At 44.8% G+C, this 72089-nt stretch overlaps 2 protein-coding genes across 3 annotated transcripts in view; one reads left to right on the plus strand and one right to left on the minus strand.

Annotated features, from left to right (window-relative positions):
* TRAF6 (TNF receptor associated factor 6) overlaps positions 1 to 4648 on the plus strand; it is a 14016-nt gene extending 9368 nt beyond the window's left edge. Inside the window, exons 4-6 of the mRNA XM_073565249.1 lie at positions 401 to 472; positions 631 to 708; positions 3600 to 4648. Coding sequence (XP_073421350.1) covers positions 401 to 472; positions 631 to 708; positions 3600 to 4511 — 1062 coding nt within the window. The 3' untranslated portion in view covers positions 4512 to 4648. The remainder of the gene's footprint in view (positions 1 to 400; positions 473 to 630; positions 709 to 3599) is intronic.
* Positions 4649 to 11080: 6432 nt separating this feature from the next.
* PRR5L (proline rich 5 like) lies at positions 11081 to 52637 on the minus strand. 2 transcript variants are annotated; one of them, XM_073565247.1, is made up of 9 exons: positions 52458 to 52637; positions 40943 to 41202; positions 39165 to 39245; positions 35851 to 35899; positions 32352 to 32409; positions 32157 to 32248; positions 30749 to 30889; positions 21431 to 21563; positions 11081 to 11898 (listed from the first exon to the last, which is right to left on the minus strand). In XM_073565247.1, exons 2-9 carry the CDS (start codon positions 41110 to 41112, stop codon positions 11525 to 11527), a joined length of 1098 nt encoding a protein of 365 aa, XP_073421348.1. In that variant the 5' UTR covers positions 41113 to 41202; positions 52458 to 52637; the 3' UTR covers positions 11081 to 11524. The 2 variants fall into 2 exon arrangements, with proteins under 2 accessions (XP_073421348.1, XP_073421349.1); XM_073565248.1 differs by lacking the exon at positions 52458 to 52637 and adding an exon at positions 41970 to 42348.
* Between the last annotated feature and the right edge of the window lie 19452 nt (positions 52638 to 72089).

Below are 72089 nucleotides of genomic sequence, written 5' to 3' on the forward strand. Positions count from 1 at the left end.
CTAGTTCTCTTTCCTCTGATGTGCGATCACATCAGAGGAAAGAGAAATTTAATGCAAAATCGCGTTTTTTTTTTTCTTGTGGTCGCCGTTATAGGGTTAATAACGGCGATCGCAAAAGCGGGGTCAGTAAAAACCGACAGATTCATGTTCTTTGGGGTCTTGGCTACCCCCGGCTGCCGAGACCCTGGAGAAAATCCAACACTAGGGGGCGCTATTCACTTTCTCCACAGCGCTGTGAATTAGCGGCGCTGTGGTTTTAGTACACTTAATTACCGCCGTTAAAAGGCGTATCGGCGGTCGTTAAGGGGTCCCCCCCCCCCCTCTTTATTCAATGAATTTTCAATGTTAATAGGTGGGGCGTCCACTTCTTTGGGGTAATCTGCCATCATTTATCCTATAGGGACACGACCAGACCTGCCCCTTGGCCTACGTGACCTGTGAATACTGCCAAACCGATTTGGCCCGGAAACAGGTAGGAAAAGCCCCGAAGAGACTGGTACATTTTGGTGAGCATCTACTAATGTAATCTGGAGCAGTCAGGAGGAATTGCTGTGCGTGTAATTGTCATCACAGTGATTGGATTGATGAGGCTGCGATTAATCCATGTGACTGGATCCGCTTTACTTTCAGATGGCCGATCATTATGACATGGACTGTTACAAGGCTCCAATCCCATGTGCTTACAGCCACTTTGGATGCAAAGAAAAGGTGATGTACTTATGTAACCACTAATGACTTACTCAGACCTATGTTCTTGTACATAGGGAGCAGTATTATAGTAATCATAGAATCATAGAGTTGGAAGGGACCTCCTGGGCCATCTGGTCCAACCCCCTGCTCAAAGCAGGATTCGCTAAATCATCCCAGTCAGATGTCTGTCCAGCCTCTGTTTGAAGACTTCCATTGAAGGAGAACTCACCACTTCTCGTGGCAGCCTGTTCCACTCATTGATCACTCTGTCAAAAAGTTTTTTCTAATATCTAATGTGTCTCCTCCCATTCAGTTTCATCCCATTGCTTCTAGTCTTTCCTTATGCAAATGAGAATAAAGTTGATCCTTCTACAATGTGACAGCCCTTTAGATATTTGTAGACAGCTATTAAGTCTCCTCTCAGTCTTCTCTTTTGCAAACTAAACATTCCCAAATCCTGCAACCTTTCCTCATAAGACAGGGTTTGCAGACCGGTCACCATTCTGGTCGCTCTTTTCTGAACTTGCTCCAGTTTGTTGATGTCTTTTTTAAAATGTGGTGCCCAAAACTGGACACAATATTCCAGATGAGGTCTGACCAAACAGGAGTAGAGGGAAATATGACTTCACGTGATCTAGACTGTATGCTTCTGTTAATACCTCCTAGAATTGCATTTGCCTTTTTTGCTGCTGCATCACACTGTTGACTCATATTCAGTCTGTGATCTATTAGTATACCCAAGTCTTTTTCACATGTGTTGTTGCTTAGCCCTATTCCTCCCATTCTGTATATGCTTTTTTCATTTTTATTGCCCAGATGTAGTACTTTGCAGTTCTCCCTGTTAAAAACCATTCTGTTAGTTGCTGCCCACTTCTCCAGTTTATTTATATCTTTTTGAATCCTCTCTCTCTTCTCTAGTATTAGCTATCCCTCCTAGCTTTGTGTCATCAGCAAATTTAATCAGTTTACCCTCAATTCCTTCATCTAAATCGTTGATAAAGATGTTGAACAATACAGGGCCCAGGACAGAGCCCTGTGGTACCCCAGTTGAGACATTCTTCCAACTGGATGTGCAGCCATTTACGACCACTCTTTGGGTCCGTTCACTAAGCCAGTTATGAATCCACCTAACAGTTGCCTTGTCCATTCCATACTTAGTCATTTTTTCAATAAGGATTGTATGAGAGATTTTGTCAAATGCTTTGCTGAAGTCAAGATATACTATATCTACAGCATTTCCTTGATCCACCCAATCAGTGATTCCGTCATAGAAGGAAATTAAGTTAGTCTGACATGACTTATTAGTTACAAACCCATGCTGACTCTGTTTAATCACTTCATTCTTATCCAGGTATTGACATACATGTTGTTTAATAATTTGTTCAAAGATTTTTCCTGGTATAGAAGTAAGACTCACCGGCCTATAGTTGCCTGGGTCCACCTTCTTCCCCTTTTTGAAGATAGCAACAACATTTGCTCTTCTCCAGTCTTCTGGCACTTCTCCTGTTCTCCAAGAATTTTCAAAGATTATGGAGAGGGGTTCAAAAATTTCTTCTGCTATCTCCTTCAGTACTCTGGGGTGTAATTCATCTGGACCTGGAGACTTGAATTCATTTAGGTTAGCTAAGTGTTTCCTCACTATCTTTCTGTTTATAGATATCCTGGATTCTTCTATTCCCTTAATAGGACAGTGAAGAACAGTTGATGTTACATTTCCTTTCTGAGAGAAAACAGATGCAAAATAGGAATTTAAAAGTTCAGCCTTCTCAACATCCTGTCTTACCATTTCATCATTTTCATCCTGTAAAAATCCTATAGCATCTTTGACTTTTCTTTTACTTTTGACATATCCCCAAAATCCTTTATTATTGTTTTTGACATCTCTTGCAAGCCTCAATTCACTTTCAGCTTTAGATAATCTGATTTGTGCCCTGCAGGTTCTGCAGACAGCATTATATTCTTCTTTAGATATGCCTCCCTCTTTCCATTTTATAAAATTTTTTTCCTTCCTTTTTAGCATGTGCTTATGTTCTGTGTTCATCCATCCTGGTTTCCTTAAATGCTTCCTATTCTTCCCTCTTTTCGGAATTGTTAACAACTGTGCTTTGAGAATTTCATTTTTCAAGATTTCCCATCTTTCCTGGACATTTTTGTCTTTAAGGATATCCAGCCATTGGATCCCTCCAATTCTCTTTCTGAATCCCTTAAAATCTGCCTTTCTGAAATCTAACCTTATAGTAGTTATATTCTTGTACATAGGGGGCAGTATTATAGTAGTTATATTCTTGTACATAGGGGGCAGTATTATAGTAGTTATATTCTTGTACATAGGGGGCAGTATTATAGTAGTTATATTCTTGTACATAGGGGGCAGTATTATAGTAGTTATATTCTTGTACATAGGGGGCAGTATTATAGTTATATTCATGTACATATGGGGCAGTATTATAGTAGTTATATTGTACATAGGGGCAGTATTATAGTAGTTATATTCTTGTACATAGGGGGCAGTATTATAGTAGTTATATTCTTGTACATAGGGGGCAGTATTATAGTTATATTCTTGTACATAAGGGGCAGTATTATAGTAGTTATATTCTTGTACATAGGGGGCAGTATTATAGTAGTTATATTCTTGTACATAGGGGGCAGTTATATAGTAGTTATATTCTTGTACATAGGAGCAGTATTATAGTTATATTCTTGTACATAGGGGGCAGTATTATAGTAGTTATATTCTTGTACATAGGGGCAGTATTTTAGTTATTGTTTTATCTATCTTTTTTGTCTGTCATTAGGACGACTACTTTTTGTGCCAATAATGGCCTCAGTACGGATATCTCTCCCCCACGACCCTCTTAATCTTTGATGTTACGGTATTATGATACTTCTCGTCTTCCTTCTGACAGATGCAGAGGAATGATCTTGCTCGACACTTGCAAGAGTTCACCCAGGCTCACATGCGAATGATGGCACAAACCCTGAGAAGCGTCAGCAGTTCCTTCACACCGATATCCAACATGGCCAGTGTGTCGCTTGATCCCAACCAGTTTGAACCCGGTCCTTCATCATTCCCAGTGTCTTCTTCCTTAATGTCCACCCCCCATGACTCCAGCCAGCAGATCCAGAGCATGAAGGAGACCATTGAGCAGCTGGAAGCTCGCCTGGTAATTCAGGATCATCAGATCCGTGAGCTCATAGCCAAAATGGAAACCCAGACTGTCGTTGTGATGGACTTGAAGCACACGGTCCGTGTGTTGGAAGATAAGCTGGTGGAGGTGGAAGCGCAGCAGTACAATGGCATCTTCATATGGAAGATCCACAACTTCAGCGCTCACCTAAGGAACCAGGAGGAGGAGCGGCCGGTGGTCATCCATAGTCCTGGGTTTTACACAGGCAAGCCCGGCTACAAGCTCTGCCTTCGGATGCACCTACAGTCGCCTAGCGCGCCTCGCTGTGCCAATTACATCTCCCTCTTTGTGCACACCATGCAAGGCGAATACGACAACCTCCTCCACTGGCCTTTTCAGGGAACCATCCGTCTCTCCATCTTGGACCAGTCAGAAGGTTCTAACTTTCAGGACCAAGAAGAAATTATGGACACTAAACCAGACTTGTTGGCCTTCCAGAGGCCCACCGTGTCCCGAAACCCAAAGGGCTTTGGCTACGTCACCTTTATGCCCATTCTGGCCTTAAGACAGCGCATGTTCATAAAAAATGACACGTTGCTGGTGCGCTGCGTCGTCACCACCCAAGGGGAGCTGAACAGTCCGCGCCGTGAGGGATTCCACCCACGCAACAGCGACGGGGCCACCTTATAGTCCACGAATCCTCCGCTAATGAAATGTTCTCATAATGGCCATGGTTCATCGCCGCATTACTTCCTTTTAAGACTGTGCAAAGTATCTGAACTTGACGGTCTGTGACACGACTGTATATTAAACAGATTTTTACCTGGGCTCATCCTCTTGATGCTGAATACAGTGTCAAAAAAACTTTTTTTTTTTTTCCCGGTAAATAATAGCAACGATATTAGTCTTCCATCTATGACTTCGCCAAACTTCATAAGTGTTCACCACCCACCCAGCTTTTCCAAACTACCAATTCCAACGAGGTCTGCAACCATTGGGAACCAGCATTCTGCATGGATGTTCTCGCAGTCCTAAACCCATAGGAAGAGACAGTGCTGCATAAATCCCTTTACATACACGCTTAACCCTCTGGCAACGGCTGCTGTGCATGTACGATGTCTATGTGCCATAAGCATATGGTACGGGCTTGGGAGTCGATCCTGCTCCATACAGCTTCTTTACAGAAGGTAACTGAGTGGGCTCCGATCTCAACAGTTTAGCTTCTTAAATGCCTTAGTGTCGCCTTTTGGAGACCCCCGGGTCTGCCTTGTAAGACCCCTTATGTAGCCTGTGACTGGGTTTCATAAGAGATCATCCGTTTCTCAATACACTGCAATACCACAGTACTGCAGGGTATCGAATAGGCAATCAAGCAATCTCAGGACCAAGTTTCAATTAATATTTCTAATATTAAAAAGTATAACATGTAAAATTTCCCTCTTTTCTTCCTTTTTTTAAATAGCAAAATGGAAAAAAAAATTTATTTATTTGGTATCGCTCCCTGTATAGCCCAAACTAAAAAATAGCAAGAATATTTATCCCATAAGGTAAATGCCAAAAAAAAAAAATATTGAAAAGCCAAAATTGCTGTTTTTTCTACTTTCTGCACTTCCTCCAACAAATGCAATTAAAGCCATCAAATGGTGTGAATTAAGAAAATGACTCCCTTGACTGGAAAAATAAAGTTTTTTGAGTCTCAAAAAATGGTGAAGCAAAGTAAGGTACCTTTTTTTTTTTTTTTTGTGAATTTTTTTTTTTTGTGAATTTTTTTTTTTTTAACTTTGGTTTCTCCTTGTTCATACTGAGCTGGAGAATGATGCTGAAGGGTCTTTTTTTTTTTTTTTTGCTGCATAATGAACTTTGTAAAAGAACCCCCCCAAAACAAAAAAAAATGATGGAATTACTGCTATCATGATGAAAAATTAAAAAAAAACCAAACAAACATTAGTTCTTGAAACGAGTGGAGGATAAAATAAATGTGCAAAATTGAAAAATATATAGATATGCCAGCTATGGATTGAATTAAAGGAGTTGTCACATTTTATTCTATACCCACAGGATAGGTTATTGGCTGCTGATCACTCAAGGTCCCACCGATCTCAAAAATGAGGGGGTTATAGGACCCTGCTGTCATGAGTGGTGGGACCTTCAGAGATCGGCAACTCCTCCCCAGTTCTTGTGGGTAAGTTGTAATATGACTTCTTAAAGGGGTGTCCCTGGGTAGATATTGGTCACATATCACTAGGATTCTCTACTCATGTCAAAAAGGTGGGGGAATCTAAAATCCGTACACCCTGACGCTCATGACCCACAAGTCACTAGCGTGATGCTGTTGTGTGTTTTTTTTTTTTTTTTTTCCTTTTTATAGAAGAAAAGCGCCATGTTTTTCTAGTCCTGGATATCCTCTTTAAATTTGAATTGCCTTCTGTATTAAACACTACTAATGTATAAACTGGTTAATATCAAGCACAGTGTGTTGTAATGTAGAGGGTTCTTTGCTAGTGTTCCGCCCCTCCGTCCTTTCGCCCCTCCGTCCTTTCGCCCCTCCGCCCTTTCGCCCCTCCGCCCTTTCGCCCATGATTATCGTTGACCAGAAAGATTTGTTGGATCCTGGTCAGTGGCCATGTCGATATGCTGTGGTTGACAGCCCAGAGCTCCTACCTGCTGTGTCCTTGGTGTCTCTTCTGATTAGTAAGCCTCATGCCTCTGTGGTGGTCTACTACTTGGGAGAGGTGTTGTGGATGCTGCAGATAAGATGAGGTTTGCAGGCCTGGGGGCCAGTGATCACTGATCATCGATCTGGCCACTGGACCTGGGTCCTTGCTCCACTTTTCGGATGTTACCATGAATACAAAGCATTTCCTACATGGGAAGATCGGTGTTGGTGGGTGAGCCATGTCTCCTCTGTCATTCGTATGTTACCACGGATGTTTAGTCCTTTCCTAGGGGTTGGGATCCAGTCGCGAAGCCTCTGCAGCCGGCCGCTCATAGGTTACTTCTGCCAGGTACATCCGGGTCAGATGATGGGAATCCACTATAGAAACCTGTACATGCCAGGCTGCCCTTACTCTTTGTGGGCAGCCTTTTTGATCCATGGATGCAGAAAGTAACTGGTTGCAAAAAGGTAAATTATAAACCTGATTGTAAAATTTCCCATCCAGTCTTCAAACACAATCCAGATCCTTATTGCATTTTATTACTCCGGAGTCGCCGTCGTCCTCCTAATCTGGATTTTCCTGTTCTACAGGCGGAAGCGACGTATGAAGCGCCAGAGGTCCGAGCGCCGGGATAGTCTCCATGTGTCGTATCATTATACACCCTGTAATTAATATTTTAATCTAAACATGTAATTCCAACAAATGTCCTGCAGGTGGCATCAGATTCTAATAGATGGAGAGGGTGAAGTCCATTGGCTGAGCAGATCTGGGTATTGTGCTGCATGTATAACAATCCTGTAAGAATACTGTTATAATGGAGGTGCATTTCTTTCAGACTCCTGACAGCAGGAACGAGCCGCAGATCTGGGAGGCAGAGAGGAGGTGTCCATCATGGCATTCGTGGGGGGCGGAGACTGGCATTGCCACACACGCCTCAGCTGCTGCAGCCTTCTTTTGCAGATGTGCTACCAGATTTTATTCAATCAGGGATTCTTTTTCAGTAAGAGGTTCTGCAGCAGCTGAGATGCGCCTTGAAAAGGATTTGCAGTAGCGCGCAGCTCTTGCAAGGTCGTGTTATAATTGCAGAGATCCCGCTGCTGTTGGTAAAAGTTTTGGAAAGGGACGGCGGCAGTTTTTGGAATCCTGGAGAACTTCATAGAATTGACCCACGACAACTCCTGGTCGCCCTCTGCAGGTTAGAGGCAGTATTGCGACTTAAAACTCTGCTAGCACAATCACTTTTTTTTTTTTTTTTTTTAGAAATTTGCTACAGACTATAGATGTTGCAGAACTGGATTTGTCACCTGCCCGAACTCATGTGCAATTTTTTTTTTCAGTAGGAACGCTATATGTTAGACAGTAAATGGGAAGCAGCCCCAAAGGGTTAAATGGCAAGCTCAGCTCTGCTGCATCCATGAAATCTCACATATGCGGCGATTTCCGTACCTAAAGACTGCAGCACTTTTCTCGGTTTTAGACGAGAGCGAGTGTCCAGTTACAGTTGTGCTGAGTGAGTGCTGTGTGTTTCTATCGGGTCACCGAACACCGGGTTTTACATGACGCTCCATGAATAATGCGCAGGCTTTTTTGTTCTTTTGGAGATTTGTGTAATACTCCATGTCACCTGAAGGGGCACTGTGGGATTGTTAGACACTTGCTGCCAGGAGGTCTCAGATGATTACTGGAGGATGCACATGATATCACTTTCATTAAGGGAACATCTGATGATTTTAGATCTTGAAGAAGGGGGCTCTCACAATGTGTGGGGGCTTCTCATCCACAGAAGGGACTCTCAATGTGCGGGGGATTCTGATCCATAGAAGGGACACACAATGTGCGGGGTCTTCTCATCCACAGAAGGGACTCACAATGTACGGGGTCTTCTCATCCACAGAAGGGACTCACAATGTGTGGGGGCTTCTCATCCACAGAAGGGACTCACAATGTGTGGGGGCTTCTCATCCGCGGAGGGGGTCACTCACAATGTGCGGGGGCTTCTCATCCACGGAGGGGGTCACTCACAATGTGTGGGGGCTTCTCATCCACGGAGGGGGTCACTCACAATGTGCGGGGGCTTCTCATCCGCGGAGGGGGTCACTCACAATGTGCGGGGGCTTCTCATCCACAGAAGGGACTCACAATGTGTGGGGGCTTCTCATCCGCGGAGGGGGTCACTCACAATGTGCGGGGGCTTCTCATCCACAGAAGGGACTCACAATGTGTGGGGGCTTCTCATCCGTGGAGGGGGTCACTCACAATGTGCGGGGGCTTCTCATCCACAGAAGGGACTCACAATGTGTGGGGGCTTCTCATCCGCGGAGGGGGTCACTCACAATGTGCGGGGTCTTCTCATCCACAGAAGGGACTCACAATGTGTGGGGGCTTCTCATCCGCGGAGGGGGTCACTCACAATGTGTGGGGGCTTCTCATCCGCGGAGGGGGTCAATCACAATGTGTGGGGGCTTCTCATCCGCGGAGGGGGTCACTCACAATGTGCGGGGGCTTCTCATCCGCGGAGGGGGTCACTCACAATGTGCGGGGGCTTCTCATCCACAGAGGGGGTCACTCACAATGTGTGGGGGCTTCTCATCCACGGAGGGGGTCACTCACAATGTGCGGGGGCTTCTCATCCGCGGAGGGGGTCACTCACAATGTGTGGGGGCTTCTCATCCGCGGAGGGGGTCACTCACAATGTGCGGGGTCTTCTCATCCGCGGAGGGGGTCACTCACAATGTGCGGGGGCTTCTCATCCGCGGAGGGGGTCACTCACAATGTGCGGGGGCTTCTCATCCGCGGAGGGGGTCACTCACAATGTGCGGGGGCTTCTCATCCGCGGAGGGGGTCACTCACAATGTGTGGGGGCTTCTCATCCGCGGAGGGGGTCACTCACAATGTGCGGGGGCTTCTCATCCGCGGAGGGGGTCACTCACAATGTGCGGGGGCTTCTCATCCGCGGAGGGGGTCACTCACAATGTGCGGGGGCTTCTCATCCGCGGAGGGGGTCACTCACAATGTGTGGGGGCTTCTCATCCACGGAGGGGGTCACTCACAATGTGCGGGGGCTTCTCATCCGCGGAGGGGGTCACTCACAATGTGCGGGGGCTTCTCATTCATGGAGGGGGGATCCCTCTATGAAAAACAGAGCAGCGGCAGTGCAAGCCAGGTAAATTGGCCAGTAAAATGGCGGAGTGTGCAGACAGCAGGTGTCTCCTACGCTGCCTCATTTGTGCCTTTTGAAGTGTCCTAGAAGCGCCTGTGGTTGTTGTGGGATCAAACAAGTTTTATAACAAGTGGAGAAACGAGAGTGAAACTTCACAACTGCGTGCACAAAAGTCGCCTCTTATGGCTCACCCGCTCTCACACACCTCAAACGCAGCGCTCGCCCTGCTTGATATATCCCGGCCCTCATAGCTTTTGTATTTTTTTATTTTATTTTCAAGATGAAAAGAAAAAAAATTGCCAGGCTTCCATAAACAGGAGACAGTGCTGCTCAGTCGCATTGGCCTTTAGATCTATACAAATGGCGAGACATGAATGGAAACCGCGCCCGCAGTTTGCACGGGCGCTTTAGTCACCCAAACCTCTCAATCAATCACCTAAATCCGTGAAATCCATTTACAAGTCACCGTACGTGTCTCATATGTACACACACGTCCTACCATATGCTTGTCTTGTACTCTAAACCCACCGGAGCAAGGTACGCCAAATTTTAGCTGGCACAACTTTGTGTCATTCTCTGGAAAACTGCCTAAAAAGTTGTAGTTAAAATGTCACACCGAAATTCTAAGAACTGTACAAAATTTGCCATATGATACGAGAACACGTTCCCTTTCGCTATCAATAATCCACTTTTTTAAAAGGTGCAAAAGGGAAAAAAAATTTAAAAAATAATGTAACATTTGGAGCAAATACACATACAAAGGGGAAAAAAAGATAAAGTTCCTTCCAGGCTTGGTTGCTACTTTGCCGTTCTCTGCAGCAAATTTAACAAAGCATGATGTTTGAAAAATTTGGCATAACTTTAGATATAAAACTTGCTCTACTTTTTTCCTATCCCGCAGTGAAATGAATTTACAACTTTTTAAAAACTCGCAATTCAGAAACTTTTGTTTAATCTTTTCATAGTGAAGCGCGACCCTTCTTCCCAACCATATTTCGGAAGTGGTGAGTGAGGTGCAAAATAAGTAAATTTTTCAACAAAAAAGTGGAGCAAAACTAATAAATCCCCCCCCCCTTCATTTGGTGATATTAAAATACATGCAATTTTTCCATATCTGTTCGAAGAACTGTCTTTCTGAAAACTCTGTATAATATTATAGGACCCCCATAGCTTTTACAAAAATTGGCAATTCTGTCGTAATCCTGGTAGTAATTCAGCCGGCATCGGGGAAAAAAACTGGCCAACTTAAAACCCTTTGGTTTTTAGGGACCCGAAATGATTGGGGTTAAAGAAGTTTCCTGATTATTAATGTAGGGTAGACAGAGGGCCTCTTACTGTAACTCAGGTCGACACGCAACTGGTGCCAGCGCTGAACTTTGCTCTAAACCCCCCCCCCCCCAAGTTTTTCATGCAAAAAGGTACAAAAACAAGGTGAAGCCAAGTTGAAAAAAATAAAACTTTATTTTGCTTTCCAGTTTGTTCCATCCTCTTTGACTTCCCAATCGTAAATGCACTTTAATTAGAACAACAACAACAAAAGTTAAAAACTATTTCAAGTTTTGTGAAATCAGGAAGCATCGTCTGGGCAGGATCCGAGGTGTTCGTCCAACTCAGAAGCATTCCGGTCTTGTGCCGCTCGCTGGTTTTCAGTTTTCACGCGTCCGCTGAGAATAAAACGTTAGGGTTTCACATACGGAGGATGTACCTTCTTATAAAAATATACCGTATACAGTTAAAGTACCATAAAAAGTGATTTCTACGTTGTTTTTATTGCGTTAGGATCTTGGTAAGACATTGTGTGGTCAGTCTGTGGTCATACGGTGGAGTAGAAGATGGGATCTGTGTGAGGGTTCAAAAATTTTGTTCTTTAGTTTTTGGGGTACCTGTCAGCTGGGGGAAGGGCAGCTGATCTCGGAGCCATCACGGAGGTCGGTACTCAGCAGCTCCGATGGACTGTCCACAATATTTGGTTCGCTGCTAAACTGTCGCTGGGTGAAATTGGGCTGCAGTAGAAGACACTGGTCAGAAAGCTCCGTCTCCTCGGATCGGGGATGCATGATGGAAGCCATCGCTAAAAGTTGGATGTCCGTGTGAGCGTTGGCTACTGTGTGTCTCCTGATGCTTCCACATCTTTCCAAATATGCCTCACCCTCCTGCTCTGTGAGTGGGGAAAGACAACGCTCAACTGGAAGGGAAATACCGCCATGTGGGGTGTAGGGTACGGTATCCGATCTTAGATGACATTTAGGGAATCTATGCTCTAGAAAGAGAGAGAGAAAACATAAGAGTCATCATGGAACATTTGGCCACCATCATAGTAGGAAGTCCAAAAATAATCACTCAAAAGCTATGAGCTGACCTGAACATTTTAATGCAAGAACTGTAGTACCCCTCATTGCCAGCAGGTGCTAGATAATTATTTATTCATTGTTTAACAACTGATAAATAATTAAAAATACAAAAATCTTGAGATTGCTTCTCATTCTTGTGTCTAGGACATCGCCCAGTTATAGTTATACTGATGGTCACCAACCAGTGGGTTTTCAGCTGTGGCAAAACTGCAACTCCCAGCATGGGACATGGTTATATCATCCCCTACAATTTCCTCCTGGAGTCCTTACTCAAAAGATTGGAAAGTATGATTTACCAACTGAATGAGTTCAAAATCATCCGTATTTTGGCAAGGCTCTTAAAGGGGTGTTTCACCACTATGACACTGATGACCTGTTCTTAGGATAGGTCAATATCAGACTGGTGGAGTAGAACACCCGGCACAGCATTGAACAACTGTTCTCATGTCGATCAGCAGCCGAATGTAGACCGGTGCAGAGTGGAACAGCCTAGGGGCCAATGCCTGGTACTGCAGATCAGCTCAACATTCATGTGGCCACTAAACCGCTGGAAGAGCTGTGCCTTTTCCTGCTCCGCACTTGTTTATATCCCGACTTTGTCAGAGCTGAGAACAATTCTTCTATGGGGTACCAAGTGTCGGATCCCCACCCAATCTCATATTTATGACCAATACTTAGGACAGGTCATCATTATCATATTGGCAAAACAACCCTTTAAGGTAACGAGATCAACACACTTTCTGCTTTCGAGAAGGATTTAGAAGCCTTCCTTGATAATGGGTTGACTATAAAGTGTCCCCCTGCTGAGACTCCCGTAATCAGCTCTGATCCGAGAGGACACCTGGCAGGAAGTGTTCTAGTTCCCTGCAGCACCTCTGCAGGTGAAACGAAGCATTACACAGTGTCTATTCATAGTAACACAAGACAGGACACTCCTCCGGTCCTTTTAAACCCTTCTTCGGTCTGGACGGGACCTTAGGATCGTAAGACCCCAAACTCTTCTTCACTCCAGTCAGGACATAATAGATGGGGTCTTTTGTTAGCGATCCTTGTCAGGACATCACAGGAGTTAGGTAAGGAAAAGCTCACACTATGGTTTTTAAGGAGGTCAGTAGGAGGGTTTGGGACTGTCTGGAGATGAGCTCAGACTTGTCCTGACTCCGAGGACTGAAATCTATAACCTTACTGAACTTTTCAACTCAACCATTTAGCCTGTGGGAAGTGATCTCCAGATACTGGAATAGTAAAATGGCTTTCGGGGCGATGTCTCCTGAAGCACACGGTCTTCACATCCAATTCCAGGACAATGGAGATATCCCAGAATTAGACAGTGGCTATAAGCCACTAAAAATGCTCAAATTGTTCCTTAATGAACCAGGGGTTAAACTGGGTTTCCAAACAAGGGGTATTCCCACCCAAAGAATATGCCATGATCGCCCCCTTTGGAAAGTATTATTGGCCCCATGTTCCCATGTAGTGCTCCTTCCAAAAGTAAGACTTCTACCTTGGTGCCACTTTCCTCCAGAAAAAAAAAATAGTTTCTAATCTTCTAAGCCGAGAACTCTTCTCCCGACACACTGAGTGGGGTCGGCACAATGCGGTGATGTCAAAGAACGGTGAGGTGGTGTAGACCACGGTCAGGAGGCAGTGTGGATCAGGAGGATCCCCGCTCTACTACAAGCACTAAAGTGTTGGTGTGATGTTGACCGTTGATGCCAGATGTTCCCTGCCGCGGGTCTCGTGACTGTTAGAATTGTGCACCAGGCTGTTCCCATTGTCCCCTTCTCATGCTGCCCCACTGGCCCATAAAACATATAGGTTTTTTTGTATTTTTGTAAACAGGTAATAAGTATATACTGTATATAAAAAAAATAAATAAATCAGGAAATCTGATCTGAGCACAAAAACAAATTCCCCCCAATAAACCACAACTTTATCGGAACACTTCAGTTGCGGTAAACTCTGAACTCTCTCACACATGATGCATTTGTCGTTCATATCAACAGATCGTCTTCTACACGCCAACGTCTGCCTGATTCACGGCTCAGCAGTCAGTATCACACGGGATAGGATTAGATACACGGCTCAGCAGTCAGTATCACACTGGCGAGGATTAGATACACGGCTCAGCAGTCAGAATCACACTGGCGAGGATTAGATACACGGTTCAGCAGTCAGAATCACAGGATAGGATTAGATACACTGCTCAGCAGTCAGTATCACACAGGAGAGGATTAGATACACTGCTCAGCAGACAGTATCACAGGAGAGGATTAGATACACGGCTCAGCAGTCAGTATCACACAGGATAGGATTAGACACAGCTCAGATAGTATCACACAGGATAGGATTAGATACTGACTGCTGAGCCGTGTATCACACAGGATAGGATTAGATACACAGCTCAGCAGTCAGTATCACACAGGATAGGATTAGATACACAGCTCAGCAGTCAGTATCACACAGGATAGGATTAGATACACGGCTCAGCAGTCAGTATCACACAGGAGAGGATTAGATACTGACTGCTGAGCCGTGTATCACACAGGATAGGATTAGATACACAGCTCAGCAGACAGTATCACACAGGATAGGATTAGATACACGGCTCAGCAGTCAGTATCACACAGGATAGGATTAGATACACGGCTCAGCAGTCAGTATCACACAGGAGAGGATTAGATACACGGCTCAGCAGTCAGTATCACACAGGATAGGATTAGATACACGGCTCAGCAGTCAGCAGCACACAGGTTAGGATTAGATACACTGCTCAGCAGTCAGCACACAGGATAGGATTAGATACACTGCTCAGCAGTCAGTATCACACAGGAGAGGATTAGATACACTGCTCAGCAGTCAGTATCACAGGATAGGATTAGATACACAGCTCAGCAGTCAGTATCACACAGGAGAGGATTAGATACACAGCTCAGCAGTCAGTATCACACAGGAGAGGATTAGATACATGGCTCAGCAGTCAGTATCACACAGGATAGGATTAGACACAGCTCAGCAGATAGTATCACACAGGATAGGATTAGATACTGACTGCTGAGCCGTGTATCACACAGGATAGGATTAGATACACAGCTCAGCAGTCAGTATCACACAGGATAGGATTAGATACACGGCTCAGCAGTCAGTATCACACAGGATAGGATTAGATACACGGCTCAGCAGTCAGTATCACACAGGAGAGGATTAGATACTGACTGCTGAGCCGTGTATCACACAGGATAGGATTAGATACACAGCTCAGCAGACAGTATCACACAGGATAGGATTAGATACACGGCTCAGCAGTCAGTATCACACAGGATAGGATTAGATACACGGCTCAGCAGTCAGTATCACACAGGAGAGGATTAGATACACGGCTCAGCAGTCAGTATCACACAGGATAGGATTAGATACACGGCTCAGCAGTCAGCAGCACACAGGATAGGATTAGATACACTGCTCAGCAGTCAGTAGCACACAGGATAGGATTAGATACACTGCTCAGCAGTCAGTATCACACAGGAGAGGATTAGATACACTGCTCAGCAGTCAGTATCACAGGATAGGATTAGATACACAGCTCAGCAGTCAGTATCACACAGGAGAGGATTAGATACACGGCTCAGCAGTCGGTATCACACAGGAGAGGATTAGATACACGGCTCAGCAGTCGGTATCACAGGATAGGATTAGATACACAGCTCAGCAGTCAGTATCACACAGGAGAGGATTAGATACACTGCTCAGCAGACAGTATCACACAGGAAAGGATTAGATACACTGCTCAGCAGACAGTATCACACAGGAGAGGATTAGATACACTGCTCAGCAGATAGTATCACACAGGATAGGATTAGATACACTGCTCAGCAGATAGTAGCACACAGGATAGGATTAGATACACTGCTCAGCAGTCAGTAGCACACAGGATAGGATTAGATACACTGCTCAGCAGTCAGTAGCACACAGGATAGGATTAGATACACGGCTCAGCAGTCAGTATCACACAGGAGGATTAGATACATGGCTCAGCAGTCAGTATCACACAGGATAGGATTAGATACACGGCTCAGCAGTCAGTATCACACAGGAGAGGATTAGATACACGGCTCAGCAGTCAGTATCACACAGGATAGGATTAGATGCACAGATCAGCAGACAGTATCACAGGATAGGATTAGATACACGGCTCAGCAGTCAGTATCACACAGGAGAGGATTAGATACACGGCTCAGCAGTCAGTATCACACAGGAGAGGATTAGATACACAGCTCAGCAGACAGTATCACACAGGAGAGGATTAGATACACAGCTCAGCAGTCAGTATCACACAGGAGAGGATTAGATACATAGCTCTGCAGACAGTATCACAGAATGGGATTGGATACACGGCTGAGCTGTGTATAATCCAGACATTATCACACAGGATAGGGTTAGATACACAGCTCAGAAACAGGATGTGCTAAAGGAGAGGACATTTTCATTCCAATAATTCCACTCATTCCACCTGATTTGTTTTTTTATTTTAAACGCCTCCAGTTTCCAGTTCAACTGCTATTTGCAATGTCCATTAACAATGCTTAGGGACAGTCCTTGAAAGTAGTAGGGATCGATTTGCAATCTCCATGCTTTTCTCTTGGTCAACTTTACGTGATCTATTCAAGAGTTGGAACTGCCAAAAATCTGTTCATCTTTGCACCAAAAGGAAAAACCAAAAATGTTGTTTGTCAAAAGGCTCTTGAATGAGTTGAAAATAAAATACTATCAATACTTGGGTAATCGTTTAGTTAATTTGTGTTGCAAATCTGTAGTGTTGAATATATGATGTGAAATGTTTTTATGTGCAATATAATCATTATAATTTGCTATAACTAACCACAGTTGGTTACTAGGCCCGGGCAGTGCCGGGCTCTTCAGCTAGTATATATATAAAAATGAGTGTATGTAGGTATGTGTGCATCAAGCCACGCCCACTCCGCACACGAAGCCCCGTATAATATATATATTTCATAGGCACATCTTCTTGACCACAACAGGTTACACTTGCCTGTGTTGCCCATAGCAACCAATCACTAAGCATCTTTCATTTCAACAGAGCTGTTTAAAAGATTAAAGCTGAGCTGTGATTGGTTGCTATGAGTAACACTTTACCTTGTAGACAGTTGTGGTAACTGAGGCCTATTATTCATATCGTTTCTATGGTGTTATCGTACTTCTGTAACGCTGGAAATACAATTTACTACAGTGCTGACACAGACCACCCTCTGACACAGACCGCAGGGGGAGCCCAGAATCAGGAACTTGTCTTTGTCTGGCATGAAGCATCCTCATTAACTTAAAAATTCAAACACAGATTAAAAAAAAGAAACACAAGACGGATTTCTCCAACCCAGGTATCATTTTAATCGTTGTAACAGCGCCAACCTGACAACGTTGGCTATGACAGGATGATGTGGGATATTAGGGGTAGTAGTCCGGTGGCTCTGACGGATGTGGGATATTAGGGGTAGTAGTCCGGTGGCTCTGACGGATGATGTGGGATATTAGGGGTAGTAATCCGGTGGCTCTGACGGGATGATATGGGATATTAGGGGTAGTAGTCCGGTGGCTCTGGCTGACGGGATGATGTGGGATATTAGGGGTAGTAGTCCGGTGGCTCTGGCTGACGGGATGATGTGGGATATTAGGGGTAGTAGTCCGGTGGCTGTTGCTGACGGGATGATGTGGGATATTAGTGGTAGTAGTCCGGTGGCTCTGGCTGACGGGATGATGTGGGATATTAGTGGTAGTAGTCCGGTGGCTCTGGCTGACGGGATGATGTGGGAAAATAGGGGTAGTAGTCCGGTGGCTCTGGCTGACGGGATGATGTGGGATATTAGGGGTAGTAGTCCGGTGGCTCTGGCTGACGGGATTATGTGGGATATTAGGGGTAGTAGTCCGGTGGCTGTTGCTGACGGGATGATGTGGGATATTAGTGGTAGTAGTCCGGTGGCTCTGGCTGACGGGATGATGTGGGATATTAGGGGTAGTAGTCCGGTGGCTCTGGCTGACGGGATTATGTGGGATATTAGGGGTAGTAGTCCGGTGGCTGTTGCTGACGGGATGATGTGGGATATTAGTGGTAGTAGTCCGGTGGCTCTGGCTGACGGGATGATGTGGGATATTAGGGGTAGTAGTCTGGTGGCTCTGGCTGACGGGATGATGTGGGATATTAGTGGTAGTAGTCCGGTGGCTCTGGCTGACGGGATGATGTGGGATATTAGGGGTAGTAGTCTGGTGGCTCTGGCTGACGGGATGATGTGGGATATTAGTGGTAGTAGTCCGGTGGCTCTGGCTGACGGGATGATGTGGGATATTAGGGGTAGTAGTCCGGTGGCTCTGGCTGACGGGATGATGTGGGATATTAGGGGTAGTAGTCCGGTGGCTCTGGCTGACGGGATGATGTGGGATATTAGGGGTAGTAGTCCGGTGGCTCTGGCTGACGGGATGATGTGGGATATTAGTGGTAGTAGTCCGGTGGCTGTTGCTGACGGGATGATGTGGGATATTAGTGGTAGTAGTCCGGTGGCTCTGGCTGACGGGATGATGTGGGATATTAGGGGTAGTAGTCCGGTGGCTCTGGCTGACGGGATGATGTGGGATATTAGTGGTAGTAGTCCGGTGGCTCTGGCTGACGGGATGATGTGGGATATTAGGGGTAGTAGTCCGGTGGCTCTGGCTGACGGGATGATGTGGGATATTAGGGGTAGTAGTCCGGTGGCTCTGGCTGACGGGATGATGTGGGATATTAGGGGTAGTAGTCCGGTGGCTCTGGCTGACGGGATGATGTGGGATATTAGGGGTAGTAGTCCGGTGGCTCTGGCTGACGGGATGATGTGGGATATTAGGGGTAGTAGTCCGGTGGCTCTGGCTGACGGGATGATGTGGGATATTAGGGGTAGTAGTCCGGTGGCTCTGGCTGACGGGATGATGTGGGATATTAGGGGTAGTAGTCCGGTGGCTCTGGCTGACGGGATGATGTGGGATATTAGGGGTTGTAGTCCGGTGGCTCTGGCTGACGGGATGATGTGGGATATACCCCCCCCCCCCCCCAGAAAGTAAAATCTACACCAGCTAGACCACAGCCACTTTTCTTTAAGCCCCAATCATTTTTACTTTGGAAAAGTGTCAGGAGAGGAGTAATCACGAAAAAGTCTCCAATTATTGCACAAATTTGGCATCTGCAACAATTCGTGACTTTTTTCTGCAAGAAATCAGCCATTAATAAGACCCCCGATGGGATCTGCGATTATTGTACTGCAGGAATTCTCTCCGAGAAGTGTTGATGAAGGCGACTAATTGGCATGCACCCCGCGTGATGTGTCTCCACAGCCTCCCAGGAGAGTGGGCAGAGTGTGCATATAATAACGCCAAGGATTCTGGGAAAAACCCACCAAATAAATGAGATCCCCGGTGCGGCCCCCTCGCGCCTCCTCTGAAAACCCAAACATAGACGCCAATGATCAGAGTCATTTTTTTTGGCATCGATTAGTCACGCAGCTGCTTTGGATTTCATGTGTCTATTCACTGCGGCCGCAGCTCTGTGCACGAAATGTATCACACCGGGACGGAAGCCAAGGAGAACGTCAGCACCGGAGGGACAATGCGGTGCAGCTGAGCGGAGGCCGACAAAAGAGTCACTATGGGGTGTTCAGAAGTATAGAAAGGAGACACATCACTCCCATGTGCAGTGCAAGTCACCCAGGATCAGTGCAGGACCCATAATGTAATGTATGTACACAGTGACTGCACCAGCAGAATAGTGAGTGCAGCTCTGGAGTATAATACAGGGTGTAACTCAGGATCAGTAATGTAATGTATGTACACAGTGACTGCACCAGCAGAATAGTGAGTGCAGCTCTGGAGTATAATACAGGATGTAACTCAGGATCAGTAATGTAATGTATGTACACAGTGACTGCACCAGCAGAATAGTGAGTGCAGCTCTGGGGTATAATACAGGATGTAACTCAGGATCAGTAATGTAATGTATGTACTCAGTGACTGCACCAGCAGAATAGTGAGTGCAGCTCTGGAGTATAATACAGGGTGTAACTCAGGATCAGTAATGTAATGTATGTACACAGTGACTGCACCAGCAGAATAGTGAGTGCAGCTCTGGGGTATAATACAGGATGTAACTCAGGATCAGTAATGTATGTACACAGTGACTACACCAGCAGAATAGTGAGCGCAGCTCTGGAGTATAATACAGGATGTAACTCAGGATCAGTAATGTAATGTATGTACACAGTGACTGCACCAGCAGAATAGTGAGTGCAGCTCTGGAGTATAATACAGGATGTAACTCAGGATCAGTAATGTATGTACACAGTGACTACACCAGCAGAATAGTGAGCGCAGCTCTGGAGTATAATACAGGATGTAACTCAGGATCAATAATGTAATGTATGTACACAGTGACTGCACCAGCAGAATAGTGAGTGCAGCTCTGGGGTATAATACAGGATGTAACTCAGGATCAGTAATGTAATGTATGTACACAGTGACTGCACCAGCAGAATAGTGAGTGCAGCTCTGGATTATAATACAGGATGTAAAACTTAGCAAAAAACCCTATTGTTCTAAGGTGGAGATGAGCTTCAGTTGGAAAATCTGAACTGTTTACACGGTAATGACCCCGTGCATCTCTATGGGGGATAGTTGACAGCCGATGTAAATGATTTCCATCTATAGGAGAATTGACCTTCAAAGTCTCATTATCCCGTCCACTTCTAGACTTTCTAGATGACATGATGGCGATTTGGAGTCTGGAATTAATATTTAACGAATGTTTGTGTCTTGGATTAGCGATTATACAGCAACATAAACATGAGAGTGTGAAAATGGGGTTAATTACCGAAACGGCGTCTGCCTTCTTCCCACACTCTGGAGGCTGAGAACATCACATATGGCCTGAGGTTCTGCTAAGCTCGGCGCACTCAACGCTTTCTAAGGCTTCGGAATATTATTTTCTGCCTTTGATTAACGCCGATATAAAATAAAAATTGTGCCCAGAGTATCGGTTCTCTAATACTTAAAGGGATTGTCTGGCCAGAAATGTGGTGGCCATTCCCGTGAATAGTGGGCTTGTGTCCACCATATTGGGAACCTCCCATGTCCAGGTTTAAGGAGGACGTCCCACCACAACCCCTTTATGCGCATAAGATACCTGAACCGCTGCCCGGAGGCGCAGGTTGGGGGCTGCTAGGGGTTTGCAGCGGTTGTCAGCCTGCGGCCATCAGTGAATGCTGGGAGTTGTAGTGCTGCAACAGCTGAAGACCCAGAGGTTGGAGGCCATGACGACCATTTGAGGTCCACCACGATGGATCTAGTTTTCATCGTTTCCGGGAGTTATTGCGATTGGTCATGTCCGACTAATAGAAGAGGCGATCTTACCGAGTAGACAGGGCGCACTATTGTGGCAGCAGCTCCGGTCCCCATAAGCCACCAGATATGGAGATACCGCCATCTTCACCAGCTCTTCCAGCTTCAGGTAACCATCACTGGGTCCCGACGGCTCGTGGATTCCCTGGAAAGAACAAGGTGACACGTTATCGTCCGTCAGGACCGCAGTCCACGAGAACACGATCTCCGCTCATCCGGGGGTCTTCATAGCTATACTGACGGCAGACGTCGGTTCTGGTAACCGAGGGGCCCAACCCCATATGAGAGGACGCCGGCTTATACTGGGAAGGGACCTGACACAGGTCTGGCGCTGGGGCCCCGAGAACAAGTGACGCCTCTGCCCGGGACCAACGTTTCCATGTGCACTCATGGAAGGCGGAAGACGTAAAGGGATCGTCCCAACACAACAGATCACCGATTCCCAGGACAGGTATTTTTGGATGATCCATAAGGGTCCAACAACTGGGCCCCCTACTGGTCATGAGAAGAGAAGGCCCAGAAGTCCCCCGTGTGAATAGAGATATAGTGAATAATTGCTCCATTCATGCTCACTACCGCTCCATTCACTGTCTATAGTACTGGTGGTCACACACGCTCACTACCGCTCCAGTCACTGTCTATAGTACTGGTGGTCACACACGCTCACTACCGCTCCAGTCACTGTCTATAGTACTGGTGGTCGCACAAGCTCACTACCGTTCCATTCACTGTCTATAGTAGTGGTGGTCGCACACGCTCACTACCGCTCCAGTCACTGTCTATAGTACTGGTGGTCACACACGCTCACTACCGCTCCATTCACTGTCTATAGTAGTGGTGGTCGCACACGCTCACTACCGCTCCATTCACTGTCTATAGTAGTGGTGGTCGCACACGCTCACTATCGCTCCATTCACTGTCTACAGTAGTGGTGGTCGCACACGCTCACTACCGCTCCAGTCACTGTCTATAGTACTGGTGGTCGCACACGCTCACTACCGCTCCATTCACTGTCTATAGTAGTGGTGGTGACACTCGCTCACTACCGCTCCATTCACTGTCTATAGTAGTGGTTGTGGCACACGCTCACTACCGCTCCATTCACTGTCTATAGTAGCGGTGGTTGCACACGCTCACTACAGCTCCATTCACTGTCTATAGTAGTGGTGGTCGCACACGCTCACTATCGCTCCATTCACTGTTTATAGTAGTGGTGGTCGCACACGCTCACTATCGCTCCATTCACTGTCTATAGTAGTGGTGGTCGCACACGCTCACTATCGCTCCATTCACTGTCTATAGTAGTGGTGGTCGCACACGCTCACTATCGCTCCATTCACTGTCTATAGTAATGGTGGTTGCACACGCTCACTATCGCTCCATTCACTGTCTATAGTAGTGGTGGTCGCACACGCTCACTATCGCTCCATTCACTGTCTATAGTAGTGGTGGTCACACACGCTCACTACCGCTCCATTCACTGTCTATAGTAATGGTGGTTGCACACGCTCACTATCGCTCCATTCACTGTCTATAGTAGTGGTGGTCGCACTCGCTCACTAGCGCTCCATTCACTGTCTATAGTAGTGGTGGTCGCACACGCTCACTACCACTCCATTCACTGTCTATAGTAGTGGTGGTTGCACACGCTCACTACAGCTCCATTCACTGTCTATAGTAGTGGTGGTCGCACATGCTCATTACCGCTCCATTCACTGTCTATAGTAGTGGTGGTCGCACACGCTCACTACTGCTCCATTCACTGTCGATAGTAGTGGTGGTCGCACACGCTCACTACCACTCCATTCACTGTCTATAGTAGTGGTGGTTGCACACGCTCACTACCGCTCCATTCACTGTCTATAGTAGTGGTGGTCGCACACGCTCACTATTGCTCCATTCACTGTCTACAGTAGTGGTGGTCGCACACGCTCACTATCGCTCCATTCACTGTCTATAGTAGTGGTGGTCGCACACGCTCACTATCGCTCCATTCACTGTCTATAGTAGTGGTGGTCGCACACGCTCACTATCGCTCCATTCACTGTCTATAGTAATGGTGGTTGCACACGCTCACTATCGCTCCATTCACTGTCTATAGTAGTGGTGGTCGCACACGCTCACTATCGCTCCATTCACTGTCTATAGTAGTGGTGGTCACACACGCTCACTACCGCTCCATTCACTGTCTATAGTAATGGTGGTTGCACATGCTCACTATCGCTCCATTCACTGTCTATAGTAGTGGTGGTCGCACTCGCTCACTAGCGCTCCATTCACTGTCTATAGTAGTGGTGGTCGCACACGCTCACTACCACTCCATTCACTGTCTATAGTAGTGGTGGTTGCACACGCTCACTACAGCTCCATTCACTGTCTATAGTAGTGGTGGTCGCACATGCTCATTACCGCTCCATTCACTGTCTATAGTAGTGGTGGTCGCACACGCTCACTACTGCTCCATTCACTGTCGATAGTAGTGGTGGTCGCACACGCTCACTACCACTCCATTCACTGTCTATAGTAGTGGTGGTTGCACACGCTCACTACCGCTCCATTCACTGTCTATAGTAGTGGTGGTCGCACACGCTCACTATTGCTCCATTCACTGTCTACAGTAGTGGTGGTCGCACACGCTCACTACCACTCCATTCACTGTCTATAGTAGTGGTGGTTGCACACGCTCACTACCGCTCCATTCACTGTCTATAGTAGTGGTGGTCGCACACGCTCACTACCGCTCCATTCACTGTCTATAGTAGTGGTGGTCGCACACGCTCACTACTGCTCCATTCACTGTCGATAGTATTGGTGGTCGCACACGCTCACTACCGCTCCATTCACTGTCTATAGTACTGGTGGTGGCACATGCTCACTACCACTCCATTCACTGTCTATAGTAGTGGTTGTGGCACTCGCTCACTACAGCTCCATTCACTGTCTATAGTAGTGGTTGTGGCACTCGCTCACTACCACTCCATTCACTGTCTATAGTAGTGGTGGTCGCACACGCTCACTACAGCTCCATTCACTGTCTATAGTAGCGGTGGTGGCACATGCTCACTACCGCTCCAGTCACTGTCTATAGTACTGGTGGTCGCACAAGCTCACTACCGCTCCATTCACTGTCTATAGTAGTGGTGGTTGAACACGCTCACTACCGCTCCAGTCACTGTCTATAGTACTGGTGGTCGCACAAGCTCACTACCGCTCCATTCACTGTCTATAGTACTGGTGGTCGCACACGCTCACTACCGCCCCAGTCACTGTCTATAGTAGTGGTGGTGACACATGCTCACTACCGCTCCAGTCTCTGTCTATAGTACTTGTGGTCGCACAAGCTCACTACCGCTCCATTCACTGTCTATAGTACTGGTGGTCGCACATGCTCACTACAGCTCCATTCACTGTCTATAGTAGTGGTGGTCGCACACACTTACTCCAGCTCCATTCACTGCCTATAGTAGTGGTGGTCGCACACGCTCACTACCGCTCCATTCACTGTCTATAGTAGTGGTGGTCGCACACGCTTACTCCAGCTCCATTCACTGTCTATAGTAGTGGTGGTCGCACACGCTTACTCCAGCTCCATTCACTGCCTACAGTAGTGGTATTCGCACATGCTCACTACCGCTCCATTCACTGTCTTTAGCAGTGGTGGTCGCACACACTCCCTACCTCTTCATTCACTGTCTATAGTACTGTGGTCACATGTTGTAAATGTTGTTTATGAGGCAACCCCTTTAACAAAAGACTCAGGATATAGCATTTGCCAACAAAGATCAGAGGAACCTTCTAGACCACATCCTTTTTCCCCTGTGCTGCTGTTTCACATGCACTAGCACTGAATGAAAAAAAGGACGGGGTGCACAAAACAGACACCGCACTAGGCAAAAAATGTACATCTGTCTTCCAGTTAGAACAGGAGAGGTGCAAACTTCTATATCGCTGAGGGCTCAGCCACTGAGACCCCCAATAATTGAGACTTCGCCCCCCCCCCACGTGGATAGAGGGGCGGCCGCCTTTCCATGCAATCAGTACAGGACTTCCGGAGATAGGCACCATAGGCTTTGAATAAATCGCCAGCGCACATGCAGGACTTCCACCCATTTCAAATGGTGGACACGTCTCACCATTCTGGCGGGGGTCCCAGTAAATGGACCCCCGTCCACCTAATAGTCTTTTTTTTTTGGTTTAATGTACCATGGAGGGAGCTTGCGTATTGTCCCCTCAAAGTGCAAACACAGTTATAGAGGGTGCAGTGGTAGGAGACCCCCAAGCCCTTGTGCATGAGGAGCCCAAACACCCCTCTGCTACATAAGATGACACAGTATTACAAAATGCACATGGCAGGCGGGGGTCCTGGTGCAGATGCATTGGAGCGCAGGAGATTCACCTTCCTGGTTGCACAGCAGCGCTCCATACTCCGTGTAGTGGCCGTTCTCGGTACTGCAGCTCAGCTTCGATTAAAGTGAATGTGATCGGAGCTGCAGAACAGAAAACTGCGCTGTTTGTACTCTGCATATACCCGGATCTGCAACTAGCTGATAGCAGGGGGTCCGACACCTGGCTCTGCACCTAGTCGGGGGCAATCTCGTTAAAGGATGCAATTGCACTGACTACTTCAGCTTTGATTGGACGGTGTGACTATTCTCTAGTGGTCCGGACACGTCCCCTTTAAATAATATAATACTAAAAGACAATCATCCTTTGTCAGCTCCCGGCCGAGCAGGACGGACGGTACTGATGAGGCCCCGCCATTGGGATCTATGCGGCTGTTCTGCAAAACTTCCTCAGTCTTTTCTTTTTCCCGCTTTGCCCTAATTTTCTATTATCGCTTTCATTCGGTTATGGCCCTTTGTGTCATTTTCTATAAAAAAATATATTATATATATATGAAAAAGAGAAATAGAGCAACGTAATTACGTGACCCAGAAAGTCAAACAATCGTGCGGTGCTGCGGCTTTATACTGCGCTAATGGGTAACCAAGTAAGTCCCTAAAAATAGCCGATGGACGATCAGGTCACTGGGTCACGGCTGCGATCCGGCAGCTAAAGCCGCGATTATCCCAGGATCGTCCGCCCAATGCCTAACCCTATTAGTGAGCGACCCCCTAGGATTCCGCCAGAACGAGGGAAAGAAAAGCGTCTCTACCCTGCAGGAACCCGACAGCCTGAGGACTTCAATAGGAAGCTTGCAATGCTTCATTTTTCCTGTGGTGGCGCTGAAGGAAAATACATCACTTCACAGACTGATCACCCGAGAAGCCCAACACCCTGTGATTTGCATATTTAAAGGGGATAATTAAAAAAAATATATATAAATCAAAAATGTCAAAATAGATAAATAACTATAACCAAAAGCCTTTTATGTATCCTTTTGTCTCCCTGGAATGCTCCTTATAAAATGGGAGGGTAAAATAAAAAAAAAAAGCAGAATAATGAGTGCAGCTCTGGAGATACAACTCAGCATCAGTAATGTATGTACACAGTGACTGCACCTGCAGAATAGTGAGTGCAGCTCTGGGGTATAATACAGGATGTAACTCAGGATCAGTAATGTATGTACACAGTGACTGCACCAGCAGAATAGTGAGTGCAGCTCTGGGGTATAATACAGGATGTAACTCAGGATCAGTAATGTAATGTATGTACACAGTGACTGCACCAGCAGAATAGTGAGTGCAGCTCTGGGGTATAATACAGGATGTAACTCAGGATCAGTAATGTAATGTATGTACACAGTGACTGCACCAGCAGAATAGTGAGTGCAGCTCTGGGGTATAATACAGGATGTAACTCAGGATCAGTAATGTAATGTATGTACACAGTGACTGCACCAGCAGAATAGTGAGTGCAGCTCTGGGGTATAATACAGGATGTAACTCAGGATCAGTAATGTATGTACACAGTGACTGCACCAGCAGAATAGTGAGTGCAGCTCTGGAGTAGAATAAAGGATGTAACACAGGATCAGTAATGTAATGTATGTACACAGTGACTGCACCAGCAGAATAGTGAGTGCAGCTCTGGAGTATAAGGCCATGTGCAAACGATGCGGATATCCAGCGGATCTGCAGCGGATTTTACAGCGCAGAAACGCTGCATATCCGCATTGTGATGTACAGTAGCATGTCAGTTAATTGAAAAAAAAAACCGCTGTGCAGACGCTGCCGATGTTTCCGCGCGGTTTTCTTGTGGTTCAAAATATGCAGCATTCACTTCTTTTGTGCGCTTTTCCACCTGCTCCATTCTCCAAATCCACAGGGGAAAACCGCAAGAAAACAGCAAGAAAACTGAAAAAAAAACAGGAAGAAATCCGCAGGAAAAATGCAGGTCATTTGACCTGCGGATTTCTTCAATTCTGCGCGGAAAAATCCGCAGGGCAAAAAAGTACGTCTGCACTTAGCTTAATACATGATGTAACTCAGGATCAGTAATGTAATGTATGTACACAGTGACTGCACCAGCAGAATAGTGAGTGCAGCTCTGGGGTATAATACAGGATGTAACTCAGGATCAGTAATGTAATGTATGTACACAGTGACAGCACCAGCAGAATAGTGAGTGCAGCTCTGGGGTATAATACAGGATGTAACTCAGGATCGGTAATGTAATGTATGTACACAGTGACTGCACCAGCAGAATAGTGAGTGCAGCTCTGGAGTATAATACAGGATGTAACTCAGGATCAGTAATGTATGTACACAGTGACTGCACCAGCAGAATATTGAGTGCAGCTCTGGGGTATAATACAGGATGTAACTCAGGATCAGTAATGTAATGTCAGTACACAGTGACAGCACCAGCAGAATAGTGAGTGCAGCTCTGGAGTGTAATACAGGATGTAACTCAGGATCAGTAATGTATGTACACAGTGACTGCACCAGCAGAATATTGAGTGCAGCTCTGGGGTATAATACAGGATGTAACTCAGGATCAGTAATGTAATGTATGTACACAGTGACTGCACCAGCAGAATAGTGAGTGCAGCTCTGGGGTATAATACAGGATGTAACTCAGGATCAGTAATGTAATGTATGTACGCAGTGAATGCACCAGCAGAATAGTGAGTGCAGCTCTGAAGTATAATACAAGATGTAACTCAGGATCAGTAATGTAATGTATGTACACAGTGACTGCACCAGCAGAATAGTGAGTGCAGCTCTGGGGTATAATACAGGATGTAACTCAGGATCAGTAATGTAATGTATGTACACAGTGAATGCACCAGCAGAATAGTGAGTGCAGCTCTGAAGTATAATACAAGATGTAACTCAGGATCAGTAATGTAATGTATGTACACAGTGACTGCACCAGCAGAATAGTGAGTGCAGCTCTGGGGTATAATACAGGATGTAACTCAGGATCAGTAATGTAATGTATGTACACAGTGAATGCACCAGCAGAATAGTGAGTGCAGCTCTGAAGTATAATACAGGATGTAACTCAGGATCAGTAATGTAATGTATGTACACAGTGACTGCACCAGCAGAATAGTGAGTGCAGCTCTGGGGTATAATACAGGATGTAACTCAGGATCAGTAATGTAATGTATGTACACAGTGAATGCACCAGCAGAATAGTGAGTGCAGCTCTGAAGTATAATACAGGATGTAACTCAGGATCAGTAATGTAATGTATGTACACAGTGAATGCACCAGCAGAATAGTGAGTGCAGCTCTGAAGTATAATACAAGATGTAACTCAGGATCAGTAATGTAATGTATGTACACAGTGACTGCACCAGCAGAATAGTGAGTGCAGCTCTGGGGTATAATACAGGATGTAACTCAGGATCAGTAATGTAATGTATGTACACAGTGAATGCACCAGCAGAATAGTGAGTGCAGCTCTGAAGTATAATACAGGATGTAACTCAGGATCAGTAATGTTATGTATGTACACAGTGACTGCACCAGCAGAATAGTGAGTGCAGCTCTGGGGTATAATACAGGATGTAACTCAGGATCAGTAATGTAATGTATGTACACAGTGAATGCACCAGCAGAATAGTGAGTGCAGCTCTGGAGTATAATACAGGATGTAACTCAGGATCAGTAATGTAATGTATGTACACAGTGACTGCACCAGCAGAATAGTGAGTGCAGCTCTGGGGTATAATACAGGATGTAACTCAGGATCAGTAATGTAATGTATGTACACAGTGAATGCACCAGCAGAATAGTGAGTGCAGCTCTGAAGTATAATACAGGATGTAACTCAGGATCAGTAATGTAATGTATGTACACAGTGACCGCACCAGCAGAATAGTGAGTGCAGCTCTAGAGTATAATACAGGATGTAACTCAGGATCAGTAATGTATGTACACAGTGACTGCACCAGCAGAATATTGAGTGCAGCTCTGGAGTATAATACAGGATGTAACTCAGGATCAGTAATGTAATGTATGTACACAGTGACCGCACCAGCAGAATAGTGAGTGCAGCTCTAGAGTATAATACAGGATGTAACTCAGGATCAGTAATGTATGTACACAGTGACTGCACCAGCAGAATATTGAGTGCAGCTCTAGAGTATAATACAGGATGTAACTCAGGATCAGTAATGTATGTACACAGTGACTGCACCAGCAGAATATTGAGTGCAGCTCTGGAGTATAATACAGGATGTAACTCAGGATCAGTAATGTAATGTATGTACACAGTGACTGCACCAGCAGAATAGTGAGTGCAGCTCTGGAGTATAATACAGGATGTAACTCAGGATCAGTAATGTAATGTATGTACACAGTGACCGCACCAGCAGAATAGTGAGTGCAGCTCTAGAGTATAATACAGGATGTAACTCAGGATCAGTAATGTATGTACACAGTGACTGCACCAGCAGAATATTGAGTGCAGCTCTGGAGTATAATACAGGATGTAACTCAGGATCAGTAATGTAATGTATGTACACAGTGACCGCACCAGCAGAATAGTGAGTGCAGCTCTAGAGTATAATACAGGATGTAACTCAGGATCAGTAATGTATTGTATGTACACAGTGACTGCACCAGCAGAATAGTGAGTGAAGCTCTGGAGTATAATACAGGATTATATAACAATTTATATTAGATGCCTGGACGTGGTCAAAACTGGATCATAGCTAGGCATGTAGACTGGTTTCAATGCAGTTTTCGCACGCTCTGTAGAGCTCGTTGTTGGAGCCACCTAGCAGCAGTCGGTCTTGTACCCTTATACTGGGAAGTAGGTAACATGTTGTTGCTATCCATTTCTTGCTGACATACAAAGTGCTGTATACACAAATCGGCAGGCGAATCGCATACAATATGGGAACAAAGTGATAAATCTCCCGACTTTTCCCACCTGAAGGACCAACAGCATCTGCAGGATGGGAGGTGGGATCGGCGACTTCATTAATGGCAGCGCGGAGTCCAGGCTCACTTTTAAGAGAACAGAGTCCCTGAAGCCGAGGAGAGCGATCTGCCGAATAGTAAGTTCCTGGCCCTGGAATATAGAGAAACTCATGAGCGCAGAACCTCTCCCTAGTGGAAGCAAAGAGGTCATGAAGAGATGAGACATAATTCAGACATGTAAGACAATGGAGGCCAAAAACAAAGACCATTTACATCTCTACGGATGAAATCCGTAGCTGTATAACGAAAAATGACATACGCAGAACTAAAATCTGCAGCGCTGAAAATTTTCACCCCCGCACCATGGGGATGTGCCCTAAAGTTATTTTTTTCATGCAGCCACTTTGGGACGTTGTTGCACTTCTGTATATTGCAGCTGCTAATGATAAACTTATTAGAGGATGTGAACCGCTATTGGGAGGAATGGGATTGAATGTTAATTAATAACCAGGACGTTTATATGCAGGGGAAGTAATGAAGGCACTTTGTAAATGGCTGGAGGTGACGTGTGAGCTGAACCTTAAAAAGTAGCCATCGTTTTATTTGTCTGATGTTTTTCCATAAATGAAAAATACACATAAAAATAAAAAACTTTGTAATATATCTTATCAGAGAAATCTGTTTCATTCTCCTCCTGGACTGATCATTGACTCTCTAGCTCCTCCCCTCTCCGTAGAACTTTATGAGCACCAACTATCATCTCCTATCTCAGTAATGGGAAAATCTGTATTCACCAAAGACAGATTTAACAAATTCATGGATAAAATCTTTCTTCAGTGAATGCAGATTTTCCAGTTGCTGAGCTAGGAGATGACTGTTGGTGCTCATAAACTTCTACGGAGATGGGAAGCGCTAGAGACAGACACAGAAATTCTCCTGCAAGTTCCACTTTAAAAGGATATAAACATCTTTGAGAACTTTTTTTTTTGGCTTAAAACGGGTAAACATCTTGCACTATTTGGCTTTTGATTTCATTGTCCGTTGCTTGCTGCAGAAGGAGCCAACTGAGATTCAGACAGTGAGCTCATTATTACTGGGAGTTTGTCGCTTTTTCATCTCTTTTTCGGCGCTTCTCTTAGATGATTTATGTCCACATCAGTTTCTCAATGTTGGTGTGGTCTGTGGCCAGAAATAAGCACAGAGGAGACTTAAAAAAAATACAAACTCGATGTCAGAAGGAACTCACTGATGGGGTCTTAATTGACTCATTCTGCAGCCAATAAGGTGAAGAGAAACAAAGAGTCTGTAAAAGCCAAACAGTACCATGAATCCACCCAAAGTCTGTGAAGGGTCTACGTCCTTTATTTGTATCGTTACTATCCAATAAGGGTGCGCACTATACAAACGTGGAGTAATACCTGGACGGGATAAAATATCGCCTGGAGTGTTGGCAGGATTTCCGTGAAGAAATGATCCCACAATTCGGAAAGAATCAAGACGCGGTTTTCACCTGAGAATAAATATAACGTATGAAGGATCCAGCCGCTGTATATACTGGCGCTATGCTGCGTGACCGGAGATCTCATAGCGTCTCTCCCGCCGGGGTCTCTCACCTTCGTACAGCTTGACTTTCTCCTCCATGAAGGCCAAACCCTTCGAGAGCAGCCGATTCTACAAACACAAAGAGCAGCGTCATCTCCAACAGAGAAATGAGCGACTAAAGCGGGACAACCAGAGTGACCGGCTGGGCTTAAATCATAGAATCATAGAATCATAGAATCGTAGAGTTGGAAGGGACCTCCTGGGCCATCTGGTCCAACCCCCTGCTCAAAGCAGGATTCGCTAAATCATCCCAGTCAGATGTCTGTCCAGCCTCTGTTTGAAGACATCCATTGAAGGAGAACTCACCACTTCTCGTGGCAGCTTGTTCCACTCATTGATCACTCTAACTGTCAAAAAGTTTTTTCTAATATCTAATCTGTGTCTCCTCCCATTCAGCTTCATCCCATTGCTTCTAGTCTTTCCTTGTGCAAATGAGAATAAAGATGATCCTTCTACAATGTGACAGCCCTTGAGATATTTGTAGACAGCTATTAAGTCTCCTCTCAGTCTTCTCTTTTGCAAACTAAACAATCCCAAATCCTGCAACCTTTCCTCATAAGACAGGGTTTGCAGACCGGTCACCATTCTGGTTGCTCTTTTCTGAACTTGCTCCAGTTTGTTGATGTCTTTTTTAAAATGTGGTGCCCAAAACTGGACACAATATTCCAGATGAGGTCTGACCAAAGAGGAGTAGAGGGAAATAATGACTTCACGTGATCTAGACTGTATGCTTCTGTTAATACATCCTAGAATTGTATTTGCTTTTTTTGCTGCTGCATCACACTGTTGACTCATATTCAGTTTGTGATCTATTAGTATACCCAAGTGTTTTTCACATGTGCTGTCACTTAGCCCTATTCCTCCCATTCTATATATGCTTTTTTCATTTTTATTGCCCAGATGTAGTACTTTGCATTTCTCCCTGTTAAAAACCATTCTGTTAGTTGCTGCCCAGTTCTCCAGTTTATTTATATCTTTTTGAATCCTCTCTCTCTCTTCTCTAGTATTAGCTATCCCTCCTAGCTTTGTGTCATCAGCAAATTTAATCAGTTTACCCTCAATTCCTTCATCTAAATCGTTGATAAAGATGTTGAACAATACAGGGCCCAGGACGGAGCCCTGTGGTACCCCACTTGAGACATTCTTCCAACTGGATGTGCAGCCATTTACGACCACTCTTTGGGTCCGATCACTAAGCCAGTTATGAATCCACCTAACAGTTGCCTTGTCCATTCCATACTTAGTCATTTTTTCAATAAGGATTGTATGAGAGACTTTGTCAAATGCTTTGCTGAAGTCAAGATATACTATATCTACAGCATTTCCTTGATCCACCCAATCAGTGATTCCGTCATAGAAGGAAATTACTAAAGGGGCGGTGTGGTCAGAAAATGACCTATTGGTTAAATCAGGTTTTTGTGTTTATGTTTTTTGTTTTTTTTTTATTTTCTGATGCAAAAAAAAAAAAAAAAAAGAAATATATAAAAAATTGCAAAGATTACTAATCTTGCGATTTTCACAGTGGACACTGGGGCTTTTTTTTAAACGAGTACTCCCTGTAATTTTAGGAAGAGTTTTCAGTAGACTCATTTTCATCAGAGACAGGATTACATTGACTGATAAAGTCTCTATATACAGTACATAACACATGATCCGCCATTCACAATAGGTGATGTCACAGCTCACCTCCCCCTCCTGTACAATGACTGAAAACACCTCTATATACAGTAGATAACAGGATCCACCATTCACAATAGGTGATGTCACAGCTCACCTCCTCCTCCTGTATAATGACTGATAACACCTCTATATACAGTAGATAACACAGGATCCACCATTCACAAGAGATGATGTCACAGCTCACCTCCCCCTCCTGTACAATGACTGAAAACACCTCTATATACAGTAGATAACAGGATCCACCATTCACAATAGGTGATGTCACAGCTCACCTCCTCCTCCTGTACAACAACTGATAACACCTCTATATACAGTAGATAACACAGGATCCACCATTCACAATAGGTGATGTCACAGCTCACCTCCCCCTCCTGTACAATGACTGAAAACACCTCTATATACAGTAGATAACAGGATCCACCATTCACAATAGGTGATGTCACAGCTCACCTCCTCCTCCTGTACAATGACTGATAACACCTCTATATACAGTAGATAACACAGGATCCACCATTCACAATAGGTGATGTCACAGCTCACCTCCCCCTCCTGTACAATGACTGAAAACACCTCTATATACAGTAGATAACAGGATGCACCATTCACAAGAGATGATGTCACAGCTCACCTCTTCGTCCTGTACAACGACTGATAACACCTTTATATGCACACACACTAGATAAAAGAGGTCCAAATGTGATGTCACAGCTCACCTCCTCCCCCTTCCCTTCACAATCACCTTTGCACACATTCATTAGATGCATCAATATAAGATACAGGGACAAAGTCTGTACGTTGCTAATAATGTACATGTGAAATATAATAAGGCCTCAGTGGCCGGCCTGAACATTTTAAGATGTCTAGTGTTTATACAGAAAGTGATACAAAAAAAAATTAAAACACCAAAGCCTGATTTAAACATTAGATCATTTAACAATTACACATTCTATTTAATTTAAAATCAACTGGTCAAAAAAAAAAAAAAAAAAATGAAATCTTCTGTCAATTAAAAAAAACAAAACACCACATAATTTAATGAAATAAATTCTCAATAATGATTAAAGCGGTTGTCAACGACATTAACACTGATGACCTCTCCTTGTCTCATCAGTAGGGGTGCAACACCGAGCGCCCCCTCCGAACAACCGTCCCCGTTATCGGTGACGGCCCTAACAGCTCAGTGCAGCGGAGACTGAATACACTGGACTCTTACCCTTTATCACTGGACTCATAAAAATGCTCATTTTACCATCAGGATTACACAGTCATTCTGACATGGATTCTTCAAAGTAAGTACACCAGCCTCATCAGGTGTGAGAGCTATTTAATAATATATGCAGTTTTTCTAATGACTTTTTTTTTTACAGATCCTCCGGTAGCATACTATCACCTTCAGTTTGTAGAAAATGTCGGTGCCAAACCCAGGAGATGATTCAGCAGGAAGGCGAAGTATAAGTCCTTCTTACTGGGGATGTATAGATTTATATTTATATATATATATATATATATATATATATATATATATATATATATATATATATATAACAAAAGAAAATCTACTTTTTACCCCAGAAATATCTTCATGGGCTGAATGCGGTATTATCACTTAGTCCTATTGATGTAAATGAGGATACACTGCAATACCACATATGGCCAGTGGGTCTGAGTGGCGCTTTACAGGTGAAAAAAAAAAAAAAAAAGATTTCTTCTCAAAGATGCATTACTATGAAAAGTGAGACACGAACGTCTCCGTGTGATTCGTCACGGCTGCGGCGAGACGACCGCCGCATGATTACAGAGTAAAACCCAGCAGGTCCGTACAAGACTTACCTGAAAGTAATCCGTGATGAACGAGCCAAGTTCACTCTTTAGTAAATTTCTGAAAAAGTTAAAAAAAAATAAAAAAACGGGGGTCATTTCATCTAATTTACCAATCTTGACAAAGGGGGGGATTTTTTGCAGATCCCAAGATCTAATCTGTCGCTGCAGGTGCTCAATTTTTCTACAGCACCACCGCAGGAGAAACGGAGTATTACACCGGCTGGCTGTATAATGTATGGACAGGTCGGGTCCTCCAAACCAGGAGACCCTCTGTCACCTTTCATTAGTCTAGGGGGGACCCGAAAGTCACCCAAAGCTATGTCCCTTTAATAAAACAAATGATTCGCCCCGTCTGGGTCGGCGTTAGTGCTGTCCGGTGCCATCGTTGACAGAAAAGGAAACAAAGACTCCATTGTTCCCCGCATCTTCCTCCCTTCTTATTGCTAAGAAATCCGGCACCAGCTCTGACCACAAAAAAAAAAAAAAGTTTTCCCCAATAACCCCCATTAGCATAATTTGGATCAAGAAAATGAAAAATGAAGGAAAACCTTCCAAGAAAATTCCGCTTTAGAAGAAAATTAGTACACGGGAATCTACAGGGTGGGCCAGTTATATGGATACACCTAAATAATATGGGAATGGTTGGTGATATCAACTTCCTGTTTGTGGCACATTAGTATATGGGAGGGGGGGGAACTTTTCGAGATGGGTGGTGACCGTGGCGGCCATTTTGAAGTCGGCCATTTTGGATGACACTTTATAAATGGCCTACCCTGTCGCGTATACGGCCTATTACAGGTTTAGAGGCCATTCGATCAGCGAGAACCGTCTCTCTGGTCTTGTTGAACATAGCAACCAGATGTCATCTAATTTTCCAAATAGTTACTGAACGGTTGCTATGGGCAACAAGATTTCCCACAGAAAATAAAGAGACGAATTCTGGTTGCTATGTGGAATCCTATCGCCCATAGCAACCGATCAGTAATAGCTTAAAAAGTAGGAGATGAAATCTGGTTGCTATGTGGCTACTAATTGGTTGCTAGGGGCAATAAGATTCCCCATAGCAACCAGATTTCAGCTCGTATTTTTTAAGTAGTTATTGATCGGTTGTCATCGGCAACAAGATTTGACACCGAAAACACGAGATGAAATCTGGTTACTATGGGGAAATCCTATTGCCCATAGCAACCAATCAATAACTACTTCAAAAATACGAGATGAAATCTGGTTGCTAAGCCGTTACTGATTGGGTGCTAGGGGCAACAAGATTCCCGAAAGCACCCAGCTTTCCGCTCATATTTTTGGGGAACCTTGATGCTTATGCAACTGATCAGTAGCAACCAGATTTCATCTCATATCTTTTAAGTAGCGACTGATCGGCTGCTATGGGCAACAGGGTTCCCCATAGCAACCTGATATCGGCTCGTATTTTTTAAGCAGTTTCTGATCGGTTGCTATGGGCAACAGGGTTCCCCATAGCAACCAGATTTCATCAGTACTTTTCGGGAACTTTGATGACCATGCAAACGACGAATAACTCTTTAAAAAAAAAAATGGGAGATGAAATCTGAGCTGCAGTGGTGTCTTTTTACCCATAGCAACCATTCGATAACTACTTAGCAATTAGAGTTCAGCTCTGGTTGCTATGGGCAACAAGATTTTTCATAGAAAATAAATCAGTTGCTACCTAGCAACCAGACTTCGTCTTGCATTGTCTAAGCGATTACAGATCGGTTGCTATGGGCAACAAGATTTCATCGCATTTTGTAAGCAGTTACTAATTGGTTGCTATGGGCAACAAGGTAGAGGCTTTGTTCTTTCTGGCTCTTTCCTTTTACATTAGGATTTCTAATTAGAGGCGATTCATTCTAATAATATACGGGGGGACTGGAGTCATTGGAGGGTCGCACTGTAAGTCGTGGTGACGGGTGCATGAAGCTCGGGGCTTTACAATCACATTCTGTCGGCTGGACATAATCTTTCTTGGCCCGGAGTCGGAGGATGATTGAACTCGTTTCGACAAGTCCAGATTTTGCACTGAACGCGGGGCTGAGCGAGCGGAAGACGCGGAGACGCTCTGTGGCATCGAGTGAATTAAAGGGCCGGGCGGTCAAAACCTTTTAACGGACGCGGGAAAAATCTGCACCAATAACGCACCTAATTTACGCAGCGCTTTTCTTGCCAAGAGATGGTGCAAAAATTTATGCTCAGTTTTTGGGAGTTTTTCCAGTGCTCTCCTTTAAAAATTAAAGTGCACCCTTCTGCTGCTACCCTGGTAGTTACAGCAATGGTGACACACGGGGTCTGGGTTAACCATTTGCTCTTTGTGGCTTTTTATCTTAGATTTTAGAATTATGTCGTTATCAATATATTACATATTTTTTAACTTTTCCCTACCCTTACACCTTCCTTTAACACTTTCCCCACCTACTTTCAGTTTCATTCATCAATACAGCCGGACAGTCATAGTAAAACTGCAGATACTTTGCAAGTAACTTTTAACCCTGGAATGATGCTGAAACTTTACAGAAATTAATCTTAAAATATTTTTTAAAAACTTTATAGATTTTTTTTTTTTCTATCAAAAACTGACATACAGTATTTGCCCCATGCTTTTCCTTTATTCAATCATAACTCAATTTTTTAGACGCAAGTATTGGAAACCATCACCAAGTTTGCTGTGGACAGATTATCATTTTAAAGGAGCCATTTACAGGGGAAAAAAAATCAAAAAATCAACCTGAAATAAGAGAAGCTTTATTCTTAACATCAGTCATGTCATTTAAAGAAGAATTATCAAAGTTATGATTTTTTTATCCCCCCCCCCCATAATAAACGCTGCCGTTCTCCTGAATCCGGCGATGTTTTTCTTTTGTTTCTGCGCCTCTCCGTTCCAGAGATATGACCCTCTCTTCACTGTATATAAATGTAGTCTTTTAAGCCAACAGGGTGTGGTTACTCAATAACACGCCCACAGAGAAGAGTTGTGGACCACACCCCCTAGGCCAAGACAACTAGGTTTATCTACAGGGAAGATGAGGCCATATCTCAGGAATGGAGAGGAGCAGGAAGAAAAGAAAAACATCGCCGGATTCAGGAGAACAGCAGCATTTACACCAGTTTAAAAAAAACAATATATTTATGGTAAGAGACAGGTCCTTTAAGCTTTGTGATTAAGTTATTAAAACCAGTGTTTTGTGTGCGAACCTGTGAGAATCGCGCTAATGCAGCAGGTGAGTGTGAGAAACGTTGGACGTGTGATATTGTGGTTAGGTTTGAGGGGTTGACCTTGTAGCTCGCAGCTGTGCCCCTCTACACCATACCTGATATTCTCGTTGAGGGAGTAGAGTTCGTTAGCTTGCAGGCCTCCTCCTTTGAACACGTTGATGACGGCGTTCTGCACGCTGAGGAAGGAAACCACTAAATATTCAGTATGTGACATCTGTCCCAGAACAGCTGAGTAGCATGAACATGGTGAGAAATATAAGAAATAACTAACAACATACAGAAAACTTAGTAGCCATGGCCTAATGACGTCCCCCCTCCCAAATTAAAAAAAAAAAAAAAAAAAAACGTGCCCAAGAGTATAAAAGGGCCTCCATGTAAGAAACAGCACCTCTCATGGGCCGTTTTTTTTCTATTTCATTCAATCAGCTTTTTCTGCGGTGATCAGCTGAAAGTGTTACATTTCCCTGCAGTGCCTCCCCAGGGGAAACGAAGTATTGCACAGTTTCCATTGAGTAATGCATAGACCTGCCCGGGGTCCTCCACAGCAAGATATTCTTTGTAGCCACTTTTTTCTCTGGTTATCTAATGAGGGTTTTGTATAAAGAATCTTCCTGTATTCACTCAGTAAGGTAGGCAGTTGAAATTAAGTTTTCAAAACCAAACAACCCCTTTAAGAAGCGCTATGAGATAAAAGGTTGAGCTCCTAAAAATGGATGTAACAAAAAAAAATAAAAAAAAAAAATTGTACAGCGGCCAGCTCAGCAACATATTAACAAACCCTTATATTCTTCAGGGAAAATGCCCAATAGACCAATGAACCCAATCATGTGCAGCACTTGGACGCTAAACCTGCATTGCAACATTGTTTGAATTATATCCTTTCATTTTCTCATTAAAGGGGTATTCTCGTCTCCAAGATCCTATTCCAATATGTAGTAGGTGTAAAAATAATAATATTCACAAATACCTCCAATTATAAATGTTGTATAGTTCTTCTGATAAGCTATGTGGCTTACCCCATGTGCAGGGCATTGCACTAGCTTAGGTATCCATGGTTACAACCAATTCCATGGTTACAACCTTGGATACCTAAGCTAGTGCAATGACCTGCGCATGGGGCAAGCCACATAGCTTATCAGAAGAACTATACTACATTACTAACTTGCTAATATTATTAATTATTACTCCTACTACACATTGGAATGGGATTTTGGAGATGAGAATACCAATTTAAAGTAGGAAGCAAAGGTGTATATACTATAGAAGCAGTGAAGACTTCAGTGAAAGTAAAAGTGGGTCACCAGCAAAGATTAGCCCCCATGCTGCTGCAGAGGAACATCCCATCGCCATGATTTCTGCAGCCTATCGTGCCATTTATAATACTGGTGTCTTCCTATGGGGTCAGAGGTCTTTGGGCCCCTTATTATTTACCTGGGGTCCAGATCTCACTACTCTCTTCCTCCTCTCCCCCAACTACTCCCCTTGGACAGAAAACAATCAATGTATTTTAAGATAATCTTAAAGGAAGACCTTTTGAGGTGAGATATAGGATTAACTGCGGGATTATTGCTCAGATTTAGTGTCCTAAATATAAAAACATGAGACCAGGTAACCAGGTATCGGAAGGGGGATAAATTAATATAAATTACTGGGTAAATGCACATTCAGGTTCATTGTAGGGTTCCTGATGTCTGATCTTGGAGGACAGCTTTGTTGGGCACCATTACTGCTCCCACCGAGGTGCCGCACAATCCTATGTGGTACTATAGAGAGTGCAGGGATTTCTGAGATTTGTCATTCAGGACTCTGGGAAAGCTGGAATGGCGGCCATATTGGTAGTCACCCGAGCCACGACTATTCTATGTCACTGTACCTGTTCCACATGGTGCTGGAATTCAGCTGCACGGCCGGTCTGCCGGCGTAAAAGCGTGGTAAATCGCTGAGCGCCGGGGAGCTCATGAAGCGAGGCCGAGGGCGCCGGAACGATCCCATCTTGGTCAACTGCACCGTAAAGTACGGCAGCAGGGTCTGACTCCCAGTCATGCGGGCAGGAGGATGAACGCCGGACGCGGCAGCTTCTGCGGTGGATGTGGTGAAAGGGATGTATGGGAGTGGAAGCGGGGAAGAGAGAAACTGCAAAAAGAAGAAAATATTGTATAAAAAAACAATAACAAATTGTCGATGCTTTTTCTGGGTTCGGATTACATCTGTTCTTTGTGCGTTCAGATGTTCTGCAGCAGCTGAGACTTGTGTTATGATGTTCTGCAGTAGCTGTTTTTAGGGGATTGTTCACAAAGGCTTCTTTACAGGATGTGAAAAACGCCCAAAATCTAATGCTTGGACGAAATGTGACAAATAATGGATTTTAATGGCATTCGACGTACAAAGAAGCTGCATTGAGACAGAGACGCTGTAGCAGAGCATTGCAGAGCTGTAGAGACTCCATGTGGCGCCATATGTTGCCTCTGTACGGAACGTGTCCCAACGCCAATTGCACTTTCAGGGGGGGGGTGCCGGGGGGAATGTCATATTCCCAAGAGAAGGTTTATTAGAGATGGAATCCGCTCTTTAGCCTGAAGCCTAAAAGCCAGATGAAGGTTCAAGCACCCTTGTGACAGACCCCGATACAAAAAAAAAAAAAAAAAACAGCACAAAAACAGAATTAAAAGGCAATTTAATAATGTATTGCTCCAGTGCACGTAGAATACAAAATTTAAAAAAAAAGTTAAGTAACTTTTAATTAAAAATTCCCCATTGTTTGGTATCTGCATGTTCTATGCAGACCTCTGTTTCCATGGAGACAGACTGCAAACAAACCCTGTGTAGTCAGAGTCGGCAGTTCTATAAAAAAAATATATATTTTTTTTTTGGCAATACACAAAAAAACCCACAATACTTACCGCTGAGTTCTTCCTCTTTTCTTTTTATATGAGACGGTTTTGACCTTTGCAGAACATATTGGAGGCTGATGAACTAATCTTCGGTATTACACACAAACATGATCCATCCAGAATAGAGGTATTCTAATAACCGCCTCCACTTCCCGAGTGATCGTTTTCGCTCGGTCTGCATTTCCAAGGGGCGGCTAATTCTGGTATGTGGCATCTGATGGGGTTTTTTTTTTTTTTTGCAGAACTTTAAAATGTCACTTCAGTCTTTGTTCATTACTTCCCTTAGTCACAGGTCGACTACATTTATCCCATTAGTGAGATGTTTGTTTCTCAAAAAACACACTGCAATTCTGTAAACGGCCCACGCATGAGTCATTTTAAGAAAAAAAAAAAAAAAAATCGAAGCTCCACAAGGAACAAGTTAAAAAAATGTCTGCCCCTGTGTCGTGCATCTCTCCACTCTCATTCCGAACAGGAAAAAAAAAAAAAAAAATATGTATAAGGAAACCATCAGCAATCTGCGGTTGACTGAACTTATGCTGTTGTTTCTCTGTACTGCTATGGAAACGTCATCGTTTAACGGGGCTGTAGATGTGATTGGGAGATTAAAGAACATTTGGGATAAAAAAACAAAGCTGATCACAAAATTAATAATTAGAATAAAGAACAGAAAAACACAAAATAATAAGTTCCATCAACAGCAACTTCTTGACAGTTTCCAATGGCAATATTATTTTTTTTTTTTAAGTTGTAGAATAAGTGAAGACAATAGCTTTCAGCAGGTGGTCTCGTTCTGACAGGCGCCGCAGCTCTGGCTTCAGAAACTCCCGGATGAATAGATTTTTTTTTGTTGTTGTTGTTGTTTCTTTTTATAAAAATGGGAAATTGACTTTTTTAGAAAGAGAAGAATTATTCATCGAGATTCTAGGATTTCTTTATGTCGACGTGCAAAGAAGCTCTGCCATTATAAAGCGTTCCCACGATTAGAAATATGACTCGTAAAATACTGAAAAGCAGGACATAGGAGGTGCGGTGAAAGATTATAACACCACGTTTACAAAAAAAATTTAGTTTTTCTATATTTTACACAAGTCTCTGCAAATTATGCTTTTTGGGGGGCGCCAGAGTCATGATGGCGATCTGTACAGCATAAAACTCTGCAACTTTAGCTTGTCCGGTGGCGCACGGGTCAGCACTGTATGTTGGCTCAGTGGTTAGCACAGCATGGTGGCTCAGGAGTCAGCACTGTAGTATTGCAGCATTGCTGACCTGGGTTCAAATCCCACCAATCATAACCTCTACAAGGAGTTTTTGTCTTCTCTCTGTGTTTGCGTGGAGTTTCCTCCAATTTCCTTCCACACTACAAAAACATGTAGATTGTGAGCCCCGATGGGGACAGCGCCGATAATGTCTGTAAAGCGCTGGAGAATTAATAGTATGAAATAAGTGAAATCATTAAACTGTGACCCATTGCACAACCCCCAAAACTAAAAATGTGCTGCCCTTTCGACAGAAGTTGCAAAATGTCCCCGAACTCCACAGCCGTGTGGACGAAGAAATTTGTCAGAAATTTCAGCTGTAAAGTTTCTAAAATGCTAATCAAGACGACAAGAACGCCGGGTCCCCCCCTTCTCGCTCTCTCCTGCCGGCACGAGCACAAAGTGACATAGCGAAGTCACTAGCACACATAAACGCTGGTTGATTGCCATCATTGTGCATTTATGAAGAATTTGGAGCTATTGATTAGCTTTTATACCGGTTAATGATTAATGGCGAGGACGAGCTGCAATCCATAAAGCGGCCGCTGGGTTATGACAACTGAATATGGATTTTTGTAAGGTCAGGGGTTCGGAATAAACCACAGCGGCGGCGAGGGCTCGTGGCTGAATACATCACGTATTATGGCTGCGTGTAGCCGCTGCTCTATGGCTCCGGAGCTCACTAGATCAGACCAGACACTTGGGAAAATGGGATCAAAGGGGTACGTTTTCAACTTGTGGAGAGTGACATACCCGGTCTGGCATGCCAGCATGAGGAGACTTATAAGCCATGCATGCTCCTCTGGGAAATATGCAATTTGTCTCTTCAGAGAGGAAGAAGACTAAAACTCTAGTGTCACCTATTAGTAGCAATCCTAAAAGTCATTATCGACCTTTTAAAGAGCCTTGAAATTAGGGCCACATAGAAATCATGGGACCCAAAAGCAGAAGTTCTAATTGCCCATCTCCAAAAAAAAAAAAAAATGAAATATTTGTTGGGGTTCCAGAAGAGCATATTTTACAACTTTGCAGCCTTTAACAAAGTCATTTTCATCCTGCTGAAGTCCTAGATTCATCTTTCATTGCTCCCATAAAGTATGATGCCAACAAAAGAGCCCCCCCAAACACAGTATGATTCCCCCATGGTGATTTCCTCCACAATACCCTTCCACATGCACAGTATAATGACACTACTGCACCCCACTTCAACTCCCAAGACAAAGTATGGTGACCCCCCAACACAGTATGATCCCCCAACTGTTCTTACATACAGTATAATGGCCACATACCTCTCCACACTGTATAACACCACAAAGTTTTTCTCACAGTGCTAGCGGGGATCTTACCGCAGTTCAGCCCGGCTGGGAACGGAGCCTCAGCGATCGGCGGTAACCTCGATGACATCACCGCCGGTCACTGAGGCTGCGCTCGAGGTAGTTTAGTCACCATTGGTTCTCAGCCTGGACGGTCGCATCTTGGCACCGTCCAGGTTGAAAACTGTTTTCCCCCAGACATGGATTACGGCGTGGGGCAGAACGACCGACAGGTGAGGGATATTGTTATCTTTTATTTTTGGTTTATTACAGGAGAACGAGGGCTTTGGTGGAATTAGGCGTTAGGTGAGTATAACTGTGTTTGTCATTTTTAAATAAAAATGGAAAACTGTTTAATCTTATTTCTAATGAAGGACTTTATTCTGGCTGTGTCTTTATTTACCATACAACTATAGGATTAGTAATGTCTTATATACGCCCCTCCATTACTATGCTGTGGGCTTGATGTCACCTGACAATACAAAGGTGACATCAACCCCGCAAATATGAACATCACTTGCCACCGCTACAGGGAAAGTGGGAAGAGCCGGGGAAAGCGCCAGAGTTGGTGCATCTAATAGATGTGCCTTTTCTGGGCAGCTGCGGGCTGCTATTTTTAGGCTGGGGGGGCCTATATCAATGGCCTCTTATCAGCCTGAGCATACCAGCCCTCAGCTGTCTGCTTTTAGCAAGGCTGCTTGTGAAAAATCAGGGGGGCACTCCTCTACAGTATTCTTGATAACCAGCCTTGCTGAAGCTGACAGCTGAGGGCTGCAGACCCCAGCTGTGAGTTTTGCCTGGCTGGTTATCAAAAACACAGGGGGACTCACGCCGTTTTTTTTTTTTTACCTCCGATCACAGCTGAGCGCTCCCGCTGTCTTTTCACAGCATGGGAACCGCGGCTCTCTGACCGGCGGGGATCATTTCACCGCCGATCAGAAGTGGTGGTTGCCGTGCTGTCATGCACATTACAGCAGGACCCAAACAGTAACACGGACTTCCTGATGAAGTCTGTGTTCAGTGTCCAGTAGGTGTTCAGTACAGACGCCGAACTTTACTGTTCGGGTTCGCCCATCTCTAATCCTGTGATCTCAGCTGTGTATAGAGGTGTTGCGGCTTCATACTACGAAGATGACAGTGGAAAAGACCCTGTGGACCTATCAAGACTGCACAAGATCAATCTTCCTACAGATCGTTAATCCATCAGGTCGCTATGGCTCAAGATCGAGTCGAGGGCCGCTAAATAAATAATTATTATTATTATTATTATTATGGCCTTAATAGCAGTCATTGTAATCTTGCCTTTGATGATAAGGAACCTGCTGAAAAAAACTCTTGCTGAAAGGAAATAGGAGTCTAAAATAGCCGCAGTGTCCTCTGTGATAACTGAAAGATTTCTACATGTGGTTTTTTTTAGTAAAAAAAAGATTGGGATATGGAATAAAAGCAAACATTTTTGTAAAAATCCCTGCAACACAAAAACATGATTTAAACAACAGGTCATTTTCTGATGAGACATTCCCTTTAAAAAAAATAAGAGACACGCTCAGCTCTGCTACATCTGACCATTATATTCTGATAAGATGTTTGTGTGGTCGCCCAGGGACGAGTCCTCGGCTCTTTCCTCTTCTTACCACACACAATATAGAGACAATGGGGGTCATAGTCCGACTCGATACACAATTCCGCCCATTTGCGACAGCTTTTCTAGATTTGCCAAGTGACCATAGGGGTTTATTTGGATTCCTGGACCCAAGATGGAACAAGAATCCGCAAGGAACATGACAGGTGACCACCAAATCTATAGGTTCTGGGTCTTGACATCCCAGGATGGCTAGGGGGGGGGCACCTTTATAGTTATATCCCATAATATTTCACCGAATCCCACCTTATGATAATAAAATCATCCTGTTCCAGCTCTCCCCAAACTTTGTCCATCATCCCTCTATTATTCTTCCTTTAAATGTAAATTGACGACTTGTTAACGGAGTTCGTCCCTACTTTTCCCAATCAGTGCCAACAATGACACATTACGTATTGAAATGATAATGGCCGAGCAGTTAATGTATTCCTACAATTCCAGGAGGAATAACAGAGGAACAGATAAAATAGTTCTAAGAAGAAAAAAACACAGCAGAATTGTATTGAGACGTCAGAAGGGAGGACCGGTCCTCTATAGGAGATTATCATCCGTGATGCTACTAACGACAATTTGGGGCCGTGGCCGGTCAAACCCTCATTAAGTGAATTTTTCTTCTTTCTATGAGGCTTGTGTTCTCCGCTCTTGTGGTCAGAGAAGGAAACGTTTTCCGCATGCAGACGATTACTGCTCGTGTCAGCACATCAGACGGCTGATGTTATCGGATAAATGCCCCTCCAGATCAACAAGAGGGCTGGACGCAGCATTTGGGGACCCCTACATGTCCCTCCCATTATGGCCACCAATGCAACCTTTATAACACTGACTTATATGTTAGTGAGAATTGCACTGGGGGCCAGCACCGTGCCAACTGTTACAGGACCAGCAATAGAGCCCCATAACCCCTCAACCTATAGTGCCATCTGAACCCTGGCAGACAAAAATTTCCCATAAAATTGCCCGCCACCGAGCATACGCAAGCCTGCCCGCCACCGAGCATACACAAAAGCCTGCCGACCACCGAACATGCGCAACCCTGCCCGCCACCGAGCATGCACAACCCTGTCCGCCACCGAGCATACACAACCCTACCCACCACCAAGCAGGCACAACCCTGTCCACCACCGAGCATGCGCAACTCTACCCGCCACCGAGCATGCACAACCCTACCCGCCACCGAGCATGCACAACCCTACCCGCCACCGAGCATGCACAACCCTGTACGCCACCGAGCATACACAACCCTACCCACCACCAAGCAGGCACAACCCTGTCCACCACCGAGCATGCGCAACTCTACCCGCCACCGAGCATGCACAACCCTACCCGCCACCGAGCATGCACAACCCTACCCGCCACCGAGCATGCACAACCCTACCCGCCACCGAGCATGCACAACCCTACCCGCCACCGAGCATGCACAACCCTACCCGCCACCGAGCATGCACAACCCTGTCCGCCACCGAGCATGCACAACCCTGTCCGCCACCGAGCATGCACAACCCTGTCCGCCACCGAGCATGCACAACCCTGTCCGCCACCGAGCATGCACAACCCTGTCCGCCACCGAGCATGCACAACCCTGTCCGCCACCGAGCATACACAACCCTGTCCGCCACCGAGCATGCACAACCCTGTCCGCCACCGAGCATGCACAACCCTGTCCGCCACCGAGCATGCACAACCCTGTCCGCCACCGAGCATGCACAACCCTGTCCGCCACCGAGCATGCACAACCCTGTCCGCCACCGAGCAGGCACAACCCTGTACACCACCGAGCATGCACAACTCTACCCACCACCAAGCAGGCACAACTCTACCCGCCACCAAGCAGGCACAACCCTGCCCACCACTGAGCATAACGGTGTCAGGACTGGAGTCTGGATCACCAGAACAATCCAGCTGATTTACTGGATGAATAGGATTACTATGTGGTGCGTCCCTTTCTCAGACATGGCGCCGTGTCCTGCGCTCCATTATCGGCTCTATTGACTCTGGCACCGGTAGCTCTCATTATGACTTGTTTTATAGTCCTGCTCTTCCTCTTTTTGAAGTTCCATGTGAAATTACTCATCCATAAAATCCTTTTTCAGACAGTGAACACTTGTAACACTGATAATACCCTGAGAAAAAGGGTAAACTTCCCTGTCAACAAGACATTCTACCGGATTACTGGAGACGCCATTGCTGGTTTTACACAACCAACGATCCACAGCGCCAAGACCGGCGGTACCGATGTAAGAGGCCACTTATATGGGCCCTACGGATGTGGTTCGTGTGGTGGCACTGTTACTGGGACGTTGTGACGACACTGAGACTGGGGCACTATGGTTGATACTGTTATGTGGACGCTGTAGTTCCTCTGTTACGTGGTGCTGTGACCGATAGTGAGGTGCAGATACTGTGGCTGGACCGTTTTGGGTGCAGCATGGTTGACACTGTTGAAAGGGTTGTCCACTACTTTGCTATTGATGACCTATGCTTAGGACGGGTCATTAATATCCGATCAGTGGAGGTCCAACACCCAGGACCTCATGGGGGTCACTTTACCTGGTCTTGTTATATGACACTGACCCATTCATTGTCTATGAGACTGATGGAGATGGCCAAATGCGGTCCTGGACTACAGGTCAGTCCAATAGACAATGAATAGAGCGGTAGTGACTATCGTTCTGTCCACACTAAAATAATGAGACTCCCGAAATTAAAAAAAAAAAAAAAGTAGCAACTTGCGCCATCTTATTTTACAAATATTCTCATGGTGTAAAAATTCATATCTCAGGTCTACTGGACCCAGAACCAGTGGTCAGTGCTCCATGATCAGAGGAGGGTGGACGTCCGCCACGCTTTAATGTCAGAATATCAAAATCAAGGAAGCTGAGATATGAGGAGCTGTTTGAGAGTTCCCCGTGGGTCAGTTTCCGGGGCCTTTGGCAGTGACCGGTGTGACACCAGTGGAAGAACCAAACTGGGATCAACCAGCACCAGAACCTAAATTGTCATATGTTGGTGTGAAAGTTGTTCTGACAGTGCCGGTTCAGGGTTGGGGGGTTTCTGTTGCAAATTTTGCATTGGGACCCTTGCACCTCAAATTACATCTGTTGATTGCATAGACAGCATACAGGTATTCTGCTGAGCACTATGGAGTAATCATATTATTTTAGGGAATTGCCAGACTACTGCTCCTGAGAAACTATTGTTTCACACGAATGTGCTGCGCCACAAAATGACGTATAGCATGGCCAAACATTCTACAAGGAAATGCTAAAGAAATCTGCAAGACTCTGACAGCTTTAAGTATTTCATTAGGGAATTGTCTTACAAGCACTTTGCTGCCACATTTTAAAGGGATTGTCTACTGCTCAGACATGACTTTCTCAATTACTATGTTCCGCCACGAAAAATTAAATAAAAAAAAAAAATAAAAAAAAAAAAATCAGCCAGTACTCCTCCGATGCCATTTCAACGACGTTGGCACCAGAGCTCCCGTGACATTTATGTCATGGGAGCCCTGCAGCCAATCAGCGGCCATTGCTGGGCGGCTTCACTCACTTCCATCGGACGAAACCAACATTTGAAAGAATTGAGAGGAAGTCTGTATTCTGTGAATGGCGACAGCGTCCTGACTGCCACATCTTCCACAATACAGGTGACCACAAACAACAGTGGAACGAGGCAGCCAGCGCGTGTAGGTTTGTTTGCTTATTTGAATCAGTGAATAGCACTGTATGGAGGCTCGGTGGATAGCACTGTACGGGGGGCTCGGTGGATAGCACTGTACGGGGGCTCAGTGGATAGCACTGTACGGGGGGCTCGGTGGATAGCACTGTACGGAGGGGCTCGGTGGATAGCACTGTACGGGGGCTCAGGGGTTAGCCCTGTACTGGGGGGCTCGGTGGATAGCACTGTACGGAGGGGCTCGGTGGATAGCACTGTACGGGGGCTCAGGGGTTAGCCCTGTACTGGGGGGGCTCAGGGGTTAGCCCTGTACTGGGGGGCTCGGTGGATAGCACTGTACGGGGGCTCAGGGGTTAGCCCTGTACTGGGGGGCTCGGTGGATAGCATTGTACGGGGGCTCAGGGGTTAGCACTGTACGGGGGCTCAGGGGTTAGCCCTGTACGGGGGGGCTCGGTGGATAGCATTGTACGGGGGCTCAGGGGTTAGCACTGTACGGGGGCTCAGGGGTTAGCACTGTACGGGGGGCTCGGTGGATAGCACTGTACGGGGGGCTCGGTGGATAGCACTGTACGGGGGCTCAGGGGTTAGCACTGTACGGGGGCTCAGGGGTTAGCACTGTACGGGGGCTCAGGGGTTAGCACTGTACGGGGGCTCAGGGGTTAGCACTGTACGGGGGGCTCGGTGGATAGCACTGTACGGGGGTTCAGGGGTTAGCACTGTACGGGGGGCTCGGGGGTTAGCACTGTACGGGGGCTCAGGGGTTAGCACTGTACGGGGGCTCAGGGGTTAGCACTGTACGGGGGCTCAGGGGTTAGCACTGTACGGGGGCTCAGGGGTTAGCACTGTACGGGGGGGCTCGGTGGATAGCACTGTACGGGGGTTCAGGGGTTAGCACTGTACGGGGGGCTCGGTGGATAGCACTGTACGGGGGCTCGGTGGATAGCACTGTACGGGGGGCTCGGTGGATAGCACTGTACGGGGGGTTCGGTGGATAGCACTGTACAGGGGGCTCGGTGGATAGCACTGTACGGGGGCTCAGGGGATAGCACTGTACGGGGGCTCAGGGGATAGCACTGTACGGGGGGCTCAGGGGTTAGCACTGTACGGGGGGCTTGGTGGATAGCACTGTACGGGGGGCTCAGGGGTTAGCACTGTACGGGGGCTCAGGGGATAGCACTGTACGGGGGGCTCGGTGGATAGCACTGTACGGGGGGCTCAGGGGTTAGCACTGTACGGGGGCTCGGTGGATAGCACTGTACGGGGGCTCGGTGGATAGCACTGTACGGGAGGCTCGGTGGATAGCACTGTACGGGGGCTCAGGGGTTAGCACTGTACAGGGGGCTCGGTGGATAGCACTGTACGGGGGCTCGGTGGATAGCACTGTACGGGGGGCTCGGTGGATAGCACTGTACGGGGGGCTCGGTGGATAGCACTGTACGGGGGGCTCGGTGGATAGCACTGTACGGGGGGCTCAGGGGATAGCACTGTACGGGGGGCTCAGGGGTTAGCACTGTACGGGGGCTCGAGGGTTAGCATTGTACGGGGGGCTCGGTGGATAGCACTGTACGGGGGGCTCGGTGGATAGCACTGTACGGGGGGCTCGGTGGATAGCACTGTACGGGGGGCTCGGTGGATAGCACTGTACGGGGGGCTCGGTGGATAGCACTGTACGGGGGGCTTGGTGGATAGCACTGTACGGAGGCTCAGGCAGGGGCGTAACTACCACGGTTGCAGCATTCGCCACTGTGACCGGGCCCGGCAGGTCAGACCAGGGGTTAGCACTGTACGGTGGGTGGCTCAGTGGTTAGCACTGTTGATTTTCAGTGCTTGGGTCCTGGGTTCAAATCCAACATCTGCAAGGAGTTTGTATGTTCTCCCCGTGTTTGCGTGGGTTTCCTTCAGTTTCTCCTAAAGACATACTAATAGGGAATTTAGATTGTGAGCACCAATGGTGACAGTGATGATGAATATGACTGCGATATATAAGTAAAATAAATTTAAAAAAATGAATAATAATAGAAAATTGCTTATAGTGCAATTACCTAAAACAACCGACAGCTTCATTTCCCAATACATGGTTAAACATGAGATAAGACACATCTATGTTCAACCAGATTCCGACGTAGTTCAACACAGGCTTTCCAAAATATAGAAATCATTGCACAGGTGTAGCAGAGCTGGATTTGCATTTCTTCTACATTGTGATGGCACACATGTAGGATGTCACCCTGAAGTCTTAGCTGCATTATCATGGTGTAATTGCTCAATAATTGCAGAAAAATAATAATAATAATAATAATAATAATAATAAGAAGAAGAAGAAGAAGAAGAAGAAGAAGAAGAAGAAGAAGAAGAACAACAACAACAACAACTTTCTCTCTGCTACATCTACTGGGCTCTACTATACTGACACTCACAGGTCCACTACCTCTGACAAACTCAGCTCAACTATACAAAAAAATAGGCTTTACTGCATGTGACAAACACAGCTCTGCTGCCCTATGATACATCACTGACATCATTGTTTTGCAAAAGGACTAAAAATGTATCAAAACATTGCATTATTTAGGAAGCAGGGCTGCTGTTCCCCTGATACTTCAGTACTCACCCCAAGCTGCTGCCTCTTGTCCACACCCTGAGCAGATGCTCATGAAGACCCCTGACTCTGCTCAGCCAGGGGGTCTGCACTTCTCATCAGCCTCCTGCCTGCAGGAATTTCACACTTTAGTGAATCCCCAGCTCTAGTGCCTGTGTGATCTCCTCTCCACCGCCCATTGCACACATCTCTCCACCCCTCTGTCTGTGGCCATTAACTCTCTCTCATCTGCTCCCTCCTCAGGAAGTTTCCATGTGTGACCCTTTTCTGAGGATGTGCCCCTCTCTGGCTATATTTGTCATGGTATTGTCCCCATCCTCAGTCATGGGGTCACCAGGAAACCTAAAGCTGATGCTAAAGAAAAGGTTGAACAGGGGGCATGAATGATGCATGGGGGATTCTTGTATGATCCGTGTCGCTCACATGGCTTCTATGTATTATTCATGACGGGTGCGCTGCAGAACGCCCTTCCCCCTGAATGGCCCCTGTATGCCTCCCGTATGCCCCTGTATGCCTCCTGTGCCCCCATATGCCCCTGTATGCCCCCTGTGCCCTGTATGCCCTCATATGCTCCCCGTGCGCCCCCATGCCCCCGTGAGACGAACTGTGCCCCCGTATGCCTCCCATGCCCCAATATGCCCCCCATGCCCCCCTATGCCTCCCATGCCCCAATTTGCCTCCCGTGCCCCCATATGCCCCATGTGCCCTCATATGCGCCCCCGTATGTCCCCGTGCCCCCGTATGACCCCTGTGCCCCGTATGCCCCCCCCGTGCCCTCGCCATCCGGTTAATGATGAGGAAATAACAAACATGATCAAAATAGTTGCATTTCTCATCCGCCTCTCTGCAGCCCCCCCTGAACTATCAGCTATTTTGTAAACTAGGTCATCCAACGAGGCTACCCACCAGCAACCCGTTGTATCCCGGGTACATTACACAGTGGTCGGTGCCAGGCATCATATGCCAGAGAAGTTTTACCGCCTATATCGCCCGTCTGTGAGTGGAAAGATGGGCACATGCGCTATATGGAGAAAAGTATTGGGACGTGGGTCTTAATCAGCCACATTGCCCCCCAGTGTATAACATCCGGCCTTTGGCCCCCGGTGAATAACCCATAAGGCCCTATTGCCTCCCAATGCATAAAATCTGGCTCCATCATCCACCTGGTGTATAACACTTGCTCCTGGAGGACCATGTGCGGGCGTCCCAGGACTTCTGTCCTTATAGTACCTAGCTGTACACTGCAGACTACCCTGAATGGCAGCTTGTATTCTGCAGATGTCTATGGAGGACAATCATTTTCTTTGCAGCTCTGCATCTAATGAATGGGTTTCTGCTAATCACATGGTATTATGGAGTTGTCACTTGAGTAATTTTCTACAAAGTGGTTTGCAATTGTAGTTACACTATAGGAGATGTAGACACATAGTAGATCCCACCCAGATTTCACATTCAGACTCCTCACAAGGCATCTCTTACATTTTTGTCTTCAGGACCTGGGGGGCAAACAATTCGTCTCTGACATCTCCATTCTGGACTCTGGAATGACACCAATTTTACAGGACCTGTTAGTGACCTCACGCTGTCATCACCCAGCAAACACCTGGCACCAATCTTCTAAAAATCTGTGCCCCCTGGTTGTAGGTGGGTCATGGGTTCAGGACCCCCTACCGCTAGAGATCCCCATGTGGTGGGATTGCAGTTGTGGCTGCTCCTCCTAAAGAACTACACAAAATAAAGGATATATATATATATACTGTTTATATATTTTAGCTTTATATTGATCTTAATTTTCACGTCTTTGTAGAAATGCATTTGTGCCAGGAGATGACATAATCATCAGGAATTGACTCAGAGATCCAATACTCAACTCACATATTAAAAATGCATTGGTTAAAGTTACTGAATACAGAGAGACAGAGAAGACAAACCAATGATGACTAATAAAAGCATTTCATGCTGGGAAGTATGGTGGAGGAAGTTCCAGTGCACATAGTGCTGGTAGAACGTTGATGGAGAACCACCCTTTCAGGTTGACAAGTTACAGAGGAAGGGAATCAGGACTGTTCCTGCCATACTTACGCTTCAGATCTTCTGTCTAGTAAAATACATAATGCATTATGGAAAATGAGGGGGAAGGATGTGAAGGATCAAGCACCTACAGTGCAGGTGAAAGACTGATGAAGAGGAACCGCCCACTGAAAAAGAATGGCAAGTTACAGAGGAAGAGAATCAGGACTGTTCCTGGCCATATTTATGCTTCAGCTCTTCTCTCTGGTAAAATACATAAACGAATAAATGAAAGACTGTCAGTTCAGGGCAGACAAGCCATTGGATAGTGACTGGAAAAATGCAAAATAGAAAATGAAGGGAGGATAGCGGTTCCAGCACCTATAGTGCTGGCGGAACACTGATATAGAGGAACAACCCAATGAAACAAGAGAGGATTTCAATTTAGTGAGCTTGAGAATCGAGACAGTTCCTTGACATATGTACACTCTAGTTCTCCTGTCTAGAAAACTATATACCTTGAGATGGGTTGTCATTTCAGGCCAGGTAAGATATCAGACAAAGGCAGAAGCAGTGCTTTGCTGGGAAGCGTGGTGAAGGATGTCCCTGCTCCTATAGTGCTGGCAGAACGATTATGAAGAGGAACTGCCTACTGAGAAAAAAATGGATGGCAAAGTTACAGTGCATGATAATTAGGACAGTTCCGGGACATATTAGATTAGAATGTCGGACAAAAGAAGCTTTACCTTATAGGGGATAAAGGCAGCAGGACTGAGCTTTTACTTTGGTTTTTGGGGGAATTGACAGGTGGGCTATAAGCTCCAGGCCCAGAGTATTGGCATTATCACATATACACCTCATATAGCATCTGCTTTGGACACTAGGCTGCAGATTCATGGATACAATAAAGGGTATGTCTGCCTTTGCAACATTTTTTTTATACAGTTGTGGCCAAAAGTATTGACACCCCTGCAATTTTGTCAGATAATACTCCGTTTCTTCCTGAAAATGATTGCAAACACCAATTCTTTGGTATTATTATCTTCATTTAATTTGTCTTAAAGGAAAAAACACAAAAAGAATTGTCCAAAAGCCAAATTGGATATAATTCCACACCAAACATAAAAAAGAGGGTGGACAAAAGTATTGGCACTGTTCGAAAAATCATGTGATGCTTCTCTAATTTGTGTAATTAACAGCACCTGTAACTTACCTGTGGCACCTAACAGGTGTTGGCAATAACTAAATCACACTTGCAGCCAGTTGACATGGATTAAAGTTGACTCAACCTCTGTCCTGTGTCCTTGTGTGTCCCACATTGAGCATGGAGAAAAGAAAGAAGACCAAAGAAGTGTCTGAGGACTTGAGAAACCAAATTGTGAGGAAGCATGAGCAATCTCAAGGCTGCAAGTCCATCTCCAAAGACCTGAATGTTCCTGTGTCTACCGTGCGCAGTGTCATCAAGAAGTGTAAACCCCATGGCACTGTGGCTAACCTCCCTAGATGTGGACGGAAAAGAAAAATTGACAAGAGATTTCAACGCAAGATTGTGCGGATGTTGGATAAAGAACCTCGACTAACATCCAAACAAGTTCAAGCTGCCCTGCAGTCCGAGGGTACAACAGTGTCAACCCGTACTATCCGTCGGCGTCTGAATGAAAAGGGACTGTATGGTAGGAGACCCAGGAAGACCCCACTTCTTACCCCGAGACATAAAAAAGCCAGGCTGGAGTTTGCGAAAACTTATCTGAAAAAGCCTAAAACGTCTTGGAAGAATGTTCTCTGGTCAGATGAGACAAAAGTAGAGCTTTTTGGGCAAAGGCATCAACATAGAGTTTACAGGAGAAAAAAAAGAGGCATTCAAAGAAAAAAACACGGTCCCTACAGCCAAACATGGTGGAGGTTCCGTGATGTTTTGGGGTTGCTTTGCTGCCTCTGGCACTGGACTGCTTGACTGTGTGCATGGCATTATGAAGTCTGAAGACTACTAACAAATTTTGCAGCATAATGTAGGGCCCAGTGTGAGAAAGCTGGGTCTCCCTCAGAGGTCATGGGTCTTCCAGCAGGACAATGACCCAAAACACACTTCAAAAAGCACTAGAAAATGGTTTGAGAGAAAGCACTGGAGACTTCTAAGGTGGCCAGCAATGAGTCCAGACCTGAATCCCATAGAACACCTGTGGAGAGATCTAAAAATGGCAGTTTGGAGAAGGCACCCTTCTAATATCAGGGACCTGGAGCAGTTTGCCAAAGAAGAATGGTCTAAAATTCCAGCAGAGCATTGTGAGAAACTCATTGATGGTTACCGGAAGCGGTTGGTCGCAGTTATTTTGGCTAAAGGTTGTGCAACCAAGTATTAGGCTGAGGGTGCCAATACTTTTGTCTGACCCATTTTTGGAGTTTTGTGTGAAATGATCAATGTTTTGCTTTTTGCTTCATTCTCTTTTGTGTTTTTCATTTAAGACAAATTAAATGAAGATAATAATACCAAAGAATTTGTGATTGCAATCATTTTCAGGAAGAAACTGAGTATTATCTGACAAAATTGCAGGTGTGTCAATACTTTTGGCCACAACTGTAGCTGCAATGCATATAAAAGAAATCATGACGGAACACTGCAGAATAATCTTCATCAAAGATCCTTAGCCGTTTTATGTATACAGCTCCCATGCAGACCAATGTGTTTCCGTTCTTTCTGCAATCCTGTGATCTTCTGACCTCATTTTCAGCGGCTTTTACCCTTTGGGGCCTATAGGCATTGTGTTTCCTTTAATGAGGATATGGGAACTGCCATCGCCATTGCTGACAACATTTGACGGCATAATTAATTCCTAATGACGTTGCTGCCTGTTTCATAAACTCTGACTTTCTACAATCTAATTACACGACTGTTGGCACAACACATTATTAGCTAATGACGTGCCATGATTGGCATCAGCGGAACGATGTAACACAACCACAGGTTGAGAAATAAAATGTGCCCATTGGGATGTTACACAATCTAGGTTCGGTGTGGCACAGGGTCTACAAATGTATTAGGATATAAGCCCCGTCCATTATTATCTTGTGCCTGCTCCCCAAAACTATCCTTCAAGAATTAAAGCCCAAAGGTAATGATTCAAATAAAGTCCCGGATGACAATAAATGTATGAAAAGGGACAAATGTACGTGAACGTATGACGCCACATGGTACCTACATAGTAGTGCCACCATACAGCTATTCTTCATTCATGAAGAGAGAGAAGCCAAATATAGCACCAGACAAGGCAATGACCCTTGTAGGGCACTCTAGATGGTTGATTTATGAAATGATTGGGGACTGATAGACCACAGTCTTTGCGCAGCATGCTCACACTTTTCGTCATTGGGTTGGATAGACAGAAGTCAGATGGAACTTGTATGGGGTCAGTCTAGTAGTTGTTACCCTCTAAAAATCTATATCTGAAGTATTCAGAGCATTATGGGCAGACAATGTACCCAGTAATCGGGTTTTAGACAGTAAAGTGGTCGCCCTAAAATCAAAGCTTATCATCAAGCTGCAGGATAAGTTTCTGATCCCTGGGGTCCAACTTCTGAGACCCCCGCAATCACACAGCATTTTACCTTAATTAACCAGACATCTATTTTCAGTAAGCAAGGAAGAATAGACTGTTATCTATATATTTATTTTTGAATTTATTGTGTTTCTTTGGTTGGTCAAGAGTCTGAAATGTTGACTCTTCTTGTAGGTTAAATTAGTATTTGTAAATTCATGAATGGTTGCTATTTACCTCTTATATCAGCTCCTAAATTTTATTGTACTGTTATCTTTGCAAAACAGAGATGCAGGGTCACTGAACAATGATGTGTTCTGATATGTTGATTTCACATTATTCCAGGCCATGCAGTTTGTTGACTTGCAAAAATGGAAGGATAAACTATAAATAATCAAACAAGGCAGGTTAACCTCCTCACCCCTTCCCCTTGACCTGTGAATAATGGCTTGAAGAACAGTTGTGAACTATAAAAAGGGAATATGCCTCTGTAACAAAATACATCCAGACATCCAAGAGATCCAGAGACTCTTTACAAAGCCATAGCCAGGAAAACTCTATAGGATAGCTTCCAGATCATGGCTTCATCATGAGGGACACAAATTTGACATTCTACAAGATAACAGCTTAGGGGACCACGGCCCCGGCTGAATGAATACAGATCTGCTCCACTGACCAACACTGAACCCATGGATACATTTGGGGAGGTCAGGACATGGACCCATTAGTTACCTGAGCATCATGGATATGTTTGGGAAAGCCAGGATTGGGATCCACAGGTCAACTGGCTCCATGGAGATGTTTTGGAGAAGCCAGAATGTGACCCTCCAGTCACCTGGCCATGTACATGAATGAACTGTCGGCTTCCTAAGCTTGATGTTACCTCCACTCTATGTGCGTGCCACAGGAGGGGTAGTCAGCCCTGGAAGCTCTGAAGTAACAGCTGCTCTTATCGAGTCAGCGGAAGGTCGAGACTCTGTGATTTGCACCATCTTGGGTATTTTGCTGGGACTGTTCTATTTGTTATTGTCTGTTTCTGGTTCAATATAGTATTGCCACACTTTTTTATCCTCGCCCTGTGTTGTCTGAGGAGCATTATGCCCATGGTAAAAGGAGAGATGGCGTTCGGAGGGATGATCAGTGGTCCATGTGGTTTTGGCTAGCGGACTAGGGCACTCGCTGACCCCCGTGTCTCCATACCCCCTTTTCTTGCAGCACAGATTGCGTATGCGCATTGCTGAGTTAGCCGATCCCAACACCCTGCTCTCTTCATCAGCGTTCAGAAACTTGCGATGTATCTTGTGATTTCGGGACAACCTCTTTAATTGAAGCATTAAATGCTCGATGTCTATTTTAGAAATCAACCAGACTCGGACATTGTGTAATTATTGGGAAACCACAATTTTGATAAAACTCTGTGATATTGCCAAACATAGAGTCTGTGTGTGACCAGGCAGCCAAGCCAAGCGTATCACTCAACAGTACCCACGTCACCATGAACATGAACTCTATTTTATGCTCCTATGTGTACAGCCATTATAAAACCTTTGAAATACAGAAAAAACACACAGTATGACAAACGTGCATGAATGCTCTGTTGTAAAATATATGTAACAGTAAGCAGCAAGTGCTGGTAAAAGATGATAACAGTTTGTCATACTGTGTGTTTTTTCTGTGTTTCAGTTTTTGGGTGGTGTGAACAGTGTCTTACTGACCTGTTCATTTTTGTGCATGCCTTATGTGTTTTTAATTTATTAATTTCTTGCTCATGCAAGCTTTGGGAGATCCCTGTCTCTCTCTTATGGGACATGTGGATCTCCCGCCAGGGCAGTGGGGTACTCGGTACCGGGCCGGTATTTCACTGGGAAGTGTCACAGTAGCGGTGACCCGGTCCGTGGCCCTGGGCGTCCATGTAAGGGAGTGAAGTGATGGAATAAAGTTTATAAATAGATGATTCGTGACGCCACCTGTGGTGTTCGGCAAATGTTAAGCCGATGCTGCAGACAGATCCTCTGGGACAGATGGTGTAGTGCAGCAATGATGTAATAGCCCTCCACAGGCAGGGTGGTTGTCCCAGGGCAATGTAGATGGGTATTGCGAAGGAAGGTGCAGTGTCAGGCACAGAGATTTAGCAGTGCCGGGGAGGTTGCAGCAAGAAGGCAAGGACACAATAGGTTGCACTTTCTTTACCTTTACTTGGCAAATGCAGTCCAGGGTCCCGATTACAGATGGGACAGGAGCTGGTTAGCCTGGAAGCAAATCAGGAATCACTCTGGCAGATGGGTTGTGCAGTCTCCTTACTAGCGCTCTCTATGAAGTACTCCCAGTACTGAGTTACACTGGAGTTCCTCCTTTCTGATGTTATCCACACTCCACTCGCATGGCAGACAGCCGTATCCTTCTATCTCTCTTGGCTCACCCGTCACTGTTGTGCCTCTGAGGATTATGTGGGAATAGGGCATTTACAGCTTCCTATTCCTCTGGTTTCTGGTGCAGAACCGTTAGTATCCATACGCCCTTGGAGACCAGGCTCCAGATCATGCGCTATCACTGGGACTGAGCTCTCCACTTTCCTCAGTCTCCCCAGCTCTTCTCCTCCACGTCTGCACACGACGCCCTCCTCACACTAACTGACCAATTTCCCCTCCTGGCCCCCAGAGAGAAGCTCCTCCCCTTAGTATTGGTTCAGAGTTCCCTCTGCTGGCCCGGAGTGGGAACTGTGTTGCATGTTATGGTTAACTGCCGGAGAGACCCTTCATTGCTTCGAGGCATGACATCACTCTCCCTAGAGGAAGGCAATGCCACTGTGGCGACCATACTCCTGGGGGTGCCACACATGCACATAAAAAGCCATTTTGCCCAGCGTGCCCATACTGGGCAGCGCCTTTCTGAATCCTGCATGTAGGTACTGTTCACATGATCAGGTTTTAAATACATTAGATAGGACTGCTCCGAGATGGGTATACCGTGACGTTGGTGGAGTGGCTTCGTACACATTTTTTGCAAAAAACGTATCAACTAAATACACTGTTTTTGCTATCATCTTTTACCAGCACTTGCTGCTTACTGTTACATATATTTTACAACAGAGTATTCATGCACGTTTGTCTTTTTGTTTTTTCTGTGTTTCAGTCTTTGGGTGGTGTGAACATTGTCTTACTGACCTGTTCATTTTTGTGCATGCCTCATGTGTTTTTATTCATAAAACCTTTGTAGACTTTCTAAAATACTTTGCATGTTTGGTATTTTGGAAGTTTAGGGCTTTTGGAGACTGTAGACTTTTTTCTTTGACAGGGAATCTAAAGGTGGCGCAATGATTAACCCAAGCCAACCCATGTAGGCTGGAAATATTTTTATTTACTGGAGGCTGTTAAATTCCACTCCCATAAAGTGGATCCTCACCCCAAACTTTAAACATGTGATATATCAATAAATGAGAAGTTAGAGCAGCCGCTGAAGTTTGCTAATTATGTATGCTTCACTTTAAGAGATGTTGCCAATTTTTGTGCGCTGTTGCGTCAGCCGTTTTTGCAAAAATTGACAACAGGAAGTCTAGTTTTATTAATTATTTCTCTTTTCAAATAGATTTATGGAAACACAATGAACTATAATTCTGTCAATGTAACAAAGTGAGAATATTATCATCAGTTCATTTAAAGGCGATAAAAACTAATAGGGCTGCACTTCCTGTTGTTCCTTTTGTGAAAATGGCCACCGTAACCGCAGAGAAAAATTACAGTATCTCTTTAAGTAAGTGAAACAGAATGCCCAAACTTTGGCTGCTGCTCTAATTTATAATTTACTAATATATGGACATTTTAAAGCTATGGGTGAAAATCCACTTTAAGTAGGTTATCAGGTGATGTATTCACTCTCAAAGGGCTGTATCTTCCATCCCGAATATGCTGCTCTGGGCATCTGCAATGTTCACCTACATTGCCCAATAATCCACAGCTTGCACGTTTTCTGGGGAAAAAATACCTAGAGATGAGTACCTACCATGGGATATATATCAGGGAGGCAGCCTACATCAAAGTCAGGGGGCCATCTATGGTCTTATAGATGATTCCTTCACCAGTTCTTGCGACCTGCACCTTTGTGTGAGGACACCAGATGGCTATGTCTGCCCTAATGTGGTGGCCTCACATCTATCTACTAGTCTCAGAGAAGGGACGGCATCTATTAGACAGTTATGGAATATACTATGTAAATGCTTTAAGTCTGATACTATTATAATTACAATTTTTTTTACTTGCCAATTTTTATTGGCCGGCATCCGAGAGAAGTCTAGTTGTGAAATTTTTCAGGCATTGCCAAACCTCATATCATTGTCACTTCTCCTCTGCTGAATTCTGGGAGGATTCAGGATTTTTTTTTTTTTTGGCAGGGGCCTTTGGGTCCCTTTTTCTGACTTTGGAAGAGAGTTAAAAATCATGCTTCACTTTTTATGCTTGTAACCCTTAACTTTAATAAAGAAAAATAAATTTGTTCACGCTCTCAATTCTGAGTTTTGCTACCGGGTTCTTTGATTTTTGAGTATTCCCTATGCATTTCCTAGGATGTCGGCAGCATGTCCGTCTTACACGGTTGAATATAATGGAGGAGCAGGGTGTTGTCAGATCCCTGTTCCACCATTCATCTGTGCCGCCTGAGGCTCGGAGCAGTCGGCGCCATGATGTCACTACATGACGCCTGCTGTGCCGGGATCAGGTACAGCACACTCTGCTCATCGTGAGAACATGGTTTGGGGTGTACTTATTTTTTTTTTTAGAATATTTTTATTAACATTCTTAGGATTCCAAAATCATGTAACATATAAAAAACAAAGTAAAAAGAGTAATAAATGGTTGACTTGACTAAAAAGTAGCATCAAATGAGCGCTAATAAAAATTGTCCATGTGTCCTCCTCTCTCCCATCAAGGAAAAGTCTAGTGATTGTAGCCGATATAGTAATGGAAGATCTCATCCTCGTCGTGCGGGGATTGGTGAAAACTAAGGTAATGTGATCGGAGGATCTCCCATCAACAGCCTTTGTTGAAACCATGTGGTTGGTCCAGAACTATCTCGCAAGGATTTACGAATGTGGTAAGGTAAAAGTTCTAAAAGAAAACTCAAATGCCAAAGAAACCCTGAACTCGATACTCCTTTTGGAGAGAGTCCTCCACCCAACCGATCTTTATCAAAAAGGGAAGTTTTTCCAAAAACAATTTGTATAGAGGGGATTACGGACTAACCAAACTGTGAAGTATTGTTTTGGATTGCGTTGCTACTATGTGTAAAAGTTTCCTTACGCCAGGATTGCTTCGATGTGTTTCAGCATCCAGATATCTGAAAAATGGTTCTTATAGGACCAAAGGGGGTGAAGTCAGTCAGGTGATTAAATACAAAAGCATGGATCTTTTTCTGAAAAGAATGTATTTGAGGGCAAGAGCACACGCAGTGGTACAGGTCAGACTCTGGAGCATTACACTTGAAACTTTTTGATGTGTGTTCTTGTTTTTTATTTGCAAGTAGAGTGGTGAAGCACCGCAATGTGGGGAAAAGGGAGCAGGGCGGAGAATCTTACTTGTGGTAAGAGTCGAATGTGAGTAAGGAGTAAAATGAGGGCATCATAGGTATGGAGGCCATCATTGTGTGGGAGACATTGAGATCATCATACTGTGTGTGGGGAACTGTGGGGCATCATATTGTATGTGGGGAACCGTGAAGACATCATATTGTGTGTGGGGAACTGTGGGGCATCATATTGTATGTGGTGAACTGTGGGGGTATCGTACTGTGTGTGGGGAACTGTGAGGACAAAATACTGTGTGTGGGGTAATGTACTGTAGGGACATCATAGTGTGTGTGGAGAACTATGGGGCATCATACTGTGTGTGGGGACCTGTGAGGGAATCATACTTTGAGTGGGGGACTCCCGGGGCCTTATACTGTGTGGGAGACACTGTGAAGACCTCACACTGTGTGTGGGGAACTTTGGGGCATCATATTGTGTGTGGGGAACTGTGGGGTTAATCATACTGTGTGTAGGGGACTCCCAGGGCATCATACTGTGTGTGGGGCACTCCCGGGGTCTCATACTGTGTGGGAGACACTGTGAGGGCCTCACACTGTGTGTGGGGAACTTTGTGGCATCATATTATGTGTGGGGAACTGTGGGGTTATCATACTGTGTCAGAGACACTGTGAGGACCTCACACTGTGTGTGGGGAACTGTGGGGGTATCATACTGTGTGTGGGGAACTGTGAGGGCATCATACTGTGTGGGGGACTCCCGGGGCATCATACTATATGTGGGGGACCTGGTCCCATGGGGCATCATACTGTGTCAGAGACACTGTGAGGGCCTCACACTGTGTGTGAGGAACTGTGGGGCTTCATATTGTGTGTGGAGGACTGAGGGGACATTTTACTGTGTGTGTGTGTGTGTGTGTGTGTGTGTGTGGCTTTGGGGGCATCATAATGTGAATTAATGGAGTGTAGTATGGGGGCTTTATATGGTGTGTGGGGCACATGTCAGGGAATCAATGTGTGTGGAGGGCACCTTTGGAGCATCATACTGTATAGGAGCCATAAAGGGGGTATTAATCTGTTCATTAAGAGCATTGTTTTTGTGTGGAAGCACCCTATAAAGATTGGTCGGGGTTAGGGGTCTGCCGCCATACACGCAGTAGACGGGTGCACCTTTTTCTTGTTTTTCAGAGTTGTATATCCTCCATCTGGAAACCATCTGCAGAGACTTTGAAGACTTAGGCAAGAAAGTGAAAGAACTGGGAGCGCAGGTGGTCTTCTCTTCCATCCTCCCAGTGGATGGCCATGGAACAAGGAGGTGGAATAAGATTCTGCAGGTGAACAACTGGCTACGTCGATGGTGCCGTCAGCAACGATTTGGATTTCTGGATCACGGAGTGAACTACTTATACGATGGACTACTTGCTAGAGATGGGGTGCACCTTACGAAGACTGGAAAGCATGTATTTGGAAGTCGCCTTGCTACACTTGTAAGGAGAGCTTTAAACTAGAACAACATGGGAAGGGAAGCAAAAGACCAGAAAAAGCCATACACCTGACAAATGCTATTGAGAACTCTGCTATTAGAAGTGGAAAGGAAGAACAAAGACGAAAGAATCTAATTAATAAAAATATTGGAGAAAGAGAAACCAATCACAAACTAAAATGTTTCTATACTAATGCACAAAGCATGGGCAACAAACAAGGAGAATTGGAACTACTAACACAGGAACAGAAATATGATGTAATTGGAATCACTGAAACTTGGTGGGACAATACACATGATTGGAATACAAGACTAGAAGGATACAACTTATTTGCAAGAAACAGACTTGATAAACGAGGAGGGGGTGTCGCATTGTATGTTCGAAACGCGTATATCTGCACAGAGATTGAAGCTTCAGAGACTGGGAGTTCTGTGGAAACTGTTTGGGTAAGAATACAAGGACAGAACAATGGAAAGGACACCATTGTAGGCATTTACTACAGGCCGCCTGTGCAAGCCGAAGATATAGATGAACTCTTTATGCATCAGATGGCCAAGTTCTCCAAAAAATATGACTTAGTTGTCATGGGAGATTTCAACTATCCAGACATTTGTTGGGAATCTCTCTCGGGCAAAACTAACAGGTCAAGGAAATTCTTATCCTCTCTTGCTGACAACTTTATCTTCCAAAAGGTAAGGGAGAAAACAAGGGGAACTGCTACCTTGGATCTAATCCTTATAAACAGGGAGGAAATGGTTGAGGAGGTAAAAGTGGCTGGGACCCTAGGAGGTAGCGACCATGCTATTTTAGAATTTTGGATTACTAGAGGTGGAAGACCTGTGAAGACTCAGACGTCAAGGTTAGATTTCAGAAAGGCAGATTTTAAGGGATTCAGAAAGAGAATTGGAGGGATCCAATGGCTGGATATCCTTAAAGACAAAAATGTCCAGGAAGGATGGGAAATCTTGAAAAATGAAATTCTCAAAGCACAGTTGTTAACAATTCCGAAAAGAGGGAAGAATAGGAAGCATTTAAGGAAACCAGGATGGATGAACACAGAACTTAAGCACATGCTAAAAAGGAAGAAAAAAATGTTTATAAAATGGAAAGAGGGAGGCATATCTAAAGAAGAATATAATGCTGTCTGCAGAACCTGCAGGGCACAAATCAGATTAGCTAAAGCTGAAAATGAACTGAGGCTTGCAAGAGATGTCAAAAGCAATAATAAAGGATTTTGGGGATATGTCAAAAGTAAAAGAAAAGTCAAAGATGCTATAGGATTTTTACAGGATGAAAATGATGAAATGGTAAGACAGGATGTTGAGAAGGCTGAACTTTTAAATTCCTATTTTGCATCTGTTTTCTCTCAGAAAGGAAATGCAACATCAACTGTTATTCACTGTCCTATTAAGGGAATAGAAGAATCCAGGATATCTATAAACAGAAAGATAGTGAGGAAACACTTAGCTAACCTAAATGAATTCAAATCTCCAGGTCCAGATGAATTACACCCCAGAGTACTGAAGGAGATAGCAGAAGAAATTTTTGAACCCCTCTCCATAATCTTTGAAAATTCTTGGAGAACAGGAGAAGTGCCAGAAGACTGGAGAAGAGCAAATGTTGTTCCTATCTTCAAAAAGGGGAAGAAGGTGGACCCAGGCAACTATAGGCCGGTGAGTCTGACTTCTATACCAGGAAAGATCTTTGAACAAATTATTAAACAACATGTATGTCAATACCTGGATAAGAATGAAGTGATTAAACAGAGTCAGCATGGGTTTCTAACTAATAAGTCATGTCAGACTAACTTAATTTCCTTCTATGACGGTATCACTGATTGGGTGGATCAAGGAAATGCTGTAGATATAGTATATCTTGACTTCAGCAAAGCATTTGACAAAGTCTCTCATACAATCCTTATTGATAAAATGACTAAGTATGGAATGGACAAGGCAACTGTTAGGTGGATTCATAACTGGCTTAGTGATCGGACCCAAAGAGTGGTCGTAAATGGCTGCACATCCAGTTGGAAGAATGTCTCAAGTGGGGTACCACAGGGCTCTGTCCTGGGCCCTGTATTGTTCAACATCTTTATCAACGATTTAGATGAAGGAATTGAGGGTAAACTGATTAAATTTGCTGATGACACAAAGCTAGGAGGGATAGCTAATACTAGAGAAGAGAGAGAGAGGATTCAAAAAGATTTAAATAAACTGGAGAAGTGGGCAGCAACTAACAGAATGGTTTTTAACAGGGAGAAATGCAAAGTACTACATCTGGGCAATAAAAATGAAAAAAGCATATATAGAATGGGAGGAATAGGGCTAAGTGACAGCACATGTGAAAAAGACTTGGGTATACTAATAGATCACAGACTGAATATGAGTCAACAGTGTGATGCAGCAGCAAAAAAGGCAAATGCAATTCTAGGATGTATTAACAGAAGCATACAGTCTAGATCACGTGAAGTCATTATTTCCCTCTACTCCTCTTTGGTCAGACCTCATCTGGAATATTGTGTCCAGTTTTGGGCACCACATTTTAAAAAAGACATCAACAAGCTGGAGCAAGTTCAGAAAAGAGCGACCAGAATGGTGACCGGTCTGCAAACCCTGTCTTATGAGGAAAGGTTGCAGGATTTGGGAATGTTTAGTTTGCAAAAGAGAAGACTGAGAGGAGACTTAATAGCTGTCTACAAATATCTAAAGGGCTGTCACATTGTAGAAGGATCAACTTTATTCTCATTTGCACAAGGAAAGACTAGAAGCAATGGGATGAAACTGAATGGGAAGAGACACAGATTAGATATTAGAAAAAACTTTTTGACAGTTAGAGTGATCAATGAGTGGAACAGGCTGCCACGAGAAGTGGTGAGTTCTCCTTCAATGGAAGTCTTCAAACAGAGGCTGGACAGACATCTGACTGGGATGATTTAGCGAATCCTGCTTTGAGCAGGGGGTTGGACCAGATGGCCCAGGAGGTCCCTTCCAACTCGACGATTCTATGATTCTATGATTCTATGATTCTCCATAAACAGTAAGAGACCCATGAACTTTACAAACTGCCGCAATTGACTCCGAGTTGTGTTTTTCTGCCAAGAATAATCAACTTAAATATATGTTTGAACCACAAGCGGGCAGACGGGTGGCATCATCAGATTCCAGTTCTCACAAGTGGAGCCAGGATTTCGTCAGGTGGTGTTCATCTTGGCGGAACATGTGCAAAATATGTTTTCCTTTGTTTAGGTAATGACAGGCACTTAATGCAGGAATATGTAAAGTCCCCGGCGCACACTTTGTGCCATCGCATCTGGAATTGTGAGAGGCTGCAATCTTCTACAAGACTCATCCCGACTGCGGGCACCTGGGAAAGCTGCTTGTGGGATTAATGCCACCGCCGTGGTTATATATAGCATACCTGAGGATTTCATAATCCCGGCCCAGACTCTTATCTTATTAGGTTCAGGGACGCGCGTCGTAAATCTCATGTGACATACATAGTGAGCACAAAGCTCTCTGGAGATCTATAATATAGAAAAACCCATGGCAATTAAAAGTGTACAAATGATGGTCCAAAACTAACAAGGAAACACATACTCACCGAGCCATTCTTCCACACCGCTGCCTGTGTGCCTCGCTTCGCCTTTTGGAAAGTATGTCAAGTGACCACTGCAGCTAATCAGCAGTCACTGCAGCCGCGACGTCCCGTCTGAACCGGAAGATAAAGGACACTGGCAGCGGTGACGAGGAATCAAGGGTTCGGCAGCTGAGTACGTAGGTTCAGTATAATATTAGGGCCATCATGGGCCAGCTTGTAAAATAATATGTAATAGTAGGGGACCCCAACCTTTCTTCTATTGAGAGCCACATTTTGTGCAAAGAGATCGTAGAAGTCCCCTCTGTGGTGCTTTGTAGGGGGTGCTTGGGAAATGATAACCTTCAAGGTAAAATTACACAAATGCCCCCTTATAATTTAACAATGCCGTGTGTGCCCCTTATTAAGTAATAATGTATCTGCTGTCCTCTTATTAAGTAATAATCCCCAGGTGTCCCCTTATTAAGTAATAATTAACCAAGTGCCCCCTTATTAAGAAATAATGCTCCAAGTGCCCCCTTATTAAGTAATAATGCTCCAGGTGCCCCCTTATTAAGTAATAATTAACCAAGTGCCCCTTATTAAGTAAAAACCCAAGGTGTCGTCTTATTAAGTAATAATGCCCCAGGTGTCTTCTTATTAAGTAATATTTTTCCAAGTGTCCCCTTATTAAGTAATAATGCCCCTGATGCCCCCCTTATTAAGCAGTAATGTCCAGGTGTCCCCTTATTAAATAATAATGCCTCAAGTGCCCCCTTATTAAGTAATAATCCCCAGGTGCTCCCTTATTAAGTAATAATGCTCCAGGTATCCCCTTATTAAGTAATAATCCCAAAATGCCCCCTTATTAAGTAATAATGCCCCATGTGTCCCCTTATTAAGTAATAATCCCCAGGTGTCCCCTTACTAAGTAATAATGCCCCAGGTGTCCCCTTATTAAGTAATAATCCCCAGGTGTCCCCTTACTAAGTAATAATGCCACAAGTGTCCCCTTATTAAGTAATAAAGTCCCAGGTGCCCCCCCTATTAAGTAATAATCCACAGGTGTTCCCTTATTAAGTAATAATCCCCAGGTGCCCCCTTATTACGTAATAATGCCCAGGTGTCCCCTTATGAAGTAGTAATTCAGCACCGATACATCAGCTGATGATCAACATCCAACTCCTGCATTTAATATATATTGCACACAAAATAAAAAAAAGACATAAATGCATTATTATAATATTTCCATTATTTTCTGGAATGTCTGCAATAAACTTTTTCTTGATTCTTTTGGTGTAGATGGAAATCTTCCAGTTTCCAGCAGAAATTCGAAGTTACTGGACCACTTCATAGACCACAATGGTAACAGCACCTCCTAGAGGGGAAATGGAGAATTGCAGCTATAAAGTAAGAACCCCAGGTTGTCTCCCTGCAGTAATCCCTGTCCATATGTCCTATCTGGGTACATTGAGGTCATAAAAGTATGACGCAGACATGGCTGCCCCTGGCAATGACAGCTGATGGCAGCCAAAACTGGAAGAAATACCAAAATATTTAGAAGGATACAACTTATTTGCAAGAAACAGACTTGATAAACGAGGAGGAGGTGTTGCATTGTATGTTAGAAACGCGTATATCTGCACAGAGATTGAAGCTTCAGAGACTGGGAGTTCTGTGGAAACTGTTTGGGTAAGAATACAAGGACAGAACAATGGAAAGGACACCATTGTAGGCATTTACTACAGGCCACCTGTGCAAGCTGAAGATATGGATGAACTCTTTATGCATCAAATGGCCAAGTTCTCCAAAAAATATGACATAGTTGTCATGGGAGATTTCAACTATCCAGACATTTGTTGGGAATCTCTCTCAGGCAAAACTAACAGGTCAAGGAAATTCTTATCCTCTCTTGCTGACAACTTTATCTTCCAAAAGGTAGGGGAGAAAACAAGGGGAACTGCTACCTTGGATCTAATCCTTATAAACAGGGAGGAAATGGTTGAGGAGGTAAAAGTGGCTGGGACCCTAGGAGGTAGTGACCATGCTATTTTAGAATTTTGGATAACTAGAGGCGGAAGACCTGTGAAGACTCAGACGTCAAGGTTAGATTTCAGAAAGGCAGATTTTAAGGGATTCAGAAAGATAATTGGAGGGATCCAATGGCTGGATATCCTTAAAGACAAAAATGTCCAGGAAGGATGGGAAATCTTGAAAAATGAAATTCTCAAAGCACAGTTGTTAACAATTCCGAAAAGAGGGAAGAATAGGAAGCATTTAAGGAAACCAGGATGGGTGAACACAGAACTTAAGCACATGCTAAAAAGGAAGAAAAAAATGTTTATAAAATGGAAAGAGGGAGGCATATCTAAAGAAGAATATAATGCTGTCTGCAGAATCTGCAGGGCACAAATCAGATTATCTAAAGCTGAAAATGAATTGAGGCTTGCAAGAGATGTCAAAAGCAATAATAAAGGATTTTGGGGATATGTCAAAAGTAAAAGAAAAGTCAAAGATGCTATAGGATTTTTACAGGATGAAAATGATGAAATGGTAAGACAGGATGTTGAGAAGGCTGAACTTTTAAATTCCTATTTTGCATCTGTTTTCTCTCAGAAGGGAAATGTAACACCAACTGTTATTCACTGTCCTATTAAGGGAATAGAAGAATCCAGGATATCTATAAACAGAAAGATAGTGAGGAAACACTTAGCTAACCTAAATGAATTCAAGTCTCCAGGTCCAGATGAATTACACCCCAGAGTACTGAAGGAGATAGCAGAAGAAATTTCTGAACCACTCTCCATAATCTTTGAAAATTCTTGGAGAACAGGAGAAGTGCCAGAAGACTGGAGAAGAGCAAATGTTGTTCCTATCTTCAAAAAGGGGAAGAAGGTGGACCCAGGCAACTATAGGCCGGTGAGTCTGACTTCTATACCAGGAAAGATCTTTGAACAAATTATTAAACAACATGTAAGTCAATACCTGGATAAGAATGAAGTGATCAAACAGAGTCAGCATGGGTTTGTAACTAATAAGTCATGTCAGACTAACTTAATTTCCTTCTATGACGGTATCACTGATTGGGTGGATCAAGGAAATGCTGTAGATATAGTATATCTTGACTTCAGCAAAGCATTTGACAAAGTCTCTCATACAATCCTTATTGAAAAAATGACTAAGTATGGAATGGACAAGGCAACTGTTAGGTGGATTCATAGCTGGCTTAGTGATCGGACCCAAAGAGTGGTCGTAAATGGCTGCACATCCAGTTGGAAGAATGTCTCAAGTGGGGTACCACAGGGCTCTGTCCTGGGCCCTGTATTGTTCAACATCTTTATCAACGATTTAGATGAAGGAATTGAGGGTAAACTGATTAAATTTGCTGATGACACAAAGCTAGGAGGGATAGCTAATACTAGAGAAGAGAGAGAGAGGATTCAAAAAGATTTAAATAAACTGGAGAAGTGGGCAGTAACTAACAGAATGGTTTTTAACAGGGAGAAATGCAAAGTACTACATCTGGGCAA

The sequence above is a fragment of the Dendrobates tinctorius genome, unplaced genomic scaffold (genome assembly GCF_039654945.1).
Source record: "Dendrobates tinctorius isolate UK_male_01 unplaced genomic scaffold, ASM3965494v1 ptg000612l, whole genome shotgun sequence".
NCBI lineage: Eukaryota > Metazoa > Chordata > Amphibia > Anura > Dendrobatidae > Dendrobates > Dendrobates tinctorius.

Excerpts from the sequence above, each read along its gene's own strand:
- PRR5L (XM_073565247.1), bottom strand. The coding sequence starts at position 41,112 with ATGACTGGGAGTCAGACCCTGCTGCCGTACTTTACGGTGCAGTTGACC. Across the intron at positions 35,900-39,164 it reads TCCCTCAACGAGAATATCAG|AAATTTACTAAAGAGTGAAC; the intron begins GTATGGTGTAGA and ends TAACTTTTTCAG. Across the intron at positions 21,564-30,748 it reads AGATGCTGTTGGTCCTTCAG|GGAATCCACGAGCCGTCGGG; the intron begins GTGGGAAAAGTC and ends TGTTCTTTCCAG.